Here is a 72089-nt window from a genome sequence, read left to right on the forward strand (position 1 = left end):
TAAGCTTGACCACAGAGTGCATTTATTTTAAGTGTCAGCACCAGTCAAAACTATGCAGTAATGATCTTGCTTACCGGTGGAAAGATTAGTAGCTCAGTGTTTCTGTTTCTGTTTAAGGCCCCTTCCAGCTCAAACCATTCTGCTATTTTTTATACACTTTTCCTTTGTGGAAGCAAGAGAGTGAAGGTCTCTCTTGGGATCTTTGCAGATCTCACTAGTTAAGAAACATTTTCAGCTAATGATCTTGCCCACAAAACCAGCACAACTTTCTTAAGAAACAGGTTGATTATTCTTGTCAGTCTGTACTCTGTACTCCTTAGCAACAGGGTTTCAGTCCTGTTGTTATTCACCGTATCATGCTTGTGTGACACCGTATTTGTGCAGAATGGATTGTACAACCTAAAGGTGTATATAAACTCTGACTGATATGAGGAGAATTCATATGAACAGTATGACACGTTGCTGCTGCTCTGTGTCCTCTCCTATAGCTGCAGTAACAAACACACTGCTGCTGCTCTCTCTCTGAGTTGTATTCTGGGGTGTTTTCCACACCACCATCACCTCTGATGAAAAGGCAGTTTGCTGACACATTAAAATTTCTGTTCCCTTCAGAAGGATCTGTGATACAAAACTTTGCAAAATGCATGCCCTGAAAAAGATATCATATTTAATAATATGTTTAATCAAGAACATGCATACATGTATGCAAATTTCCTAAGTGAGTTAGAAGAGAACAGTTTCTGGGCAACAAAACTGCAGTTGAGATTCATTATGTTTTTACAGACACATGGCTTATTGATCCAGTATGTGTGTGCACAAAGCCTTCGAATTCCTGATCATGTGGTGGTATGTTTTTGATTTTCCTTTTTTTTTTTTCTTTGAGGGGGGAGGGACAAATAGGATAGGGAAAGTATTTCTCTATAAAATTGTAAATTGTAAATTCTATACAAAAACAATACAAGGTGTCTTAAATATTATTGAAGTATAAACTGTAAGACATTTGTGCAGGTAATATGGATGCATAAGTGAAATGAATTCAAGTTGGGAAACTTCAAACAACATAAAAAGCAGAAAACTGCATTAGTGAACATATAGTCTATTCTACTAGTACACAGAATGTATTTCCTTCTGTTCTGGTTTAACCAATGCTCCAAAGCAAATGCCCAGGCAGAAGAAAAGTTTAGATTGGGACTGTGAAGCTAGAGACCACAGTTTTTTTGTCTGGTTACCTAAAATGACTGTAAACTATGAACTTAGTGCAAAAGATTTAAATGGGCCAAGTGCTGTGGAATTAAATAAAATACTATGATATATCAATGACTGAAGCTGGGTTATTATTTTATTAAAACATTTTTATTATAGAAGAAAAGATCCTTATCCAGGTAAGATATAACCAAGAAAAACAATATTTTTCCTGAAAAAGTAGGATGGTCTGACTCAAAACATGTAATTAAAGGGACAAGACTTTTTAAAATAAGAATGAATATAAAGACAAACTTAAATTTTATGACTAAGTGATAAATTACTTATGATTGATTTAGTTTTCATTACTCGCACATTTCAAAATGTCATATTTACACTCAACCTTTTCAGGAAGAATGTGTGGCATGTATAAATATTTTGTTAAAGGGTCTCATGCTTCACTAAATTCTCTCAATTTGCAATTCATTATTTTGTTCATTTAAATGACAAGGGATATACTAGCTTTTTTAATAAAAAAAAACAAAAGTCCTCTGTCTTTTAAGATATGAAAATAAATTCTTGCTCTAATATAATGCCAACCATAATTAAACAAGGATAAAAATGTAGAATTTTGAGTCTGAAATAGTTTTCAAATGGATTTTTATTTGTTACTCAGACCTCTTAACAAATGTTGGTTAGGGGGTTTATTGTTTTAAGCTTCTGTGTTTTGGGGGTTTTTTTTAACATGAAAGACAAGGAAGAATTCTTTAAAGGAAATGGTAGATTTAAATGTAAAACTATGTCACATGAATACATCTGAGTAACTTTTACAAAGCCTTTCAGCTTGCATGCAAATTTTTCACCATCTTGTGCTGTCATGTCACTGAAAGGTCATAGAATCATTTAGTTCTACCTTCTCTGACAATTTTTCAACATTATGTTCCATCAACCTACAATATTCAGCACCACAGGGCACTAAATAGTAATGTAGATTTATGTACTGCACAGGGAGCAGAGAAGCAGCAGAAAAATGTGCAAGGTTTTTGTTTCTTGCAATGCTCACTACACTATTTTTGTTTCTTCCTGCGATAAGCATTTGCTTGTTAGCAGTAGATCTATCACTATCCTTGCAAAGAATTTTTAGTGTGAAGTTTTAAAAGCAGTATTATTTTACAGCAAACTTCATATTTACAATTACTACGGAAGTAACCCATAGATTTTGAGAGAGACAGAGAAAGGCACATTAGGCAAAATGTTTTGCCTGCCCTTCAGGCACTTACCAAAGCAGTGGTGAAACATTGCATTCTTTAAGGCCTATAAATTTTATATTTCAGTATAGAGGTTATGAGGCAACACATGCTTATCTGTTCTTGGTGAGCACCTCAAAGTGTTTTAAGTGAGGAATCAAGTTCCCAGAGGAAAGAATACACTGAATTAATCACATATATTTGTCCCACAGTAATGGAAGAGTAAGGTACTTCCTTTGTGATGGATTGCACCATGGAGTAAAGAAGTAAATGCAATATGATGAAACATGTCCTAGAGATGTGGTTTTGATACACTAACTGTAAAAGAAGACTGGATAATTGGCTCAGGTGAGCAACCAAATAAAAGATAAACTATAGTCCTTAACCTTATGGACTTAAAATTGGCTACTCAAAAAAATAAAGCAAAACAAAACAAACAAACAAAAAAACCCAACCAACTACCACCAGCAAAAAAAACCCCTCTAATCCACAAACTCCAAGCACCATTTTTAACACTTGGAGCCCTTAGAGAGAAAACAATTCTTAAATAGAGAAGTTTCTTTTCTAATAGCAATTTCTTCTCTGTCTTCAGCTAAGGTAATAATATTATTTGGGTTTCAGTAACGTTGAAAAGGAAAATGTCCAAAATAGGATAGATTCTATGAGCCAGTGTAGAAACAGAGCAATGTAGATATTGTGATAAGAAGAAAGTTCATAAAATTAATGGAGAATTATCAAAACATAAATAGTGGAGCAGGAAAAAATCAGCTACTGTTGCCTTTTAAATTCAGAAGGCAGAGACTGTTCTGTACTCCTAAGCATGCAATATCTCGTTTGAGCTAAAAGGTGAAGAAATATTGTTGATCTAAAATGTTTTCTTCATATAAAGAGCATCTCTGTCAGCTCAGAATTTGGAGCTAAGATAGACTGCTTACTCAGTATAATGTTATCTATTGATTTACTAAATTATTACAATGAAAAGAAGAATAATTGGTTATTAAAATGTTGATAGCAGCACTGATTGAGAGATAGCATTAAAAGTATCTGAAACAAAGAAAAGCACGCACTTTATTGCAAAGCTAAGAACCTGAAGCAGAAAAAAGAAAACTATCTTACTTTGTCTGAGGGTTGCCGTTCTTCTGTGAGCTGTGAAGAAAAACACATAGACATCACATTATGAAAGGTTTCTGTCCTTTCCTTTGATCTCTTCTTATCTAAGATAAAATTACAAACTCTTACAAAATATATTTAAAACATGTATAAAAATCATCCTGTAATCAGTGCATTAAAAATCAGTATTTGGTTATCATATAGCAACTGAATATTTCTAAAATTCCAAGGCACTGAAAATTATTGTTCTCAGATTCTTCTGTTATTCTTTTAGTATAGAAGTCACATAAATCATTACTTTAGTTTGTTGCATGCTAGTACTAGTGCTTTTATAAGTTTTTTACATAAAATACAAAGTTTTAAAGCATATACACCTATGAATACCAACATGCAAATCAAAACTTGAGCCTTTATTCTGTTCTCAATGTATACTGAGACACTAAGTTTTTTAATGCACAAGGATAGTTCAGGAACATTCTCATCCTTGAGAGTTCTTGCCTCTTGTGCTTCTAAACCATCAACTTAAATGCTCATTTTACATTTCCTAGATAGATGGGAATTAATAGTAACCTTACTTGATAGAATGCATAGATTAAGCAAACAGAATTGTTCTTTGAATTTTGGCTTGCTCTGGTTAGAGAACTGTGGTGGTATTCTGTTCTGAGGAGGAGTTGCCCATGATTTACCTAAATAAAAGCACAAATTCTGAAGTACAGATGGACTCAGCTGTGAAAATCAAATAAAAATATTCGATCTTCAACTAAATGTGTGTTGATACTCACCACTGAGATGAGTAATGCAGAGTGTGCAATAAAGGTCAATGGGATGAGTAATCTCTAGATCCTCCACTTGTTACTTTAGATGGTGACGTTATATTTGGAGCTATTTTCTAGTAGCCTGTATTGATGTCTTGAATAATTAGTAGATATGGCCATGAAGAATTTCAGGCCTTAATAGAAAGGACATGCTGACATGCATTATAAATGCCCAGCCCTGTGTTTTCTGTCTCTCCCATTACCATTAACTCTGTTCCTCTGTGTCCCACCAGATGTATTTGGCTTTCTTAAACTCTCACAAGGACTCATATCTTTCCTTCTCCTGCAGTCTGTATGAATTTCTGCCGGTTTTGAAGGCTGAGGAAGTTGAAAGGTTGTTTCTCTTTAGAGGCATAGTTTTAGTTTTGCACTGAACAGTTAGAAATAAAACTCTGAAAGAGTTATGTAATCTGAATATTTTGTATGTATAACAGGAATGAAAAAAGGTAAGAATTTTCATAAGTTTGCTCAGAAATATCTAAGGAAAAAAATAAGTTGTATGGACAAGGGAACAATTGAGACAATGACACCTAAGTCACAGAATCACAGACTGGGTCAGGTTGGAAGGGACCACAGTGGGCCATCTGGTCCAGCCTCCCTGCTCAAGTGGGGTCATGCTAGAACACATGGCACAGGATTGTGTCCAGATGGTTCTTGAATATCTCCAGTGATGGAGACTCCACCACCTCTTTGGGCAACCTGTTCCAGTGCTTGGTCACTGGCACAGTAAAGAAGTTCTTCCTCATATTCAGGAGGAACATCCTGTGCATCAGTTTCTGCCCATTGCCTCTTTTCCTATTCCTTTGCCCTCCCAGGAGAGCCTGACTCCATCCTCTTGACAGTCTCCCTTCAGACATTTGTACATTTGAATGAAGCTCCCTCTCAGTCATCTCTTCTTGAGGCTGAACCAGCCTATCTCTCTGCAGGTATGGCATAGAATTTTATCATCTATCCTGGGAAAAGGAATGAGGAATATGAGACAGCTGTGGGAGAATGATGATACCTATTCATTTCAGTGTATCTTTATAAACCATATAGTATAAGTTTAACAGAAATAAGGAGTTAGCCAGAACTCAACAATCAATCATTCTAGAGCTTTCGATAGTACTGAGTTCTTCAGCAAAGCCCCAAAATCTTTTGAGACACAAAACCTGGAATTTTTCAATTTTTAATTTGCCATAGTAGCAATTTCTAGTAGGATGAATATGTAACACATTAGAACAAAAGGTCCATCTTTATACACAGTTCACTGCCAATTCATGGATCACTGCAAGGTGGACTGTGCTTCTAGGCCCAATTCCAGTCTGTACAGCGTGTGTCCGGGTTACTGCAAATTCTCCAGAATCCTCTGTTGATTTGTTTTTCCTGTCCCCACAACAGCCTGCCTGTGTCTTTGTATGAACTGCAGTCTGGCTGCTTGTGCAAAGCCTGCTTGCTGTAATTGGCAACATGGAAATTTCTCCTCTGGTGCATATTCATTAACCCCAGGAATATCACTGCCCTCTTTTCACATCTGCCTTGTCTGGTCACTCTTCTTAAAAGAACAAAGCACACAACAAGACACCAACACATAGAAGAGATGCTGTTCATCACGCTGCTGCTGTGCATGCCAGGTCTTTTATAGCTAAGGGTTAGAATTCCAAAGAAACAGCTGCATACATGATAGAGAGTAGGGATTCACTGGAAACAAGTAAACATTAACCAGTCAGAGATTAATGTCAGGCCAAATCCTGCAACATCGCTGGTGAAAGGCTTGACTGAATGCAGCTGGATAGCCAGGATCTAGCTCTCATGTACTATTATGGTTTCTTTTCTGTGTTGCAGTTTGAGTGATGTGGATGGTACAGGTCTGAAAAATTGTTTGATATTTAAAAACAGTTTTCAGAGGATTAAATCAGTTGTTGCTGTATTAGCACAGAAGAGTGTATCTCAGAGTCCCTGGAAATTTTGCCTGTCTAAGACCACAAAATTAATAATGCTTTAATGCAAGCACAGAATTGTAGAAAAGATCAATTTGTTTTTTCAGGCTACAGCAAGACCAGTATTACTAGCAAAATAATTCTGCCAGACAGGCAGGCTTGTCTGAAACTTATTCTGCTGCCAGTGGAACAGAAATATGATGATGATGATTATCCATAATAAAATCAGTGAGAAACATTCTGTAAATTGCTGAAGAAATCTTCTGTCACCGTGGTGTATACTCAGCCTCATAAAACAGGTGGCATTTGGGCTGTTCTCTGTGAGAGATGAATGGAAGCAGACAGATTGATTTAACCTGGGCTAATATGCACCCTGATGATGATGATGATGATGATTTAGCATGTTGAGCTTTTGCTGTAATTATTTGGTAGTAGTACTGTGTTGTATCAGACCAGTGCTACCTTTTTATATTAGTTTGAGAAGCTTCCCATTATATTTTATTTTTTAATTAAAGCTAAAATAAAACTTTCATAGGTGTGTAGTAATGTTGCTTAATGTTGCAGTTTGGATCCCAAAACAACTGAAAAATATTAGGGTTTGTAATTTACAGTTTACTCTTTGTGATACCATTACTTTTATTTAACCATGAGGAAAGGTTATGGGGAAGAAATAGAAAAGAGATGATGGCAGCAGTTATAAAGAAACTTGTTGTGTCAAAAAATAGCAATTGTCAAACAGTAATCTGTCTAATCGCTGATGTTAGTGCACGCATACATACTGTTTTTATTTTCTGCAAGTCCTGAAAAGGCAGCACAGTTCTCATAAATTTTTATGGGCTTTTCAAAAATACCAGGTTTTCTGGTAAATATATAAAATTATTTTAGAGATTTACCTTTATTCTTGATGTGATTTTGATTGGTTTTTAGGGTATTTCCCCTCCTCCTTCCCCCCCAATGTGATGAGTTACAGCGGAAATGATAAGGAGGGAGTTGTTTGTTTCCTTATTTCTTTCTATTACAATTATTTTAGCAGCATTCAAGTAAAATATATCTGAGTCAGACTAAGACTAGGAACATGGGAGGATGATAGAATGTAATCTACCACAGAACAATACTAAACAAATATTTCACATGTTTCAAAAAATAAATGAAACGGATATAAAAAGCAATTCTCTTTCATCTACAATTTCACAAACACAGCAATTACAGCCTCGTATTTGCCTCATGAAACACATGATGCTTTCCACCACGGATTTTAGTGTGTATTAATCAGGCTACAGTTTTGCCTTCAGTTTTTCTTATGATTTTCTGTTAGTTTCAATTATTTTTCTCCGAAGATAAATTTATGTTGTAAATTTATTTTTTTTCCCTGGAAATAATCTGCTGACCTTAAAAAGATGACAAGTAATTGTAGGCTTCCCTTTTTGCCTCCAAAAGAGAAGTTACTTGATCAATTGATGTCTGTGTCTGTGAGTCTGTAAAATCTCTATTTTTCTTTTTCTCTGAGAAGGAGTGACTAGTCACTTTTCCCTGAGAAAAGAGACTATCAAATATATTTATGCAAGTCTCTCTCTATGTTTTGTTGTGTGGTTTGTTTGTTTTTTCCTGGGGAGATCTGTGTTTTATGGTTCAGTTGTATTTCCTTTGCAACAGGCATCCATTTTGCTCCAAAGGTAAATCCTCAGGATTACTTTCTCTGAAGTCTTCAGGAGCCATTGAAATGCTAAACACTCAGAATAACTGGCTGAAGTAGACTTAAGCAGAACAAGGCATGAGAAGCCCTCCTGAACCTGTAATAGTAAGGTACACTGTCTGAGAGCAGGACTCTTGCCAAGGTAAGGCACCACGGGTACTGTGTTTGTGGTTGTAGTGGTGTCCCCCAAGAGCAGAGTGGCACTGTGGGATCTGCATGAATATGATTTTGTCATCATTAGCAGAAGGCCTGTGGTGCCCTGGGACCTGAGGGGCCAGAGTCTGGCCCTGGTCTGGCTGCTGCTGGCCACCCCAGCTGCTGGGGGTGGGTCACTCTCACCACCCCAGTGTGAGCCGGGTCTGCACATACCAGCAGTGGTGAGGGCTGCGTTGAGGAAAAGTGCAGATATAAACCCAAACAAGCCCAAGGCTAAGCAGGAAGAAATCACTGACCCTCTGCCAGACAACAGGAGGAAAAAACCCTAATCATGAACCTCTTCTGAGTGTGACCTCCTCTGCTTCCCCACCAGGGCTGCTGTTTGAGGAAGACTGAAGCTGCTCGCAGGAGGATCCAGAAGGGCATTGCAAAGGTGATCTTAGTACCGACAAAAAGAGGTCAGTATTAGCAACTGTTCTTGTATGGTGTTTTTGAAGAGGATATGATTAATGAAGATTTACTGTGGCAGCTGAACTGTGAATAATAGTGTTACTGGACCAGTAATAACTGCTGTGGTTCTGTTAATTTACTAATGTTTTAAATAGGTCGATGATGGTTTGGGATTTTCTCACGTGTGTATGGTGTTTTCACTTTTTTGTCAGCAACAAGATTCTGCGTGTATCTAGTCTAGTTTCTTTAGATTTACCAAAAAATCTGAGTAATCTGGTTTATATCTTAATGAAATCTGACCTTTGAAAGTGTTTTCTATGCTCATTATACAAAAACAAGTGTCATGGGTCTTTTTCAGGCTCCTGAGTGCCATCGTTATAATCATAAAGATCCAGTGAAACTTGTCCACTGTTCCACATGGGTGTGTCCCCTCTTGAAGTAGGATGACCTTTAGAGAAAGAGAAAAAAATATCACCTAGATGAGATTATTTCAGAGAGATTTTACAGTTTAGTATATTTTCATGTTCTTCTGTCTAGAAAATACGTTAGGGCATCCTGAAAACCTGTGAATATGCCTTGAAATGTTCTTTAATTGTTCTAGGGAAGGGAACTTCTTTCAGTATTCTGAAACAAGGAACAGCAGTTATACTTTTCTCTTCCACAACATACAGCAACATACAGTTAATTTTGTTTGTTTGGTTTGTGGGTGTGGTTTGTTGTTATTGCTGATATTTTGGGGTTTTTTGTTGTTGTTGTTTGGAGTTATTTTGTCCTGCAGTTCTATGATAATTCACACTTCCAAGCTGTGCAGATCTTTGTCTTGTTTCTCTTTGGCTTTGCATTTATGAACTCTTAGAGTGTACTAAGGTTGCATTTAGGTATATAGTTAGAGTACAACTGAAGTTGGTTTCTGTGGAAAGTTTTTTTTTTATCTTTCAAGTTTTATACATATTGGCCTAGTCTTGAAAATAGAGTTCGGGAAGAGGTTTTAGTTATGACAGGAAGTCTAATTTTATCACAAGTTCATTATCAGTTAATTTTTTATCAATTTATAATCATTATTTATACAATGTTTTTGTGCATGTATAGACAGAGGGAAGCTGCCTACTGTGTTTAAGCAAGGGGAGAAATAACAAAAGCTGGTATGCAACATTTCATGTGAAGATGATGATTTTATATTAGAATGTATTAAAGGAAGAAAGGAAAATTACTTTGAAATTTATTTTCTAGAAACCATAAAATATTTTGTGGAATTGCCTGGATGTTACCCCTTTTCTAGTAATTATAACCTCAACCACTTGAAGCAGTCTGATAATCCTCAAAATATTTTTTTTCTCAGACTCGGAAATTCCATCTCAGATAATTTTCAATAGAGAACCTCTGGTTCTTCAAAAATAAACTTTGGTAGAGAATCTGGTACTGTGAAAATTTCATGGAGGAGATCTGTCTATAGATAAGCCTACTTTTGATGACAAAAATCCATGAGGTAAGAAAAAAAAATCAAAGCAAGAAGAAATTCTTTTGTGTCTGTATCATCATATTTCAGTTTACTATTTCTTTTTCAGTATAGTTACTTTTTGCTCAAATGGCATATTTTTCAGATACTGTTAGGGTTTTTTTTGGTGTGTTTTAAGAACTGCTTTCCCGTGTGCATTCCTGAACTCATTAGTCTGAACTTTTTTCAGTCTTGATTGTAGGTGAGTTTATGGTAGTGCGGTTTTTGGGAGAGCAGTTTACTGTGAGTAAACAACTCAGTATTTATAATAACTTGATATATATGATATCATTCCTTCACAAATCCTTGTCAGAATAATTCTGGAAGTATCCCTCAGTTCTAACCAAAAGAGTGACTAAGCTAAAGTTTGGGAATGAAAACATATTATAGTTCCTATGACAGCAGCTAAATTTTAAAAAATATCTCTTACTCCTAAATGTTTGCTTACTGGACACCTATGAAGTGTCCAATCTTAGTGGCTGTCTGGAAGTCATTACAAACTTCAGACTTGGAGGAAACTTGACATTATAGAAATTCTTCCAGGGAAAATGAAGTGAAATGCTCTCTTTATACAAGGATAGAATCTTCTGATTTAGGTGGTCTCTTCAGTAAAGGTGACTTTTCAGTGATAAAGAAAATATGAGGAGAGACAACAAAATTGTGAGTTTTCATTGCAGTTTTTCTGCATAAGAAGGATCTTACAGGTATGTCTACTCTACGTGAATCACTCTTTTCATGTTGCCATTCATTTTCATGGCATAATTGTTCACAATCCACATTTTTAGCTGGTCTAAATTTGCCTACAATGATTCTACAATGAAGCTATTCCACATGGAACAGGCAATAGCTATTGTGAACTTTAGGCCTTAACTTTTTCTGACCCATAATGTCAAATTCATTTTTTCTTGTGACTGGCTTAATGGCTTAATGACCTCGAATTTCAAGAGGAAATGGGAACCATTCAAATCCTGTATAGATAAATGGTCTTCTGCTGACCTCTAATGGAGAAGATAAATCTGAAACTAACTTGCAGCCAATTGCATGTTCATAGCTCAACAGAGCAAGAAGACATAATAATAACACTGTGATAACACTGTCATATGGTTAAATGCAGCTATGCTGTATGATAGAATGTGAAGAAAATTATGCTAGAAAATGGTTGTCCAAAATTTGACTTGTTTTGCAAACTTAAATCTACTTTAGACTGAAATATCTGTTCCTCTTTTTAAAACTTAGGAATTTTAGATAGAAACAGAGAATTTATGGGCTTGTGTACCTGGGTGTTGTGGTAGAAAATGCTGCATTTTGTGATCTGTTGCTAGTATGGAGTTAAAGACAAAACAATGTAAGAGTTAAACTGACAGATTAATCAAAAGATTCTTCATATGGGTCTTCAACATTTGGTGCAAAGCAATAATGTTCATCTGTGTCATTAATTCATAGGTGTAAAACATGGTGGACGAGATACAGAACATGCATGGAGTACCCATTTTCACTTTTAAATTATTTTTTCAAGATTGAAAGGAATATAGTATTGTAGAGAGTAATCTTGTGTGTAGGTATTTCCATGTTTAGGTATTTCCATGTGTAGGTATTTTAGGAACAGAATAGCTGAGGAACCAGAAGGATCCTCTGCACATTATCTAGTTGAGGGAGTTTAACCTTGCTGACAGCTAAGCCCACATTCCTTTTCTTATTCATCCACCCCCAGCAGGATGGAAGAAATAATTAAAAGGACAAAGAGGAGAAAATTTTTATGTTGAGATGAAGATAGATTAACAGATGAAGGAACAGAAATAAAAAGAAAAGTTATACAAAAGCAAGCAATCACTAACTTCCATCAGCATACTGATGCCCAGCCAGTCTCTGAGTGACGGCTACCTCGAAAAGAGTATCCCGACTCCCATAGTTTTATTGTGGAATGAGATGTTATATTGCATGGGATATCTCTTTGGTCTGTTCAAGTCTGCTGTCCTGATGTGTTCCCTTCCAACCTTTTATTCATTCACAGGCTATCTGCTGGGGGGGAAAGGATAGAGTGAGAAACAGAAAAAGCCTCATCACTGTGCAAGCAGTGCTCTGCAACTGCTGAAAACAGCTAAAAACTCGTGTGTTATCTACACAGTGTTGACCCCAGATCTAAACCTAGCACTGTATAGACTGCTATTAAGAAATGTAATTCTGTCCCAATCAGCACACTAGCCACGACATGTTCAAAGCAAGGGAGCCCAGATCTAGACATAGCACTGCAAATGTGTCTCACCAGGCCTAAGCAGAGGGGAGCAATCTCCTCCATTAACCTGCTGGCAGCAATGCTGCTACAGTAGTCCAGGATGCATTTGGCTGCTTTGGCTGCATGGACACATTGCTGGCCCATGATCAGCTTTTTTTCCAGGGCCCCAGGTCCTTTTCTGCAAAACTGCTAATTGGTATACCAGCTTTCCTTTTTAACTGGGTGCAGCTTATCTGTTTTAATGCCAACAGGTTTTGGACTAATAACTTGGTAAAACTCCATCAGCCTCAATGTCTCATTAAACTCCCAGCAGCTTTTTCATTTGTAGGACAGTGCCAGCAAATTTTTCAGTCCTTTAACTGCTCCAAGAAACAGCCAACATTTTGCCAAACAGCACGTGTACCAGTTGAGTTCACACATAGCTCTGAACTAACCAGAGTGTGAGTAGCAACTGTCCAGTGAAAAGAAACCCTTCTCTGAAGGAGCTTCTGTCAGGAGAGCTGTGTATCACACTGGAGAGAAAAGCAGGCCCTAGTGATGCAGAGGGAGCTGGCAAGGACAGGAAGATTTTCTGCTGTGAGACATAGAACAGGAGTCCATTTGAAACCATGCTGCATTAGTTACTCTGCTCACAGAACCATTTGCTAAGCCTGTTGCATTTATAAACATCTATTTAACTGAAACTCAATGCTCTACTTTCACTGTAAAGTGTGTCAATGCTTCATTGACTCCAGAAGATGGTGCTCTCTGCATTTATTTTAGACTTTAATATGCCAGAAACAACTTATATTCAATTCAGTCTTTGTTGGTTTGTAAATTATTGAGGATACCTTTGCAACAGGATCTGCTAATGCAGCCCTGCTCCTGAGGTTTTCACATTCACAAATAATATGCACAAAATTTTCCACATGAGAGGTTCAGAAAATGCACAACTTCTTGAGTAATCTTACATTAATATAACCTGATATGCTAAACTAATCTCAGAACATGCATATTAGATTTTAAAAAGACAGATAACATTTGACTCAATCAGTACCTTCAAAGCTGAGTTTTTAACAAAAATGTTTCTAAATTCCACTGTTGTGACGATTCTTTATTGAAGAGATAGGGTCTTTTCCATAAATATTTTAGTATGGTTATAGAACAGTGTACAAAATATGCATATACCTATATATTCTGATGTATTGCATGAACTGTAGTGTTAAAATTGGTATGAGAAATTATGCTTATCAGTTCTGAAGTACATCCTCAAAATTGTTACAAACTTCATATTGCTATGCTGTGCTAGGTTTCTGTATTTGTAATTGATTTTCTACTTCTGTGCAACTAAAAGCAGTAACATTTTCCAGCTTTTTTTGTCATTCTTTTCATCCTGTTTCCAGGAACAACACTAATACAGCATTGAAAAAAAAAATTAAGTTTAACATTTTTCATGCATATTACAGTCTGTGAAATACTGCAGGTAATTCACTTTGTGCAGAGTGTCAGAACAGATAAAAAGCTCAATCTGAAAATTATGTTGGACTGCTGCCTGCCTGTAGTCAGTAATCACAACTATTTCTGATCATCCTCTCAGGTACAGGAATCACAGGTTTACTATTTTGTACTTTGGTTTCCTGGGGTAAACCAAAAAGTCCTTGTACTCTACACATCTGTAACCATCTGTGTCTTTAAAGACCTGCAGCATAGCAGGAAAAGGAATGGCGAGGTTGGGGATGGTATCACTGCCTCTTTAAAGTCTGCTCTGGCGGGCAGCTTGAGCTTGAACTCTTTTGCTGTATGAATTTTGCTTCGCTTGTTTTTCATCTTTGCCTTAGGCAGAGCTCTCTCTGGCCATTTGGTTTGGGTCTTGGTTTCTTGCTATAGAGTCAAAGCAGTGCAGGCAGAGGCTTTTCCTTTTTGTGTTCTCTTTTGTTGTTTTTTTTTCATCTTAGAAAGACTGCCTTGGGGCAAACCCAGCAGTTTTGTATTTGGTGGTTATTTGCTGTTATTTCTTGACTGTTGCTGTTTCACTTGTTAGTCAACTGTTATTTTTTCACTTAGATCTGCTTGTATTCATTCCATATTGGTGGAAAGGGAAAGGTTGAACTTCTGAAGTGAGGCATTTCATTCTAGTGTGTTCTGCTTTAAATTGTCTCAAACCAAGACATTTGGCCATTTTGATACAGTTAGTGCTCTGGCTTCATGCCTGGGGTTTCTGTGAGAAAGCAGAAAGGTATGGGAGTACTGTTCAGAAAATCTGAGTAAGGAATGCAGGAAGCGGAAAATAAGATGTGTGTATTATAGACTAGAATTAGAGAGTAGATAAAATTGGAATATATCTCCCTAAATCATCTAAACAGCCAGACCCACTGTTCAGAATAAGGCTGTCTTTGATGCTGGATATGGTTTTTCAGTTGTCAAGTGGCTCAGTTTTCTTCAGATCTCCCTGAGTAACCTGTTCCGGTGTTTGACGTTGCCAATTATTTTTTCTGAACATCCAAAATGGGATATCAGTCATTGCAGTTTTGCATATCGTCCTTCTTTTGCCAAGGACAAAATTGTGTATTGCCAAGAAAATGCTATTTCCAACTTTGCAGCCATACACTGAAGCTGAAGACAGCAGTAAGATCCTCCTTTAGCTTTTCCTTCTTAGGGCTGAACAAAACCCAAAGCTCTCCTAATCAATACTTTTGTGTCCCCTATTGTAGCCCCAAGTAATTCTGGTGTCAGCTATCTATTAGGAACAACTGAAGTGTGAACCTCCAGGACTCTTCTGTGATGTTCCATATTTCTCATACTGTTCTGTTGATATTCTTCTGAAATACACAGCTTACACTTAATTTTAATATATTTGTGTAAAATATTGCTCTATCCCATGCATGTAGGTTCTCTCCATTGTGTAGACCATAGCACTGTTGTCTTGAGTTCTTGAGTGATAAAATAAAAATCCAAAAGCATATTTCTTGTCAGAATTCTCTTTAGTACCCTAGTTGCATGAAATTAAAATATACTTTATGACTGTCAAGCAACATTTTTAGTTACTGCTTTAAAATTCAAAAAGACAGCATACATGTTTAAGAAAAAAAAATAGAGAGAGAGAAGAAAGAAAAGAACTCCCTCAGATATACAAAAGAGGAGTTCTTAATTTTCTCTGTATATATATATCTGTGTTTAGAGATGTGTAAAGAATCAGCTATGCCAGCTTTTTTAGTTAGAGAGTTTCTGAATAACCCTGATTAGCTCACGTTAACAGCTATAATCTGAAACACTTCTATCCTTGATTCACAGGATATAAATAAATAATGAAACATTTAGGTGCTGTTTTGACAGGTAGGATATGCCTATCACTGATGAATAACAATAGGAACGGCTTTCATAAAGGCTTAGTAGAAGGAAATTATTAGAAGAAATTATTTCCTCCTTTTTTTAAAAATAATTTCATTTCATATTGTAAATAGAAATTAGAAAATCAGAATATAGAAGTTATAAAAATGTTTGTACTAGAAATTGCTATGTAGTTTCCAGTGGCTCAAGGTACCCACTGAAAAAAGAGTGTACTTAAAATATTTTTTTGTCCAAATCACCTTTAAAAACAGGATAAAACATGCTGCAAATTGAGTCTCAGGCTCCAGTGGAAACTCTGAATTCCCCACTTCTTAACTCTCAGTATATATATTTTCTTTTAAAATCTCTCAAAGTAGATTAAAAAGACCATTTTTCTCTGTTTTTCTTACTTCTTGACTTTTCCCAGGTTTTTTTGTGTTTTCCAAAGTTCAAGTGTACAACATCAGGCTCATGGTCAAGATTAACCTGTCCTCTCATCAGGTAAAATTTGGATTGACATGCCATAATGTATATAATAAAAGGCCAGACAGGAAAATCTTTAGAAAAGGATATCACCATGTATAACAAGAGTTTGAAGAATTGGAATTGGAGTGAGCAAGTTGTAAGTTATGCCTGCTATTTGAGAGGCTGCAGACAAACAATGCTGAAAATTGTAGAAATCTAGAGGAAGATTGAGGATGGTTTGAATGAACTGTGTAAATAATTTTGAACCACTTTACCTTTAGACCTCTTTCAAAGATGTTAATTCTTATTGAGCTGTGGCAGCACAGTCATATTACTTTAAGAAGTCACCTCCTTTGTGAAAAGAATGACTTCCAAAAGAACTCCAAAGTGTGCCATTTCATGTTCCAGCAATTTAAAATTACTTAAAGATTTGTGTTATGTAATAAGGAGCAAAGTTGTCTTTTGTTTTGTTTTGTTTTGTTTTCCCAGAAGATTGATTGGCTTTTAAAAATTAACACCTTTGTCTAATCCATTTCAAAACCATTTTACTAAGCTTCTATGTCAAAGAACTTTGCAAATATTAGTCTTATCAGTAGTAATTCAGATTGAAGGAAGAGGTACCAGAACATCCCTTCTGTTTATTTTTACAAGAATTAGGAATTTTATTTTTTAAGTTTTATTTTATTTTATTTTATTTTATTTTATTTTATTTTATTTTATACAGGACAGAATTTTCCCAGTTTGAAGAGAAAAATTCTATCCGTGACTCTCAATTTTCTAACTCAAAAAATAAGTCTTGAGAACTGAAATAATCATAAATATAATATATAAATAAATATAATAAATGTAGGAACTGGCATAATCTATTGAGTCTCTCTTCATTCAGAGAAAGGAAGCCTGATGTTTCAGTATGAATTGAAAAAGCCCTATAGTTGTTAAGAATAAGTTTTTGTAACCGATTTTGAATAGTGACCAAAAAATCAATGAAAAGTTTATGTTAATAATCATAACAATGTTTCACTTATATGAGTAATTAAAACCAATAGTCTTGATTTTGAAAACAAAACCAGAACCAACACCACATTGCATTAAACAGATCAAAGAGAATTCACCATTTGGTCACCCATAGTAACATATTTCTTTCAAGATATGTAGGTTTTAACTCTTATAAAATGGAGATAGATGTTTATGAAATATTATTGTCTGAATTGTACAATTAGAAACTACTGAGTTCTGTCATTAGGAACTTCAATACTGTGAAAGAATGTTCAAAAACATTTTGCAGTTTGCTTAGAGAAATAAATACTTCAGAAACTATGTCTAGGGTTAGGAAATTGGCCTAGGAAAATCTATTTTTTTACATAGAATAACAATGAAAATAAGAAGGAGATAAGATTAGGTATTGTTTAAATGACCTTTTTTAATACCTTTTTTTATTCAAATTACCCATAGACAGAATAACAGGGCAAATGAATCACGGAGACTATTGCATACATCTTCCTTTATTTTATTTAACTCTTTAGTGAAGCATAGAGAAGTATTTTGAAAAAGCATTATGAATTATTTAATATGCTGCATTTAAATCTGATTAAAAGGTTTTTAATAGCTACCAGGTACCGTGAAAGAGTACCACAGAAATTTCTCATAATGATTTCATGAACAAATATTGACATTTAATTTTCTTTCTCTTTTTCCTCTAGTCTGCAAGTCTTGGACACTCAATATTATTAAGTTTTCTCATTCTTACTTCAGAGATTAATCTAGTAGTCTGAGCATGATGCAAAGGGAGCAAGGTGATAGCTCCCAAAATGCCATGTTTACAAGGAGTTGTCAGACCAATACCTAACCATTAAGGTTATATATCTTTTTCTCCTAGAAAAAACATCTTGCATGTGAAAAGTTAGATTTTTTTGCTGAACTTTGGTATCTAGGGAAATAAGTCCTTCTGCAAACAGGAAAATGGGATACTGATTCTCTCTGGAACATGTTTTGGGGTGTGTGTTTTGTTTTGTTTGTTTGGTTTTTTATGGTGCTATGAAAATGTTCTCATTTTATCTTTATATAAATCTACAGACAAAAAAAAAGAAAATGTAAAACTCTCCAATCTCATATTCTATATCCCAGTTGAATTTTGAAAATTAGTTTCCTTTTTACATGAAACATTTTGAAAATTAGTTTCCTTTTTACATGAAGCATTCTGAAAACCTTTGTTAATACTAAGGTGCATCATTAACTGAGGGAGTAGATCATAGGTTTCAGCAGATGATTTTTTTGACCAACATTGCTCTAAGGATGATCCTTTAAAGCTTCTCTAAGGGAGCAGGATTCGCATCTGACATTTCAATGACTTTCCATTCCTTCTCAGGGAATCCTGTTTTTTAAACTTCCATAATTAAAATGGAGATAATTAAAGATGAATAACTTTGGAATAGACCTTACCATAGCCAATTGTTTGTCCTCTGAATTTTACATAATTTTTTTGTTCAAACAACTTCTTCTATAACTCTGGATTTTATGTATGGTAATATGATTTAATTCTCTATTCATCTTGAGTTGGAATAATTAATTTCAAACTCTGATTCTCTTTTTTTTAAAAAAACCTAGTCATCTACTTCACACCATTGATAATCAATTATTGTTATTTGTTCCTATTTACTTATAGTTGCATCTTATGTTAAACAAAGTGTTCCGTTTTGATCCTTTTTTCAAATTTAGGAATTTCCAATTGCAAACATAAATATTTTCTGTTCCTTTCTCTTTTTTATTAGTACATTGAATACCAGAGGTTACAAGATCTGTGCTGACAAAACCTTGCCTGATTCAACCATACAAGTTAAAACATTATTTATGAGAGTTTTGAGTGTTTCCATACTTAATTTTGTTCCTACAATATAAGTATATCCATTTTAAATGTACCACTCCTATATGCTTGAGAGATTCTCATAAGATAGGATAGAAATCTTTCTTGTATTTGAAATACGCTGCACCTATTTCTTCCCAAACCACCAAGATTTATTCTATAGCAGTCTTCCAGTAATTACTTTTGTTAAACTGCCTGGTTTATAGAGCTTTGTGTCCTTTTCTCCTCCTGTAAATATGTCTTCTTCTGGGCTTACTCCTAGTTGGTTCTAAAGCTTAACTGATAACAGCTCTGAGAGAGTCTCATAGGTTCACAAATTAATTTTTGGCAATTTTCATGGTTTTCAGCTGATCAGAGAAAATTTACTTTATGTAAACAGTCTATACACCATTCTTTTAATACTGTGGTTTATGTTCTTTCTCCTTTATTCCTTTCAGTTATGTCAATCATCTGCTCTGAATGTCTGTGATTTAGATTCAGGCACAGATAAGAAACTGATGTAATAGAGGACACTTCTAAATATATTTCCTTTAGCAAATGAATGAGGCTTATTATTCCAGAGACAAGGTCTTCTTCACAGTTTCCCAAAATGGAATATTTGATTTTACAAGATTTTTAAGTAAAAGCTCTTTTTTGCAAGGCTTTTGGTCATGCCCTTTTGTTCAAGCCTTTGCACAGATCTTTCCAGCCTTGTATTGTCCCACTAGGAGCCATAGTGCAAATTGTCAAGGTTTTACATCCTTTTCTTTCTCTCTCTGAAACACTTGTTTATGACATACCATGAAATTGTCTCTCCTGAAATTTTCATATTTCTAAAGTGGAGGTAAACTCAAGTTCATAATTTCATTTGGACTCTTGACTCTCTTGCTGGTTCTTTGCCATTAAGAAATTTGAAGAAATTTAGAGTAATTCTGGAGAAATAGTTTTAGAGTGGTACAAACACTAATGACCAGCTATCACTTCAGATTAACTCTTTTCAGCTGACTGTTCGTCTCTGGTGTCAATCCATTTTGTGAGTCTTTAGAAGCCAGAGCCATGTTTCCAAGCTCTTTTGCTCCTCTTTATTTATTTTCCTCAAAGAAATTTCCACATGGGGAAAAAAAAGAAGGGCTGGAATCAGTAATTCGCTGAGAAGACACCACCCATCCTTTATCCAGGCAATGTAAAACTTCATCTGGTCATCAGGGGAAGAAGTCTTTCAGTTGTGCTGATAATGTTAATTTTTAGTCATGTAAGTAGGTTTTTTTCAAAATTAAAATAAAAGGTAAAACAAAAAGACATACTGAGTGCTTAGCATTTTACTTTCAGATAACCTACAATCAGATTTCTGTTACCATTGTATAATTTACTCTTGTTTTCTTTGAATTTCTTCTTGCTGCTGAGGAGTTTTAAAATGTTTTGTCACCCTATGCATCTTTCAAGGAACATAAAAGTTTAATAATATAACTTTATCTTGTAGGGTTATGTGAAAGTAGATGTATTGTAAATGAAGAATTCTCAAGGTATAGTAATAACATGAAGCAAACATTTAGAAGTTATTTTATGCTTTTTTGTGTTCAATGAAATATTTCAAATAAGACTTAAAGATGGACAGTGAATGTGAAAGATATGAAAAAACTGAACAAAATGGAACAAGACAGGAGCCTTGAAAAAAAACCAACACGAACACAAACTGTCACATATCAGGTCATAAATGCTACAGGAAAATGTGCATGCAGTAGGAACAAATTAGCATTTCTGAACTTTTGAGTGCTTGACTTAAAAACTTTCCACAAAATATTTTTTTATATAATGTGTTTTAAAAGTTAGTGTACTTACACATTTTGGACTTTTTATTCATATTTAAAACAATTTTGATTCTGTAAATGCCAATCTGGCTTCCAATTCCAGCATAACTTTTCCCATTATTACAGTTTTGGGTTTTACTACAAATGAGTTACAAGCCAATTAGCTTGAAAAAGAAGGAAATATAACAGAGAAAGATATCACATATGAATTTAAGAAGATTTTTGAAAAAAATATTAATATTTCAAACCAGTAAGAGTAGATCAACTGGCCAGAAATTATTGATTTCTATATCAGAAAAATAGATAGAAGCCTCAATGAAGATTGTGAAAGCGGCACGCAAAACAAAAACACTGAGGCAAGAAGTCCGCAATGAAAAGCTTCTCCCCAAAAAGAGGGTGAGCCTGTTTATTTCTTCCATTTTTATAAATTTGTGGGTCTGATTGTGGATTGGCTTCTGGGGTTACTACCCCTTCACCCCACTGGCCAGACCAGCTGTCAACCAACATTATTTTCAGGCTGGAAATATGTAAACAAAGGACAGTGAACAAAAACAAGAAAGGTTGTTTATGCTCCAAAGTGTGAGAAAGTGAAAAACTGACCCTTAATATTGTACAGAAACTAAAGAACTGACTCCATCTTATGAACAAGTACAAGGCTTTAAAAAAACTCAGAAAAACCAGGGTAACAAAAGAATACAGGTGTTTGACCAAATATGTAATCTTATATTTGGGAAGAGTTAGCAAATTGTCATTGGAAGTAATTTAGATACTGATGAGATAATTTAAAAATAGATACATTAATTTTTTGGGTAATTTTACTCAAGGAGTAGACGTGTCTCTTATACTATATCAACCTCTTTTACTTTGGGGGATATGTTTTCTCATGTATTTATTCCGTAATGAATGACTGGTGAAAAAGGTGTTAAGAACACCTGGTCCCTTTGCAAAAAAGATGTAGGGTAGCCGTGTGTAGCAAAGGGTATTGTGAAGCTGAGCATATTCACAAGTGATATGAAATTAAAAGCTGGAATAAGAAGGTATCATGATAGCAAGTGACTGGTTATACCAAGTAATAGGTGGAATTTGGTTTTGCTGACTACACTTTAAAGTACATGGATAAAAAATTCCTGATGTTCAACATGTTGATTGCTGCCAATACTTAGGAAAGAAATGCAGAAACTGCAGTGAAAACATCGCAGTCCAAACACTGTTTCCTGCTAGCAATGATGAAATACACAAGCAGTGTTATGAATAATAAGTGAAAAGTTGAGTAACAGACAAAAAGCGTATTCTGACTGCATGACATCTAAAATGAGGTGCTCATTCCCCTCACATGGTATAAACAGACTGCCCTTCTGAGTAGGAGTTAGGTAAGTTTTGTAACTAAGCATCAGTAAAAAGAAAGTTGGGGAAAGAAAAGAATTTCAGAAGGACAGCTAAAAGACGAACTTGTGTGTGAGAATGCTTGGGTTTGGCTACCGAAAATTCAGAGAATCTCTAAAGTTAGGAATGAAAAGGAGCTAACAGCTAACTGGGATTTAGACTCCCAAGTATTTAATGTTCTAAATATGATGACAGTTTACAGCTACAGCTGATGCTTCTGCTATGAATGACAGCACCTGGTTTGCAAGGGAGGGAAAAAGAGAATATTTTGTCAGTCAGGAATTGAATATATCTTTGAAATTAATTTTGTCTTGCACAGAGGTTAAATACCTATAGAAACACATTGTGACATGTGCTGTACAAATTCCACTATCTAGATACTGCTTCCTGTGCCATTTCAATACAGCTTCCATACCACTAATAATTCTTGCATAGCATTTCTCAGACACACTTAATGCAGACACATAGGCTTTCAGCTGGCCTATAGATGCATCAGTATCAAACAACAGTCGAATAACTATTTCTTTATTTTATATTTTCCCTATTTTATTGTCATGTCAAATATTTCAGGGTCCACCTCAGAATTAAGAAAACAATTCAGGAATCTAGTTCACTTTCCAAGTATATATGTCAGTGAAAACAGAAAATAATATTTCTAGCCTACACAAGTAAAAGTGAAGTAAATCTGCAGATATCTATGAGTGTACAATGCCAGTTCTGAAAGCATAATTTAACTAAAATTAGAGAAAACCTTTTTAAAATTTGCTCTGGCCTTATTTTTAGTGATAAGACTATAGCAGTTAAAATGAGCATATTCCTATGGGTTCTAATTATATGCAGGATATTTTGTCGTAAAGGTTCATATCTTGAAGGATCAGATAGAATACATTGATGAGCAAATCTTACGACTCCCTTGGAACAGAGAAGGCAAAAAAACCCATATAATGACTACACAGTGAATTACTACTGTTGAAATTTCTATAGGACTGTTATTGGATTAGTATATTATAAGATTTTGTGAATGGCCTGAGTTGTCGTTCTTTTAAGAACTTGCATATTTTGAGATTACTCTTGTTACCTATCCTCATATCTTGAACTAACAAGCCAGAGGCATTTCAGGGATATATGGTATGGCTTCATTATTGTTACAGTGAAAGAATGTAATGATTCTTAGAAATTACAGAGACAATTTGTATAGAATTAATTTCATTTAAAAAGGGCTAGTTTGGGACTATTCCTGTGGCACAGGAAATTCACAGGCAATTCTGGCTGAAGGGTGTTATCAGGAAGGAGACTGGGAAGAGGGTACTCACAGTTGCCTCAGAACTTCTTGATATCTCCCTATGTACATGTGAGACCACCTTGGGTTTACAGCCACAGTTCATAGGAAGATATTCGAAGAAACTTTTGTTTTATTTTCTATTTTCTGATGACAAAACAGGACTATTTGGTGTTTTTTGAATAAAAAGCTGAAGATGGGAAGAATCTGTGACTCAATTCTTACGTGACAGCCTAGCACCACTTAAATGTAAGTGCACCCATGGATAACAGTGGCAATCTTCTTTTTATTGCATTTCCACAATACGAAGCTTTGTTCCACATCCCCAATATATATTGCCAATATTACATATTTCAATATATTAACTGTTCTATTCAAAAGGTCTAAAATTTCATTGTAAATAGAATCAGCATTAGTCCCATCCACCCAATGAGAAAGAAATGCATTTCACCTGTCTTGAGCTCTTCATTCCATTTTCCATGATGCATTTAATGTGATTGCCATGACTTTGAACAAAATGTCTTTATGGAAGGACAGGTTTTTTTATAAACTGGTATTGCCTTGTTTTACTGATTCTTATTTGCTATGATAAGCATGAGGAATATCACATTTGACCTAGGATATAATATGGGATATCATATGATCTCTAGGTCTAAATCTGGTTTTGCACACAAATATGCATATTGGGACAGATGGAATAACTGAGATTCAGGTGGTTAAAATAATATTCAAGAATTAGGAAAAATAAAAATGGTTAAGTCGATAGATAGCACTAAAATGCATATTATATTGATTAACTTCATAGATATTTGAAAAAAAACCTACTTTTGGATGCTCTCCACAGGATATTTGATAGAGATATTTAACTCACTGAGATAATTCAGATTACTCTCTATTAGTTAGCAAGGATTTTAATTGAAGTCTGTATCCTTCCGTTAGACAGTTACCCAGGATATCCTTGCTGAATGTTGAGATTCTGAAATAAAGCTAATTATTCTAATAAGTGCTGCAAAGGACTAAAACAATCTTGCATGAAAGTCTTGTAAGTGTGTCTGGGATTGTATTTGTTTATTTAATTCTCCCAGGGCATTGTCTGCTATATATATATATATATATATATATATTTTTTTTTTTTTTTTTTTTTTTTTTTTTTTTTTTTAAGGGACATGACATCTGGACATAGGTAGCAGACAGACTGCCTGTTGCCTTGCCCCAACTTCTGTCTTCTGCCTCAGCCTGGAAACTGAGGAGAGGGCACAAATGGGGATTAATGACCTTTTTTCAGGGAAAGCAAATGCCCCAGGAAAGGTAAGTGACTTGGTAAGCAGGAACACCATACTGTAAGTACAAACTGATGATGCCTGGCAATGGAAATAGAGCACAAACGTTCCAGACAATGTTAGAATGATAATATAAAAGCAAACCTTTATTTGAAAGCCTTCAGGTACACAATATAACAAAAACCACACCCCAAATCAGACTAGTAAATAAGTAAAAATCTAAGTTACTTTTTAACTAATTTAAGAAACAATTTAAGTAACTTTTTAAACTAATTTAAGTAACAATTTTATAAGCTTGGGAAATTAGAATATTTAGGCCATATTGTCCCATAAGAGGAACAGTTGGTAAGTAATTTCCCCCCTGGGTTCTGGCCCATTGGAGCTCTCTGCCCAATCTCCTACCTCAGCTCTATTATGTTTATGATTACATGGTACAAAATAAAAATTCCTTGGTGAACTAACAGGCAAGATTGAACTCAATTTTAGGAATGCATCAATACGTGTCTGTTCACTGTGGGAAGGAAAGCTGGAAAAGCACTAGAAGTTATATGTAGGCACTTAACAGTGTAAAAAGCTACATCTACATGAAGAATACGTAAAAACTAAAACTTTAGGCACCTCTGAGACACTTGCAAAAAAGTGTAGAGAGTGGAGCAACTTTATCATGGGTGGATCTAAAAAGGAAGACATCTGAGGGCACACTGAGATTAAATTTTAAATACTGTTATTTTGCACTTCAATGAAGATATGTAATTATACTTACTTTGAGCGCCTTCGTTTGGAAGGATTTTGGTGTCAAAGTCTTTAATTAAACTTATTTCCTGAAGTCCTGAGAGTAGCTCAAAACCAAGAGTTCTTTAGGTTCATCATAAATAGAACCTTCTGAATGACCCTTCAAACAACTGAGAAATTTCACTTCATTTTAAGCTAGTATAATTCTAATCGGATATTAATTCTGTAAATTTCTGATTTTTTTAAACAAATGAAAGGTTAAAGCAGACTTTTTTTATAAATTTGGGAATTTTTTTTCAGATAGAAATTTTTCCTCAGTGAATGACACTGGATTTGAGGTTTTGTTTTAATCTGTACTGGTATAGTTATAATGGCATAAATAAAATTTGTTAAGGAGGAATTTAGGAACTACCTACTAGTCTCTACTCACCTGTTCTAGGGGAAAGCAAAATTACATTTCAGGAAAATGTGTGCATAACCTTGAACAGAAAAAATACGTTAAGATTTTTTGTTTCTGTATAAATAAATAGATTTAGATGGCCTGAAGCAGCATATTTGAAATTAAATCTGATTTTTAGAAATGTAGTACAAAAATGGAACCCTGTAAATCACGAATCTTTATGTGATGGATTTCAGTACGTTCACAAAAATTATGCAAGCAAGAAACTAAGGGCTATTTTTTTTCATTTGCAATATAAAAAAGACCTAATATAGGCTTTGGTGTAAAAGCTGTCAGCTAGTTAACTCTTTCAAAATGCTTTACTAACAGCATAAATCTACAAAATAATAACTGACAACTGTGCCTTTTTTTTCTCAGATTATTGCATATATACTTTTCATGGGTAAGCATATGAATGTGACTTTTGAAAGTGATCCTACCTATGTCATTTGATCAAACTTTCATAATTCTTTTGGTGAGGTGTTGCCTATTTAAAGAATCCATGTTAATACATTCCACTGATTGGTGGAATCTGGTAAAAGATTACTTTCTGTATAGGCTCAATTGTTTTTTTCTTTTTCTTCTAGCCATATGTTTACTTCATATAATTAAGAAAAGTAAAAGCAAAGATTACAGACATAATTTTGTATGAGTGGATGAAAGAATACCTTTAACCTAAAGTCAGTCTGGGAAAATGAGCTGCTTGACATCTATTTAGAAGGGCTGATCAAACAGTGCAGGAAAGGTAATATTTGTTCAAATGCAAATTACATTTGCCTCTCTAAATTTTGATTAATCAATGTGATCATAAGGATGTATTCCTGATCTCCAAATTCCTTGCTGAATAACTATTCATATATAATTGTGACAATAGTCAATGACAGTTTGGAGTTATATGGAGACTTTACAGGTGCCAAGGGCGTTCTGGGAGTCAATAAGTGTATGAAAAAATGTAGCCTCCCTTTAGTGAAAAGGAAGTAATTGGAAAGCTAAGATTTTTAAATAACATTGTAAACTGTAGAATAAATTAAGAAAATAGCAAAATATTAAAAAATTGAAATGACAAAATTGAAAAGCACAATACAAGGCAAAAATGCCAGATCTTCAGGTATTTTGTAGATCTCTGAAGCTGGGTGTATTCTGTGGAGATTTCTTTTCTTAATGGATAACAAAACAGTAAATTATATTTGTGTGAAGTAAAATATAACAGTCTATTTTTATTTGTTGATGTATTTAATGGAAAATTATGTCCTTGCTTATTGCTTCACTAATAGTGATTTTCCTTTTTTACAGCAGAAAAAAGAAAATTCTTACTTCTTCCTAAATCTTCCAAGCTGGGTAGTTTATATATTTCACTAATAAATGTAATAATTTGTTTTTTTCTATACCTATTATAAATCCTTAAGTATATCTTCTTTGACAGGGTGCACACCTCACCCGTAAAATCCAAATTGTTGCTATATTTGAAATGCATATGCCCCTGCTGCTTTCACATGAGCATAAAATAAAGTCCATCCCTGCTATAGATGTAACAACAAAAGGGAATAAGGGAAATGGAAGTTTCAGTTTGGCTCTTTGTTCCTCAGTGCTCCCTGATCTACTTTTGCCCATTGCCTTCCTAATTTGACATAAAGTGATATCTAACTCCAGCAATTCTTTTGCTTATTCTCATTCAACATACTATGTAAAACCCCTTCTTTTTTTTGTTACTGGCTCAGTAAGAAAGATGGGTGATCTTTGGACAGTTAGAGTAGAACTGCCATACAGATTTCATTTAATAAGGATACTCCAATCCCTAAAACCTGTGAAAAATCCATTAACTCACATACACTAATACCTTAATTCTGTGGAGACCAACATATTATTAATGTTTGGGTCCTTCTTCAAATTAGTTGTGTGACAGAAGGAAGCGGGGAACTGATCAAAATGATCTCTGCCTTGGGCATCTTTCATATCACCCCTGCCTTCAGAACTCACCATGTCTTTCAGTTCATGGCTGGGCTGGTGTGCACTCAGCTCAAAAGAAACATGAAGGTACAAAAGATACAGAAAAAAAATCTGAGACTGGAGATGCATGCACAATGTCTGTAAACCTACAGCAGTATCCACTACTGCTGCATATGGAAGAACAAGAGTTACTTCAGTAAGACTACTTTTTTTTTTTATTCTATCATTAGCAACAATTCCTTCTAATCATAGCAGTCTGCAGATTGTTTTCTTTTTTATGACTGTTATGTACTTCTGTGCTTTTCAGATATTCCACAAAAAATAGATTTGGCAAATATCTCAGAATTTCTTTCCCAAACTCCAATTTGTTATTGCAAACTCACCTGCGTTTGATTTACTAGTGTGATTTATTTATTGGTTTTGTGTCCATGGCATCTATAATTTACAGTCATTCTGCAGGCTGGCAGATCTCATGGCAGTATTACATCGAAGTCAGTTTGAATTAATTCATTAGTTAAAGAATCTATCGTAATTTGATTTCTTTTCAACAGTTGTCAGTGATAGTGTCTGCTGCCAGCTAATCTTGATTATTTAAAACAATAAAAACAAAAGCTAATGGATAGTTGAGTAGAATTGCATTGCTTAAGGCTTGCAGCTGATCTTACAGCTAATAATATGATTGTATTGCAATTAGTTCTGATAGATGTTCAGATCGCATTTCTCTGATAAAGGAGAAAAAAAGAAACAGAAATGTGACTTTATAGACTATTACTCATTATTCAGGCAATGACAATGGTTCCTTTAAATTTAGTCAGGTTCTGCATTGAGATTTATATAATATGATCTTTGATTATATATGGTCAAATCAAACATGCTGAAACCTCAAGTCTGTAATATGAGGAGCAAATCCCAAGACATCTAGAAAAAGTATGGTTTTGATTTAGCAAAATAAACTATTCAAATCCCAAAGCCTACGTCTTTGAATATTTCTGGTGTTTAAGATTGTGATTAGCCTTATATTTTCCTTTGCCAATTAGTATTTTTCTTTGTTTTAGAAAAGCCTGTTCTTCTTCTCTTCCCTTTGTGACATTGTTTTCTCCAATCAAAGAGTTCAGATGTTTAATTATTCAAGGACGTTTTCTCCAGACAGATATGGAATTGCAAGTTTTCTGCAATAATATACATGCAGGGCTGACTTCTGCTTATGATAAATTAGTGTAACTTTGAAATGACTTAGTAAGATAAATTATATTCAAATAGGAAGCAGTAGAATTTTTAGAGTATTGCTCCCTTTCTCACTACCTATCAACATTAAAACAAAGCAAAAAGCACAAATAACTTTACTGGGAGAAATTTTTGTTTATCCAACAATTTTCATGCAGCACATATATAAGGTTTCAGTTATCTGTACGATTAGATGGTGTCTGCTAGCATTATCTTGGATGCAGACATCATTATTCACAGCTTACTTTTTCTAATGAAAAGTCCTGGCAACTGAGCTGTCTCATCTGCATTTTCTGTATGACTATACAAACTGTCTTAAAATAAAACCAAAATAATGCCAGTGAACCAAAAGATTTTATATGAAAAATCCCTAAGTCTAACTCTACGCTGAAGAAAATGCAATTCAAATTTTATCACAATTTGTACACCAAGTAGTTTTTGCTTTTAAGACATTCATACTGTATCATCTATTTTTTTTTTTTTTTGTGCATGGTATGCAGACAGCACAGAGATTTCAGATATTCAACAGACCAGCTCCTGCACACTCTCTATTGAAATCTTCCCAAATCTTCCCAAGTTTAACAACTGAACATCCATTTTGCTTAATCAAACTCTCAAGGTAAATGGTAGGGTTTTTTTTTTTCTACTAATCTATATTTTATGCTTTTCTTGTCTCTATTTCTCTGTGCTGAATTTGGAAGTTATTCTGAAGTTAATTCTAAAATTCACTTCATTTTTAGGAATAGGTTCACAATCATATAGTTTAGCTTATATGAAAATGACAAGTTGAATGAAGTGCTTTGGCTAATATTTCCAGATTCTGCTGCCTAAATTATTTCACCTGCATTTATGGACTTCACGATTTTTTTCTAACACAGCAGAAAGACCACCTGATTTTATGTTTCTATTCAAACTTTTTCTCTTGAAATAATCAACTGAGAATAATATAAACAACAACAGCAACAAAAGATAAATATATTTTTTTGTGTTACTGGCCATAGTGAGCCATCCCCTTTTTACTAAGGTGTGGAACATGGTTAACCAGGGAAACTCTTATTTTACAATATCTCAAGTCTCTTTCAGGGACAACCAGCTTTGAGTAATTTTTTTTTTCATTTCAAGTTGCTGTCATGTAAAATTAGAATGGTCTGAAGTTTAATTAAACTTTATAAGCAGTATCAGTCTGCTCAGAACAGGATGAGTACTTTTAGTTCACCGTTGTGAGAGAAATTCCTAGATATGTTATCTTTTCATATTACTGCAAATCTGGATCTCATAACAATTTTTTCCAATCTTTTTTTTTTCTCTAGATTGCCACTTATAAAACATATATACATTTCTATATGCATATGTGTGCATCCCTCCCTGCCCTTAAATTAGCTATATATTTAATTTTGATGACATTATTCTCTTTTTATAAAATATCTACTTGGATGGTGTGAGAATGGCATGGTTTTAATCTGGGAAATATGTCTATTTACCACAAGAAAAAAAAAAAGTGGAAGAGTAGTAACAAATCTAAAGTTTCCATGCTCAATTTCCAGTAAATGATTACTAAAAAATATTGTTTACCCATAATGTTTGTTTCTAGCAGATGACCAAGTTGCTTCCAACAGCCTGAGCATGTACAGCTATGCAGTGATAAAAATACTACACCTGAACAGATATTCCTTTTCCATTTGGAATAACAGACCAGGTGGCTTGGTTTACAAGACTGACTCGGACAGCAATAGCTGCAGTAGATCTTCATGTATTAGATGCACATTTTAACACTGTGCTAACTTGGTATTTGAAATCTTGCTATGATATTCAGAAATGTATCATAAAGTAATTCAAGTGCATCATTAGACAAGTCTCTTTTGGCCTCATTTTTCTTCTCTTCATTCAAGCTAACTTTATCCCATTTTGTCTCCACCATCATGATTTTGGTTTCCTTGTGTATCCCAGGACTGAAAAATCAGATGCCAAACTTGACATAGGAATGGTACTAATGAAACATAATATTACACTGAATTTCAAAAAGGAAGTGAAAGTGTAAAGAATGATTCCATAAAATGTATTTTTCTTGCACTTATAATGTCAAGTGTGCAGGAGAAACACAGTTTCCAAACTTTATTTGAAAAAATAAAATTAATGATTATAGTATGACAAGAGAATGCATGCTGTTACTGGTCTTGGTTTTTTTTGTTGTTGTTGGGGTTTTTTTTGTTTTTGTGTTGGTTTTTTTTTCTTTTCTTTTCTTTTTTTTTCCCAATTACAAAATGCTCAGGTTTTGCAAGAATAAAAAATTAAGGGTTCTTTTCCTTGCACATAGGGAACATAAGGTAAATAATGTGGCAAATACTAATAGAAAAACTTTCAATGATTATTTCTCTGGAGGACAGTTTGACTCAAAGGCAGGAGAACAACTCTTGATTATTTTCTTTTCCCTCCCCCTTTGAAAACAAGGGATTAATACTGTAATTTCAAATGTGGGTTTACTACAATTGATACATTTTAGAATGCTAATGTTTAGAGAGCTCAGTATCTATCTTGAACACTACAGATATATCTGCATTTCAGGTCCCAACCTGGAAATTAAACTCGAGATAAATGAAACTCGAATTTTAGTAAGGAGCTAATCTAAAAGAGGATCTTTAATGAAGGCCTGCAGGGCCAGTTATTGGAAAGATTTCTACAAAAGCCCACCCCTACAGGGATGAGTACACATCTATAGGTTTTAGGAAATTAGCATAATGGATAAAAAGCACCAATTAGGAGGACAAGTGGTGATGCAATTTCCCCCCTCCCCAGATCAGGCCCCTTCTCTTGATCCCTGCCTTGGCACTAGCTGTACTTTGTCCATGAGAATGTACCTCCAAGAGTTGTCCTCTGCCTTGGTTCCCAGGAAGAAACAAGATGCCACAGGGGTCCTGCACCTCCCGGGGCTTGGAGCTCTGGAAATAGGTTTATCTTTCTGCCTAGGGAAAGGCCATGGAAAAGTCCTGGGAAAACTAGATACCAATACAACAACCTACACAGGTACAAATATATGTGTGAAGAATATAGAAAACATATGAAAGGAGACAAAGGCAAAATGCAAACTGGCATCACAGTCATTGGCTATCTGTAAAGACTGGTACTGCTCCTTAGTTTGGGCTGGTAAAATACTATTAGTTAGAGTCATCTTTATCATTTAATTCTATTTTTTCTGCTAAAATAACTTTTACTCTTCTATAACCACTTGAAGCTGTAGCAGTTCTGGTCTATGATTACATTTTTCAGAATAAACCTGATAATGTCAGTGTTTATCTTTTTAAGTTGCTTTTGTTTGGTTTTTTGTTTTTCTTTCTTGCATGTAATCTTCTAAAACTGTAGCTTGGAGTTCTGTGTATGACAGAAAGAAAACTTCTACCCTAATATTCTCTCCAGGGTGTGATTTCCAATCTTCCATAACTAATCAATAGTTTTATCACAACACATTTCCTTAAGTCTCGCAAAGGTAAGAACAAAGTAAAGTTTTGGGAAGTTTTGCTTTGGTTATCTGAGAGGAGAAGATCTTGAGGTATTTAAAATACTAATACACTGCTACTTAGGCTCAATTTTGGCCCATTGCTTCTAAGAAGTTTTTTTTTTTTTTTTTTTTGGTGTGTAGCACTTTATGTATTCCTTCATATGTTCATGGCTCTGTAAAGACACTAATTAGTTGAAATATATGTCTAGCTGTAAATCTCTTGCCATGTTTGGGGTGTGGAGAAAAGCTAATGAAAAGCATACTGTCTCAATGGACTAGCAGTTTGACTATTAAATCTATTGACTCACATAATTGTACTGCTATGAAGAGACTCCATTATCTCAAATTTCCATGGAGATATTGACCTGATTGTCATCTTGAACAGCAATTGCAACTCCTACATCACAGTAACAAGAGTTTAGTAGCATGCTGTTTAAATGAGGAAAGGGGAAATAAAGCTTTCATGACAGAGAAGATTAAAACATCCTAGTATTCAGTTTGAATTGTATATGTGCAACCTGATACAAATGCATAATATGGAACAGAAATTAGTACTAGTATAACTGTTCGAAGTTTTGAGATCTCCTCTGACCTACATGTAACTCAATCAAGTATTGTGTGTAGAGCAATTATCATGTCAGAGTCATTTAATCTTCAAATTAAGGCTTTTGCTTCTTTGAACAGAAGAATGAAATCTTTCAGCTGGTGAATTCATAAAGTGACAGTTACCTCCACTTGTCTTTCTTCAGAGAATATATTTTACTTGAGGGAAGCTAAGCTTATAAAGTAGGTGGATGTCCTGGGGTGCATTTATGATGCTGGTATCCCTGCCAAATCTGTCTCAAACCAGGACAATAGATTTAAAGGAAGACAAGGCCTTGGAGTGATCTATCTGTGGTCTTCCAGTACCTGAAGAAAGCCTAAAGAAAGGTGGAGAGAGAATATTTACAAGGGCATGTAGTGACTGGACAGTGACGAAGGGGAATGGCTTCACACTCAGAGTAGGATTGGATCATATATTGGGATAAAATTCTTTACTGTGAGGCTGGTGAGGCACTGGAATAGTTTGTCCAGAGAAGCTGTGGGTGCCCCATGCCTGGGAGAGTTTAAGAGAGGTTGGACAGTGTTTTGACCAACATTGTCTAATAGAAGGTCCCTGCTCATGGCAGAGAGGGTGGAACCAGATGAACTTTAGGGTCCCTTCCAATCCCAGTCATTTTATGATTCTATGATTCTATGGAAAGAAATAAAGACATACCAAAACAACTACTGAATCAGAAAACAATAGTGAGGATCAATTGAAGATAGGTGATATTGAACGTAGAACACTAAGGAAAGCTGATTAAGGATGTTTTAAATGAATGATTGGTGAACTGAAGTCCTAGAAGTAGAATGTTGACAACAGTATAAGATTTTTTAAAAGAATATGTGAAAAGATCTTCCCACTGATTTAAACAATATGTGAATTTACTGTATACATTTCATCCTCTGAGACTTCATCTCTTGTGGAAGACTAACAACTTCCCACCAGTAATAACAGCTGTTTTCTTACATTCTGCATTTTGACTTTCTGTGGTTTTCCCCCATCACTTTCTTTTTTTTCAAGTCTCATAGCCTTTGGAATGCCAATGTTGCTGAATAAGAAAAAAACAATTGCTTTAATATCTGACAGTTTCACTTTAGGCAAATGCAGCAGAATTTGAATAGGAGAAAACCAATGGTGTTATCTCTAACAAAAAGCTTTTCTGAAATCTCTAATCCCCTTATGAAAGTTACTATATTCTTGAATCTTCAATTTTGGTATGCTTGTTAAGTCTATGATTATGGGAATATATCCATGGAAAATTCACTTAAGAATTGTCTAGGGATTAAATATATCTACTGCATTAAATAGTCTGCATCATATTGAAATAATTACAGGACTACCTAATGCCCTCATTTTAGCTGAATATTTTTTCCAATCTGATTATAATTTTACACAGAAATTTGACCAGTTTGCAGAGACTATGTATTATACTACATGAAATGTATTATACTAAATGAAATGAAGTTATTAATCTTAAATTTTACATAGTTTATCCCTACTGTCAGCTTTCCTTGTATCTCCATTCTTCACAGTGTTTTGATCACCAGTCAGCAAATTTGATCAAGAAGTTTAAATGGAATTCAGAACCACAATGCTTAAGAAAACCTGAAGCAATATGTCTATCCAGAGAAAAAAATCTACTTGCATTATGTGTCTGTGGAACACTGTCATTGATTTAGGCATGCAGCTTTCCCTGGAGAAGTTGATTTGTGCACTTGACTACTTTATACATCAAATACTACATTTTAGAAATGTTCCACAGAAAGCATTTTATTGAATTTTTGGCTTGCAAAAAGCACTGTTTCCTGTATTCTTACTATTATTATGAGAGTAGCTCAGATTTCATAATTGTCTAGCTTTCCTTCAAAAAAGCAAAATCAACCAAACAAAAATCCCCAAAGAAAACAAAAACAAAAACAAAAACAAAAAACCCACAAAACAACAACAACAAAAAACCACAAAAAACAAACAAACAAACCCTACAAAAACCAAAAAACACCCTTCTACTTTCAAAAACCCCACTTGTAAACTAGCAAGAAGACACCAAACACGGTATATAGTGATAGTGAAAGTGTAAGGATGAGGTGTTGCATCTGAATTGAAAGATTCAAGCTTTACATTTTGTTTTGAAGATAGACTAGGTCAGGGCTGCTCTTTGTGCTGGCTTCTGAATTTTAGGCATAATTCTCATGAAAACTCTATTTTCCCCAAATGACAGAAAATGTTTGCCCTTACATTCTGGTTTTCAATGGAGCACAGAAATTGCAGGAGAGGGAGCAAGGATCTTTCAAACAGTCAAGATTCAAAGCATGTAGCGCTTTGAAAAATCAATACAGCAACCTTGAACATGGGATCTTTGTGCGAAGAGCTAGTGCAAACAGTTCAGTAGGGAGCAGAGAACGCTGGATAATGATTTCTAAACCAGACATACCCTACATTCCTTTATATAACATGATATTTGGATAACCTCCACAAAAAATACTCTCAAAAAAATAAGCATAAGGAAAATAAGCATGAGAAAAGCACAGAAACAGGAGACTTGTCATGAGGAAAAAGAGGAAATTAACTAGTGAACAAGATGAAGAGTTGGGATGAGGCTCCTTTGCCTACGCATGTGTAATACTGCTACTTGATCAGAGAGCTAAAATAGTAAAAGATAAGCCTACATTAAAAATAACATATTGAAACTAGAAGAAAACAGCATTTCCTTCACCTTGTCATTCTTGCTTCCTGTGCAAGAGGAACACAAACATTTTGATCATTGTTGCACTGTGCAATAAGACAGGGAGTTACCATGCAAATCACATATCCATTCAGAGTTCTTTTCCACTGTGTTGTTTGAATTGTTTTATATAGAACGTGATCATTTACATGAGCAGCTGCTGCATGCTTAAATGTGTGTGATAAAATTCTTGGCTTTGTGCATAGCAACCAGATACAAAACCTGTACCATTGCATCTGGCACTATGTTTCAACCCTGCTACCCCAGAACTGAGTCTATAAGGAATGTATGTGTTTCCTGCTGCTAATTCATATTCCTCCAACTGATCAAATAAGAACAACTCAATAGAACAGTAGGAGGAAGAAGCTCTGATTTCTTCTTTGCGTTACAGCAGTGATTGCTCACCTGCACTACTATTCCTTTTCTTCTTCAAAGCAGCAATTTTTACTAAAAATTTTGAAGTAATTTAGCATATCAGTGTTTTCCTATGATTCTCAAAGATCAAACATTAATCTCTGAAAGCAGATTCTTATGTACTTTACTAGCTGAATAGAATTCATTAGAGATTAATTTTCATTTTTATCATTGATAGTGTATCTATGGCAAATGTAACAGAGAAAAATGATTTAAAATTAGTTTCTGTACATGACAGAAAAAATGACATTAGAAACCATAAATTTTCTAGTGTTTTCAAAATGTCAGTGTTTTACACATATTGTTAATTCTTTACAATCTCTCTTATAACTAATTTTCTAGAACATGAGTTCAGTATTTGATCACAAACTGAACTGAAGGCTGTAATATAGCACATCATGTACATTTTAAAACTACATTTTAAAACTACTCAATGATGCAGTAGTAGATGAGTTATACATTAATATTCACAAGGATGCATGAAATTTATGAAATTAAATTCTCATAAGGAAAAGTTGATGTTTTTTAAATACCTAATTAATTTAATTAATTTAAATGTGGTATTTTTATTATTTTTTCCACAAAATTTTTATTTATTAATATTGTAGAGCCGGTTGATATTTTGATTTAAGTATTTTATGTTAAAACATTTTGAAGAGGTGTAAATTGATGTTATACATGAAAATTTAAAATTTGGACAAGTTTTTTTAAAGTTTGAAATATTTATTTATCCAGCTGAATGAAGAAAGGAAAAATAAAGTGGCATCAATGCAGTTTAAGCACAATTTAGCAAAATCATTCTCCTGCTAATCTAAAACACAACACAATGCCATGGAAAAAAAATAACTCTATTCTAGTTGAAATCAGAACACTATCCATCCCTTATTCTATATAATTTAGATCATGTCCACATCCCATATTTCTCTCTACAATCCAGTTAATGATCATCACCTTTCCAGTCTTTTAGTATAGACACACAATAATGTTCTTTCAGTCTATGCATTATCCTGCTAAAGTCTGTTGAGTTTTTTTAGTCCATGACTTTGGGCTTCATCAGTCATAAATTTCAGGGCAGGACAGATGGTCTGTGATGTCAGATTATTGCAAGCTGAAGTCAGTTCTGATTCCATCACCATTGCACTTGTCCAGCTCCATCACATTTTAGTCTTCATTAATCTGGGTTATTTTTATTGTAATACTTTTAATATGGCATATGGAAGTCATGGAAGTAATGATATAAAATACTATATAGCAATTAACTATGTACAGTTTAATTTGTTGTCTCTTCTTACCCTGAATTCCCTAAGGGTACACACCAGACTCCTGCCCTGTTCACCAAGTACACCCAGGCCCTTGAGCAAAAGCAATCCCAAAGATGGACTTGCCTCTGCCTGAGGCAGGAACAACCCAGACTGTTTTCCCCAGCCTATATTTTAGTATGCATTAGAAGAACTCTGTCCCTCTCAGTTTTGATGGGACAAGGCCAGCCCAGCTGGCAGATTCTCTAATATTGACTAACCAAGTGGCATTTGCTACATGTGTATCCCAGTGTTTGAAGGTCCCATTGCTCCCAGTAGAAATTTTAACTGTCCACTACATAGTTGGATTTTCCCAGAGGATGTGATATATTTAGATTATTCTTCCAGCATCTATCAAAACTTACACATTTGGAAGCATTCATCTAGAGAGAATTATGTATCTATATAGTTGCCTGCCTGTCAGACTGAGTAATGTGTTTAATGGCTGGGACTAAAAGATTCTCAATTAATTGCTTTGAAGATTAGCAGAATCTGTTACATGTAACAAAATGCATGTTTGGGGCCAGACACCATCTCAAAATCAATTTGAATTTGCAACATCTATAAGAATTAGTACCTGTTGCCATGAGTTTTTCTTGTTTTCTGAGTTTTCATATTAAAGTAGAAGTTTTCACTCCTCGCACCCTCTTCATGCAAACAAGAGATTTTTTTTTAAAACGCTGTCATTGTTTTGCATTCTTCTTGATGAGAAGAGAGTGTTGGTTGACAGTCCTTTTGACCAATGTGGCTGAGAGGTGGGAATTCCACGCTCCAATCCATGGTCACCTTTCTACAAGTATATAATGGAATGAAATAAACAAATCAGAGGTTTTTTGGCCCCTGCTCTGATCTCTGCAAAGTTCCAGGTGTCCGTGTGGTCATTTCAGCGTAGCTACAGTGACAAGTGCCGATCATCCACACCTGAAATTCAGGTTCTGAAATTGTGTCTGTATTGATCAAATATTTTCAGTTGAAGAGAATAAAACATTTTCTGACAGATAAATAGAAAAGAAAACAAGGTTGTGTTGTTTTCATGTCTTTCATTATTAACACTACTGATTCTTTTGACTCTTGTAGCAGAATCACATAATCATAGAATAATCTGAGTTGGATGGGACACACAAGGATCACTGAGTCCAACTCCTGGCCCTGCACAGCAATACCCCCAAGAGTCACTCCATGTCCCTGAGGGCATTGTCTAAATGCTTCTTGAACTCTGTCAGGCTTGGTGCTGTGACCACTTCCCTGGGGAGCCTGTTGCAGTGCCCAACCACCCTCTGAGTGAAGAAACCTCTTCTAATATCCAACCTAAACCTTTTCTGACACAACCTCAGGCCATTCCCTAGGGTCCTGTCATTGGTCACCAAGTGAAAAGATCAGTGTCTGCCCTCCTCTTCCCCTCACAAGGAAGTTGTAGACTGCAATAGAATTTCCCCTCTATCTCCTCTTGTCCACATTGAACAGACCAAGTGACCTCAGCTTCTTGTCATCAGGCTTCCCCTCAAGGCCCTTCATCACCTTCCTTTCCTTCCTTTGGATGCTCTCTAACAGTTTAATGTCTTTCTTATACTGTGGCACCCAAACCTGCCCCCAGCACTGGAGGTGAGGCTGCCCCAGCTCAGAGCAGAGCAGGACAATCCCCTCCCTTGCCCTGTTGGCCATGCTGTGCCTGATGCCCCCAGGACAGGGTTGGCCCTCCTGACTGCCAGGGCACTGCTGGCTCATGTTCAACTTCCCATCAACCAGGGCCCCCAAATTCCTTTCTGCAGTGTTGTTTTCCAGCCTCTTGTTCCCCAGTCTCCAGAGCTGCCCCATCACAGGTGCAGAATCTGGCACTTTCCCTTGTTGAACTTTATACAGTTGGTGATTATCCAGCCCTCTGATTTGTCAAGGTCTCTCTACAAGGCCTCACTGCTTTCAAGGGAGTCAACACTTCCTCCCAGTTTTGTGTTGTCTGGCAACTTGATTAATAATATCCCTTTCCATCTTGTGTCCAAGATATTTTTGAAGAGGTTGAAGAGCACAGGACTGAGGATGGATGCCTGCAGAGCCCCACAAGTCACCAGTCTGATGTCACTTCATTCACTACAACCCTTTGTGTCCAACCTGTGGGCCAGTTGCCCACCCATCACAGGATGTGTTTATCCAGCTGTGTGCTGGACACTGGGTCTGGAAGGATACTGTGAGAGATGGTATTGAAAGCTTCACTGGAATCCAAGAAGATTACTTCAGCTAGCTTCTCTTGGTCAGCTAGGTGGGTTACCTTGTCATAAAAATAAATCAGGTTTGATAAGCAGGACTTTCCTCTCATGAAGCCATGCTGGCTGTGACCCACAACTGCATTGTCTTTCGAGTGTTTTCAATATCTCACAGAATAATATCCTGCATAACTTTACCAGGCACAAAAGGGAGACCAACAGGCTGGTAAATTCCAGGCTCCTCCTTCTTGCCCTTCTTGAAAATAGAGACAATGTTAGCCAGATTCCTGTTAGCTGGGACATCTCTGAAGAAATGTGCAGGTTCAAACCTGGCCTCAGAGCAGGTGTACAGCAAATTGTTCAGCCCTTTTCTAGCTTGGTTGCAGATATGTCAGAAAAATCTGGGTGGTTCCAGAACATCCCTTCTTGGATTTTCAGGGTTGGTAGGATAGACTGGTTTTGCTGGCATACAGTCTCTGCAAAAACTTGCATTTATTAGCAAGAAGGAAAAAAAAATCATGGAAGACAGATTTCTTTCATGTCTGATCCTGTGATAAAATGAAGAAGCAGTGATGCAATTTTTTTTGCTGTTAATAAGTCATTTTTGTGGTATAGTACTGAAAACTTGACTAGCCACCAAAGCAACTATTAAAATGCAATTTCAAACCCACAGATTTGGATAAGGATGTGCTGTTAATTTCAAAATATGGACTTTATTATTTCTCAGATATATTCTGGGAGAAAGAGAGCATCATATTTGTTTGTGTCCATAAGCTAAGTCTGCCATGTAGAAGGCTGTGGTCTCAGGAGTAGGGCGATGCAATCACCAATGTGAGGCAAGCTGACAACACTCAGACATTTTACACTGGGATGTGATCTTGACTGTGTACATTTTCATACTCTGCATCAAAGGGTCTCTGTTTCACTATGGATTGAGGAGGAAACATTCTGCGCAGGAACTTCAGAGAAAATATTAAATAATTTTTAAAAACATTTTACATGAAAGCCTCTACGGAGAAAAGAGAATTAGATGAAAGAGAAGACTAGAAAGGTTGAGAGGTGTCGAAGAGAGTTGTAAGATGACAGGTGGCTAAAAAAGAAAAGAGGTTGGAGACACCCATCTGATCAGCTGGAGAAGAGGAGGATTTGAGAATGTGAATGCAACGATGGAAACACTCCAGAGACAGAGATGAAGGACCAGAAACTAGGTTCTGTCAGACAGATTCTACTGAATATGCTCCTTCCTAGTAGAAAGGGAGTAATGAGGGATTTTTTTCTGCTGTAGGAAGGGGAAGATTTGTGTTTATGCTTTGTTCAGTACTAGGAATTGTAGATGTCCAGGCATCATTATGTGGTGCAAAGATCTGAGCTCATTGTCTCTCTAATGATGGGATATTTTGGCTGTATGAGATGTTTTTTCTGGCCACCATGTGAGCCACCATTTAGGAAAACCTTTCTGTTTTAAGTTAGCAATAATCACACTAGAGATGCATACCTGAATGCTGACAAAATGTTAGCCTTGCATTAAATGGATTAAGTAGGCAAATGAAGATTCTTTGCCCTTGAAACAAGTATTGCATAACAAAGACACAGAAAAGCTGAAAAGACAAAATATATTGATCATGTCATTATTAATGGCCATAGTAAATTTCTTGTGTAAGGCAGTTAATATGTCAAATAATGACATGAATAAATACTGACACTAAGATCTAGAGATATTCTAAGTTCTGGTATTTTTTCTGAGAAAAGTAAATGAAGATCATATACAGAGAAAAACATCTTTCTATGATGAAAGAAAGGTAATACAGGAGAGGAAAATTCAGATAGCAAATAGCAGTTAAAAGGTTAGGTAGGAGGCAAATGAAACAACACAGGGCCACATTGCAAGAGAACATGTGAGAGGACAGAGAGGAGGAAGCTGAAATCTGAAACAGGAGAGTAATAAGAAACAAAAAAAAATTAATGGAAAACAAAAAGAACACCCAAGAAGATTTGCAGTGTAAAGAACGAAGAATGAAAATGCATTGATATGGGAAAATTATTGGAGTAATGAAGAAACAGAGAAGCAAAATATGTGATAAGCAGTACAGCAGTATTACTGTGGCTTGCAACTGAATGGAATGCAGAACAGCTGTTAATTGTTATTGAATTTGCCTTAACATTTTCTTAGAGGACAAGTGGAGAAGCTAATTACCCACATGCAGAAGGGAGTCGTCTGTGGTGTAATTGTACAGTACCTGCCTCATTAATACTTGGAAACCCAAGATAAATGGTGCACATTGCATTAAGAACACAGTATTGAGTTAGATCATGGGAGCAAGCAGAACATGCTGGCAGAAGACCAGAGCCCGTGAAGGAAAAGGTGGAATTGATACCCATTGTTGCATCAGCTGTTGAAACTGGAGTCTTTCTGCAGGCAGCAAGGGTGGAAACAATGAGGTCACAGAGTGCTGTGGTCTCTTGCACAGCCCCTACAACTTTACCAAATTCTGCTGACCACTCTCTAAGTTTTAGTTCAAATACCTTAAATTTTGTGCATTTTTAAGTTAAACACACCAAAACTAAATGTCTCAGATTAGTCTTATTATTTGCAGTTGATATGTATTCTCCCAATATTTGAAAGCAAAAAACTTTGGGTGTCTGCTATCCAGACTTTGAGTTTTGATCCATGTCTACATCACAGATATAGTAAATAACATTAATAAATGAAAAAAAAAAACAAAATGGAAAAAATTGAATGTTATTAAAAAACAGTCTATGTTTTCTGTAAACTATGTATCTGTAAACAAAGCCAATACTATCAGTTGTATTCTTATTTCAGATAAAGACTTTAATGTAAAGTGTTTTTGAGGTATTCTGAGAATAAGAGTCCGAAACAAAGTAGATGTCTATTCCCAGGTCTCTTTAGCTTCCCACTGTTTTATAGTGTAGTTTTTTGTCTTATGGCTAATTATTAGTAAATGTATTTAGGTAAAGCAACAGGAAATTTCTTTGAGAGCATTCTGTGCTTAAAAACACTGAAATGAAAAATATCTTGCCATTTCTGTACTTTTCAGTGACTTATTGCTGTATCCAGAAGACTTTCATTTTTAGTAGCTATTGTAAGGTGATACATGTGCCACACACACTGTATTCATATTCTTGGGAATTAATGAGAGGCATTATGTAACAATGTGTCATACTGCCATAATTTAAATTTTTTGAGTATTTTTTCACTGTATAAACTGCTAATTTCTAGGCAAACAGCTGCATTCTGAATTATTTAGAACACTCGTTCTTTAGTTAATTGACAGTTAATTGATGCTTTGAGAGACCATCAGCTAAACAGTATGTAAATGGATTCAGGCCTTGCTTCTCACAGAGACAAGAGACAGCTTATGACCTACTTCCACCAGGGCAGCTACTCTCTTTTCTTGCCAGAGACAGGAGGTTGAGCTATTTCCCTAAAATATTCTCCCTTCTACTGGGAGTTCTTCTTCCAGAGATAGTGTCTTTCTTTACAGGAATTATTGAAGTACTCAGAGAGCAGCGCATCTATTTATTAAATGCCTTGTTTTGCCTAGTATTATTTCTCTCTTAAAATCTCATATATATATACGTCTTTGGATCAAAAGATACAGAAAATTAGAACAGCAACTTTCAGACTTCTATTTTATTTTGGACTTGTGAAAAAGTAACTAATTTTGTACTTCTAATGTACTACTTCCTTTTTTTTCCTCCATTTACTTCTGAATATGCTTTGTTAGTTGGAAATACCTCACCCAGCTTGAACCACTGCCTTCCCTCTCATAGAGCTATAATTGTTGTTTTCTATATTTCACTACTGGCTTTAACAACAGCGCCCATCTGACTGCCAGAATTTATTCTCTCGAGGCACTACACTGCCAATTTCCTTGGTCCCTCACTGCTAAAGCTGTTGCACAGGACAGGAAGGTTTATTGAACTGAAACAGAAAAAGTAGAATCGGGGACTTGTAACTCAAAGAGCAAATACAATGCATTAACCTTCGTGGAGTACAAAGAAGCTACCCTAGTTATGTAGAATTTTTGTAGCCTTAAAGATTTGGTCTGAATGGGACAGGAGTGTAAATGTTTTCCTCTAGATGGCAGGTTTTGGCAAGCTTTGTTTTAGTCATGTAAGTAAACAGAAGGTCTTTCAGGACAAATTACCTGGTTTAGTCGCTAACTTTATCCTACTAAATTCTTCCACTACCCAGCTGGGTATATGTGCATGGGTGTGTAGACCCCCAAGGTCCATGTTAAGTACTGAAAATAAGGTGGTAATAAAATATTTTGTAGACAAAGATCTTAAAAGCCTCTGCTAAAACTTTATTTTATGAAACAGATCAGAAATATCTTTCTTTGAAATGTGTACATAACTTGTAGTCAGAGGAAAAGTCATGGGGAATCCTAGTTTTCTATCACTTTCTGAAACTGGCTGCTTATTAACTTTTGAAAGATAGTTAAGCCATATATCAAAATCTCCAAATGAATCACTTTTTTGGAATTGCATCCCAGAGAATCACTGAGTGAAACAGGATGAAGCAACTGCTTTGGAGCCTTCAGTTATTTCTTCTCAATTTACACATCGTTGACATACAAAATTCTAACTTTTAGGGATTTGTCTAGTCTAAACATATATTTGCATACGATGGGGAAAAAAGATACTTAATTTTTTAGGCAATGTTAATTTTTTTTAAGCAAATGAAAATATATAGTATATTTACTCCTTTGCTTGCCACTTTTTTTGTGCATAACTAGTTTCGTCTGAATAAAGGTGTGTGTGTGTGAGGAAAAGACAATAATTGAGGCAAAGCTAGGGATACATAACAGCTGATCCCTTTTTTTCTGAAAGGAGAATAAAACTTGAAATTACGATTTCTTTTTGTGAGACTTCTGTGACACTGTCTTTATAGATTATTTGTGAATGTGAAATGACACTGATGATTTAAGTAATATATTGCCAACATTTCAAAATCAGTATTTGGCAATATTCATTCCACACACAGTAATGAAAATTCAATAATATAGTTTGCAATGCTCTTTGAATTAGACATGATATTCACATCAGCTTTTTAAACAGGGCAACCAGGGAACATATTTTCTAGAATCTCTTCAGCTGCAGAAGTGCATCGTGACTGAAATGTTGTTGGAATGGATATTGATTGCTACACTTGCTACCACTTCATGCAGTAATATCTCATGCAAACTCCTTTGTACTTGTGTGTCCGAAGTATAATTTTCCATTCACTGCCAATAACCAAACCCATGGTTCCTGTAATCGCTAAACTCTGGATCTTTATGATGGTGCAGGAAGCTATTGATGTTTTTTATAAGCTCCCCAAGAATAACTACGAGGAGTCTAAAGAATGTGTTTTGAAATATTGACAGGCTTTTGTGCAAAATTATTGTATTTAAGAAGAATTACAGACCACTTTTTAGAGGGCAGAGAAAAAGAAACACCCATATGTTCAGAGAAAATACTTAACAGTTTTCAGGGAACAAAACATTTACATAATATCTTTACATCATTCAGTTCTCAGTTTTTGTATTGCCTCCTCGTGCAAAACTGCCTTTTCTCAGAGTTAGTTTTTAGTAAAGTGTTCTCTGTTTTTCCAGCTTTTTCTCTAAACCCAGGCTCCATAAGTACAATTACCAAAAAGCACATTGTCAAAAATGGTGTGGAAAGTAATAGATTTGTTGCAAACAGTATCTTGTTTGGTCCCTCTAAAATGTGATGAAAATTAGCAAGTTTTAAAAACAAAATTAAATGCTCATGGATTCTCAGTTTGTCCAGTAAAATTTTCTTCTCAGGTAAGATTTCTTTTTGTGATGGTGATGCCTGAATGGGGAAAAAAATAACAGAACTGTAAATAACATAATAGCTGTAATTTTGTTCAGCAAGAGCTCTCTTTAAAGACTGCTTTTATATGCTATCCTATAGTATAAGATAAATACTTTGGCTTATACAAACAAGCACTAACCTATAAAAAAAGAAGAAAAGGAGGAGTTATGTCTGCTGTTTACCAGTGTGAAACGTGCAATCTCCTCATCACTGCAACCACGTCTTTGATCTCTTTTCTGTCAGAATTATTTCCTGACCCTGAGGGTAAATCAAGAGGTTTTTTTGGAATACAAAGTTATATGCCAAGAAACACTCAAATCTTCAACAAGGTATCCCTGCTACTGGTATAGGGTAAACATTCAACACAGGTATCCCTGCGTACTGGGTTTGTGTACACAGTCTATTTTTACTTTAAAATACTATAAAAATGCCATTAGGATATGTTGAATTACTAAACTCTGCTTTGGAAAGAGATATATATAAAAAATTCTAAATAAATAAATAAATAAATAAATGAATGAATGAAATTAAAATTTCACCATTGTCCTGTATATAGCACAGTATTTCTGAATACTTGAAGGCATGGAGTAATTGCAGGTTTTGACAGCATCCACTTTGTGATTCTTTATTTCTATGCTATCAACGAGCAATAGTTTAGACTGCAGTCATGATGACAATATTTTAGTGCCTCAAAAAGGCATTACTTGTTGCTATCAATGTGTGACCTGTCATCTATCATAAAAATATAAACCCTCATCCGGGAGATCTCTCCTCTTAACAACTCCTTACTTCAATCTGTTTGTCATATGCTATCTGTTGCAGGTTTTCTCTTGGTATTTGAGAAATTGTCACTCACTCTGAAGCAGAGTGATTGCTCCCCAGCAACCAGGGTTTTATTCAATTATTTTAAGGCATTATGTCTCAAGGTAACTAGATAAAAAATTTGCATGTGAAAGAACTCATCTATTCTACAGTATATACCGAGTTTGTCAGTATATGAAACATTATTTTTATTAAAACCACAGGTTTGTTTTTTTTTTTCCTAAGTGATCTAAAATGTTTTTATTGTGCTCACATGGGAAAATGAGTTAGTTCCAGTAGACTGCATGAACAAAAATTGCATTAGCAAGTCCACAGAAGTTGCTGCACTGCATGGAAACAAGTCAGGTGTCTAGGAGTAAGAAAGCCCATATGGAAACTAATGTTAGCAGCTAATGTGCCATAGTACTGTTTCTTTGCAGTTTCTGGCTCCAATGGCAGTTCTGTTGCCTGTTTCACAGTACTTTCAGGGACTTGGCCACTGAACAAGGAGAACTAGGAATTAGGGCACAGGAGGAGGGTGAGGAAAGGACATTCCAGAAGATAGTGAGCATGGAATTAAGCCTGTTGTGAGGCTCAGGAAGTGAGCCTGTTGTGCTGCAGCTCTGAAAGAAATGGCATGTTTGCCCATTATCACACAGATAGCTACTCAGTCTTGCAGAAATACTACTGTTGTCATTGCAAAAAATACTCCAGTTCCCCAAAGCGTGAACAATTAGAACATAAATGAATGGGGAATTTTGTCATTGTTTTCGTAGCATTATTAACATACTGGTGGTTTGAGTGGCTACTTTTTGAAGTTTATTTTTAATACAATAAAATGATGCTGTTGAGGACAAATACAGGAGACATTTAAAACCCTTTTGCAACAGAAAAAGGGGTGTGATTGATCAGTTCCTGTGTACGTATGTACTGGTTTGAAAGCAAAACCAGTGATATTCCAAGTGAGAAATAAAATTTAATAGAGAGAGAACAAACAACAAGAAACGTAAAAAGTAAAATAAAATTAAATAGGATAAATGCAGTGGTACAAAGGACCACTGACAGAGTGAGAATGCAAACCAGATACCCTGTTGGTCAGGGTGTTGGAAGCAGTCCAAGATAAGTCCTCATGGAGTGACAGATGTGGCTCCGTTAGGGTACAGATGATCCTCAAGAAAGGGTCCACTCGTCCTCTGGGAATGCAGGGGAAACAGGCTCCCTTGGTGTCTGGGATTGCTGGTTTTATCCTGGTGGAAAGGCTTTGGCTCCTCCCTCTGGGTGGAGCATCTCACACTGGAATGAGGTGATGTTATCAGTCATGTGAGAGGCCTTAAATGGCCCATTCACAGGTGATGTCCCTCGGAGGAGGATGTGTGGAGGAAGAGATAAGAAGGCACTGCCTTATCTGGTGTTATCAGGTGTCCCATTAACAGAAGGCATCCACCCTCTTCCCCCCCTAGAGTTACAAGAGATAAAGAAAAATATCTCCCAAACAGCTTTAACAGATGAAAATAGAATACACATTTTTGGTTACATTTTTCAACCCAAGGCAATGCATTTGTAAATAAATTAAAGACATGATTTAGGCAAACACAGGAAGATACTCTGCTACTGTAGTATTTCTGGTCAAACTGTGATTTTACCCCCTATCATTTTTCTTGTTTTGGATTAGCACAATCTCTGCCAAGCAGTCCAATTGTGCAATGGCTATCCATCTTTTCTTATATGCATAACATGGTTGACTAGTTGAACTGGGAACCAGGTTTGAACTCAGAGGCAATGAAGTTGTAGAGGCTTGTCTAAGAAGAAAAATGCAGCCTAGAGTTAAATTTAATACATTTCTTACCAGTAGCCTTATGTAAAGTTGTGTGTGAGGTGCAATTTTATCACTGGTATGAGCAGAAATGCACAGTAGTTCTAAGCAATCCATGAAGGCAACTTTGCCTGTTTGCATTTCTAGTGAATTTAGACAACTATGATATTATTAGGGGTATTGTGATTTTTATAACCCATTCTAACACCCCTGTTTTTTGAGTAGGTTGTAAAGGAATCTTTAATGAGCATGAGTGTTTTCAGTCTGGATTTTGTTGTCTCATAGCAAAGTTAGAACGTGATTATTGTCAGAAATTATCTGCATAGTATTATCTTCTACCAAAAATATTAGCAAGGTACTCTGTGGGAAGAGCACTGCTGTTAACAGTGCTGAGATATACTGATTAATGCCTTTAAAGGCTGAAAAGGGGCATAGTCAATGGACTGTAACTTTTTTCTGGTTGTATAAATCTACATGTTCTCATCATATTTGGTATAATAATCAAACTAATAAAGTTTCTAGCTCTGAAGATGATTCTAGTTCATTGCACTGAAATGGCTGAATCCATAAGCTACCCACTAAAACTAAATCATTAAGTAGCAACTAAAATGAAATATGTTTATAAAGCTATTTTCAGGTATTATCTAATGGATGCATATCTTGGTACAATATCATCTTATTTTCTCAGCAAATTGTTTTTAGTGGATATGTGCAGAGAGCACTTATAAAATTTTATGCAATTCAATGTAATGAAGAAATTTGCATTTGAAGCACAGTCACTTACAAATGTTATGGGACAAGCAGCATTCTATTAGAAGGCATTTCAAATGTTTCTGAACAGCAGCTGAGGAGGATATTTCCTGATGTGGTTCTATTACTACAGCACATTTTCTCATCATCTGTAACTACTTTTTAAAAATAGAAAAGGCAAAACGGAAACTTCAGTTACCAGAAAATACAAAGGACCTCAATTCATCTTTTGAGAGAAGTAATGAGCAGAAGGCTGCAGTTAGTCATCCACTAAAGCTTTACAGTGGAGAGACTCTGATAATTTGATTGCTCATTTTGAAATAGAAGTTCTCCCTGTCCCCAGAAGGTTTTTCTTTATATTGGCAGCTCTGATAGGTAGTTTGTTTCATGAAAAAGAGGAAATGAATAATGACTCACAAAACTCACCCTGTCAGTCTCTCTTTTCCCATCCTCCTTCTGTTGGTTCTTCCACATTTTTCCTGGAAAAGGACCCAATACTTTATTCCTTTATGATAGCTTTTCCTAATACTCATTCCTTTATGATAGCTTAAGGAATCAGGATCCGTGTATGACCAGTTTATATAAATCTGTCATAAGTCATTCCAAGGCAACCAGAATGCCAGTGGAACTTGCATGTTGAATTTTTTTTTTAATCTTTAACAGTCTCTAACAATCTTCTTTATGCCCATGCACATAAGCATCTTTAGCTTTACTTTTGGTTTTGCTTTTGTGAGCTATCCCAGGTTGATTGGTGTCCCAGAGCCTTCTTCCAATGGTGTGTTGTGGCACTCTGCCACATTGCATCTCTAGAAAACTACTGCCATGCTGCTACACTCAGAGAACTACTTCCACTAATGTTTAGAAAAACAGTAGAAAAGTATACATTCTCTGTAACTCATTTAGGCACAAGAGTTGACAAACCATCTTGTATCACTCAGAGAAAACAAAGGCTTCTTTGACGAGGAGATGAACAGACAGTCAGGCTATGGAATGAGATTAAATGTGCAACATTGTTTGCAACATTTAATCTGAAAATGATTGTTTCACCTCTCTGATCTACAGCTGTCTCTCTATTGATGGTTTTAAAACTGAATGTAGAAATTTGTTTGCCTTCTTCACCATTTGGATGATAAACTGCCCTCTGTTGACTATCATAAGTGACAGCTAAAATTTTAACTGCATCCCCACAAAATTTGCAAACAGAGAACATTTATTCCTTAATTCCTACTTGATTCCTTCCTGTTTCTACAACTTACTCAATGAATCTTGAAAGACCAAAGGAGGGAATTAAACTTCAGAAACTGAGGTTATCCAGTATATTAAAGGATCAAGATATCACTCAGGATATGGAATGATCAGTCCAAAATGGTTTGGTGCTTCTGAATTTCATCACCTCAGGATAATCATAAATCAAAGACGTGCAGCAATAAATGTGCAGTATGGAAGGATATAGACTCCACAACAGTGTGCTTCATCACCTTATTTGGCATTGTGGCTTAGGTGGAGTGACATTGAATAATTTGTGATGACTTTGTTCTGACATTTTCCCATCATAAAGGATTGAGGGACCAAAGTCACAGAAATGTCATCGGTGATAAATTCAAGTTAGACTTTAATCTTCCTCACTTGAAGTAACATCAAAGAGGAATAACACAGCTTGCAAGATACTTTAGACAACTTATTAAAGAAAAAAGATCCACAACTGACAGATTGAGTGAAAATTGCATTGATAATTTAAGGTGCATTTTCCTTCAGAGCATGTAAGGGCTTCAGACACACAGGTTCAAGTTAACCAGAATCTCAGAAAACATTCAAACCTCTGTAAATTTGCAGTGACTGTATCTGCTGTTTACCAAGCAGACTTAATGTTAAATGTTAAAAGATCTTTGAAAAAACAATTCATTCAGTACCTAATTTGAATAATAAAAACTTAATTATTATTGAGAATAATGCTGCTGATTGCTTGCACTTGAGATCTTGACTCTAAAATTATACATAAGACCTATCCACTTTTTCCAGGAAAACTTCTATGAGCCTAAAACAAAAGTATGTTTGGGACCTGTCATAACCAATGGATAAAGACAGAAGCTCCAAAAAATTAACCACTTCATAACTTGATTCCAGTGAGTTTTTAATACTGTGTAATACTTGGATTTCACTCTTCCTTTTCTATATTAAAAATCATCTTACTTTTCAAAAATAGGAATTACAATCTGTCTACCAGTACCTGGACAAAGTTTGTATGGTTTTTTGTAACGCCATTGCAGTCATTTGGCATATTCCTGTCTTGCTTATCTCATTTCAACAACTATGACCTTAAATCCAACAGTGACTAATGTGTTGAATTTAACATCATAGAAATGCTGGTGGTCAGATGGTGAAGAATAGAGACTAAGCACTGATGCAACACTGTGTCTAAAACAATAACCTCTCTAATTATTTTTTTCAAAAACTGATCTTTTCAAAACAGAATCAGAATTACAGTATAGTGAGACCATGGAGTGTTGAAGAAGATTTTTTTATATTTTTTGTATATTGCATAAGTCTTTGAGTGAGACGTCTACGGTATATCAGGAGTGGGCTTTGTGTTTTTGGTTGGTTTGGGATTTATTGTGTGTGTGTGGAGTTTTTAAAATTGTAATATCCAGTAGAAAGTGATATGACATTGTTATATTATTTTGCACACAAGTTAAAAAAGTTCTGTACTTGGCCAATTCTGAATTGGGCTCAATGTGAACTCATGACATCATAATGCATGTGCTCCAAATCCCATTACTAGACTTGCAATCCATGTGCTTTTCTCCAGTGTCTGGGGCTTTATTCTACAGCAGACGTTCTTTTGCTAAATGACCTATATTTTACTGCAAACAAACAGTTAGACCCAAGTTTTAATATTTATGTCCCATTTTTATTTCACTAGCACATTTGCAATTTTTCTTTTTCAAAAGTCAGTCTCTGCCAGATTGTTTTTCATTTTCTTTTTCTCTTGCTAGAAATGTCACTTTTTTTTTTTTTTTTTTTTTTTTTTTTTTTTTTTTCAGATTTAGAACTGTTATTTTAAGAGATATCCTGGAATATACAGCAAAACCCTTATGGAAACCTTCAATGTTTTTCCCTTCAATTTCACAAGTTTGACTGAATTATAATGCAAAACCACAACTACCTCATGATTTTTTGACTTTTTTGTTAAATACACAATAACAGATGATAGTTTGATTGACATATCAAGCAGCGGTTCCTTCAAAAGCGATGCTATCTCTGTTTCTGTAAAAATAATGCAAGTCCTGAAAGGTTATTGACATTTCAGCAGAAGAAATAGATTTTGAGTTGTTCGCTAGCAACATGTCCTTTAGAATTATTTTTTTTTACATTTCATCAAAGGCAGTGTAATTAACCTTAGAGCTATGGATAAAGCCCATCATCATCAACTGACAGAATAACTTTGTCAAGTAATGGCTACTGGTCATATACTGCTCTTTCAATAACACTTTCCTTCATTTAAAAGCTGTATCAGAACTCTTGACTACCGTCTCAGAAACAATCTTCCCCCTCCCTCTTTTGTTCAAGAAAAATGGCAGATGAGTTGAAGTTAAAGTAGTAACATAGTAAAAAGGAAGAGAACTAAAATAGCTCAGTCATGTGGGGAAAACACCATGAGTATCAGATATCTGTGAACTTTGTGTAGTAAAGGAATAGTGGCAAGTTTTTATTTTACTAATCTGCTTAAAATCTTGAGAGAAGAAACAGAAGTCTTTTCTGGTTTACATATCTGGTGATGTGGTGTATCATTCTCATATATTAAAAATTGTTTTCCTGTGCTGCATGTCTGCAAAGATGTATTGGTGTTAAAAGGAAAAGACATTGATGCATTTCAATGAGGGAAAGCTAATGAAAGAGTAAACATATTCAAGCAGAAATCACATAGGTTAGTCTAGAATGCTAAATCTTTATAGAATAATATAATCACAGGTGGGTTTGGGCTGAAAGAGACCTTAAAAATTACATAATCCTAGAATGGTTTGGGTTAGTAGGGATGTTAAAATCATCTAGTACCAACCCCCATGCCATGGACAGAGGCAGTTTTCACTAGTCCAGGTTATGGACTCGGAGCTACAGTCAGCCTGGTCTTGAACATATTTAGGAATGGGTCATCCACAGCTTCCCTGGACAACCTGTTCCAGTTTCTCACTGCCTTCAAAGTAAAGAATTAATTTTTTTTTTAATAGATAGAAATGTCTATTCTAAATCTGCCCTCTTTCTGTTTAAAACCATTTCCCTTGTCCTATGACTACTTGCCCTTGCAAAAAGTATCCATCTTCCTTGCAGGCTCCTTTCAGTTACTGGAAGGCGACAATCATGTCACCCTGCAGACTTCTCTTTTCCAGGCTGGACAAACCCAATTCTCTTAGCCTTTCCCTCTCCAGGGATGTGATGTGACAAATTTATTTCTTTTGGAATCTTGTGGTGATTTCTGTTGATTGTTTCCTTTGCTGTTAACAGATATCACTGGTGAGATAAATTTGCTTTCTTGTTTTGGTATAAAGCCCAATTTCATTGGGCCGATGCTTTTCATTGTAGAGAATTTATTCTGTCTGTTAACAAAAGCTGAGGCTGAGAATAGCAAAGGGAACTACTCTAGGAGTCAAATCTTTAGCTAGAAAAATGCAAGATCATATTTGAAAATGCTAATATGTAGAAGGAGCTAAGATTTTTTTTCTAGATATGAAATTTAAAAAATAATAATTCTGTTGATTTTTTTCCATGTTTTGGGGGGTAGAAAAAAACAGTTGTCTCTGAATGCTTTTCTGCCCATTTGAAATATTGGATAAAACTTTTATAGTCCTTAGATTTTTTTTTGTCGGTGATCCAGTCTATGACTGCCAACAAGACAGTCTTAATAAATATATATATACAATAGCTAATGAAATACTCTCATTCTTCTTTGCAATTCATGTCTTTTGAGTAATTCATTCTTCATATTGTACATCTTCCCATTAGTTCACTACACAATCTTTCTGAATTGGTTATATTTACTCTATTTTAGTTCTACTTCCCCTCCTATCCTCACCATTATCATCTCCCCTAACCTGAATTGTACACAGACTGCGCATCCTAACTTGTAATTAATCTCTTCTTTAAGCAAATAGCTTTTCTTTTCAGCCTCTGCTTTCCACAGTTTCAGTAATTGCAGTAATTTCTTTTCATGCCCTAGCATATTTTATGACTTCATGGCAATGATTATTTGAACATGGATGTCTCCTAAGAATTTCTCCCCTCCCTGATCCTCTTGGACTCTCTGTCCCTGGGCTAAATCTCTACATGGTCACAGCAGTTGCCTCATTAACTCATCTCACTCTGACAGATGCTGTTTTCTTTGTTTTTTTGTCTACTGTGGTTCTTCAGTTCCCATAGAAACCTGTTCAGATGCACAGTCAATTCAGCCTTCTGTTTTATGGGGACAGAAGTGGTACCTGCAGGTGGGAAGTCTTCCTGTGCTTGGTCCCCTCAGCCTCATCATGAGGAAGAAGCATGCCCTGCCATGAACTCAGAGAGGGGGTGAGTCCAGAGTAACCAAGAAGTCCTTAGGTTCTGTAAAGTTCATTACATATCTTCATTTTTTAGATATAAGCCAAATCACAATTCCTATAAACAGTAAAATGTAGTGATTCCAGAGCTTCCAAGTTTTGACAGCCTTTACAGGGCTTCTTTACAACCACTATGAATAGAAACTTTATTTTATCTAAAAAAAAAAAAAAAAGAGAGAGAGAGAGAGATGCTTCTCAGAAAGCAATGATTTTAGGTCTTCCTTGCTTGTGAGAATTTCCGATTTGTCTCAGGTGAGAAGGAGAGTGCAGATATTTTTTAGTGTGCCAAGTACACTGGCAAGAAATGCAGCAGAACATCATATATCTTTTTAAGGCAAAGATACATAAGGTGACATATGTGTGTTTGCCAAAGTTAGGATTTTCAGAATCACAGCCAATTTCATAAAATTAAAATAAAACATTTATGAACCTGGAAGTGTAAATTAAAACATGTAAGGTTTAGTAGTTTCTCTACCTCAGCTGATGTCCTTGTACATTAAACTTCAGCAATTCTATGTCTTATGTGGCACCAAATCCCACATATCTTTTTTCTCATGACTACCCTGCTGAATGTCAGCAGACCTGTACCTATGAGCGACATCATAAACTGATTAGCAGTGTTTGAGTTTCTCGACATTTTAATGTTGTGTAAGTACTATGCATATGCATGGTGCTATATAGTAGTAATAATTTTATTCTCCAGGAATTTATTTTCAACTGCTGTTAATATGCTATTGAAATATGATAATTTTGAAGGGGAGGATGGAAATAGTTGTATCTAGAATAGAGTGAAAAGTATTTTTCACCTGCTTACTGTTCCGTCTCTGGTTAGATTTTTCTATTCAACACACTGTGAAAGGCAGTCCTGAATACAAATAAGCAGTAATGCATTGGCAGTAAATATAAGATGCAATTAAATAAATTTTCAATGAGTGGTGCTTAATAAGGCAGGATACTTGTTCCTGTTCAGGTGCCTGTTGCTTTTATTTTTGGTTGAGGTGTTTCAAAGGAATTTTGGATGCAAAATACATGATATGGGCATCCACACAAAAGTCCCAATGCATATAATCAGCTCTTTTTTTTTTTTCCTCATCTTTTCAAAGGCTTCTATATCAAAAACAAATAAAAAATATTGTATCAATATCTTGTTTCATTTGTCCTCACTGTATCTGTCAGGTGAACTGTTGCCTCAACTGTGACCCAGGTTTTGTAATTAAAGTAAATTGTCTTCATAAATCCACTGATCTCCTGAAAAGAGAAAAGTGATGTAAGTTCAGTGATGGAAGATAGGAAACAGTAGATGCCTATTGTGTTTAACACCCCTCTGGAAAAGTTAAGCCCACTCAAGATGTTCCCTTTCCCCCATCCCTTCCAGTAATGAGGTGACACTAGGTGTGATTATAAATTGGAGTAACAATTTATTGTACAGAAAAGAGAAAGCCTATCTTACCCACAAGAGGGTTTTCACCATTGAATGTTTCCCCAGGCAATACCCAAATTTGTCTCTAACAAAGGCAATACGGCAAGAAGAGAAGATTCAGCAACTTAGCTTGGACAGCCCCCTGCCTGTCCAAACACAACAAGAAGCAGGTTCAACCTAAAGCTGGAAGGCAGTTTGAATAATGAGCCATTCTGAAGTGTTGTCGGGCAGGGCTCAGGCCCCAGTGCTGCTCTCCGGTGCGGCAGCAGCAGCACGGTCCCGCATCCTCTTCCATGAGCCAGGCAAAAACTGCGAGCATCTCCCTTCTCCCAACACCAGCGGCTTCCTGCCAGAACCACACCCCCAGCAATGGTATGGCTGGTATGGAATTGAACAGTTCCAGAAACTCAACCCCATTTTTTTGCTTTACCCAGGACAATGCCTGAATCTCTGATGAACATCTCCAGATCTTGAAAAACTTGCTTATAACAGCTGACTCATTTTCAGGGCATCTGAGAGATAAAATTATAATTTCTTGGTTTTGTCCCCTTTACAGTATGAGACAAAACACTTATGGGGTTTTATTTGTCTTTTGGATTTTTAATGGTGATTTTATTGAAAAAAATATTTGCTACTTAGAATTTGCCAGTGTGTACTTTTTCAGTGTAATCATAAATGCTTCTTTTTCTTGTAAAAATTAACTAAAGGAAATGAATTGGTGAGAATATCCTACATTAGACTATGGATCCAATTACAGGGCAAAAAGTTGGATATTTTTCCTTTTCTTAGTTGGTAAATGCTTATGGCCATGAAGAGAATTGGACCAGGGAACAGAAAAGTTCTAAGTTCTTGTGCTGCCTCTGGCTGGGATAGACCTAGCATGAGGACTGTATTTTTTATTTATTCTGAACACTGTTGATAGTGCAGGGACGCTTGAGTTACTGCTGAGCATAGCTAAACTCTGTATATGAGTTAAGGCCTTTTCTGCCTCTTACCCCACCCACCAGTGATCAGGCTGTGAGTACATAAGACTTTGGAAGGGGTCATACCTGGGACAGGTGACCCCAACTGACCCAAGGGATACTCCAGACCACATGACATGAATTTCAGCATATACAGATGGAGGAATAAAAAGGAAAGGGATGATATTCAAAGCAATGTTTTTTGTTTTTCCAAACAGCTGTTATGCGTGGTGGAGTTGTGTTTTCCTGGGCATGGCTGAACACCTGCCTGCCTGTGGGAGGTATTGAATTAATGCCTTGTTTCGCTTTGCTTGTATGCACAACTTTTGCTTTCCCTATTAAACTGTCTTTATCTCAACCCATGGGTTTCTCACTTTTTTCCTTCCAATTCTCTCCCTCCAGATGGGGAGTGAGTGAATGGCTGTGTGGTGCTTAGCTATGCCAATTCTTCAGTACTTCAGTACCTTAAATACTGGGGGATTTTCATTTGATTTGTTTTGGGTTTAATTTTGACACTCTTTTGTAAAAAGTTTAATTTTCTTCTCTCTTCTTACAGGACCAAACAGTTCACAGCCTTTCTAGCTTAGGTCTTTCCTTAAAATTACAAAAATTCTGAACAGTAAGAGAAAAAAATACCTCTATTAATTAAAAAAAAAACAAAACACAAACCCCAAAAAAAAAACCTCTAAAAAGTCATGAGAAGTCCACATGTAAAGAAGCAGAGGTCTGAAACTTTGGGGAAAAGCACAGGGAGGAGATGAAATTGAGATATTTCAAGAAAAAATAGAAGTGGGACTTTTTAAGTGGAAAGAAAAGAGGAAAAAAATAGCCTTGGTTTTAGGGAGAGGAATTAAAAGGTAAAAATAATTTGGATATCAGAAACTGAGATCTAGTACAAATGGATGATCAGAAGTTTGTTAGAGCAGAAAGAAGCAATGGAAACATATGCATGGAAGTGAAGTAGCCTAAGAGAAATGTCTAGAGGGAAGAAGTTATTAGTGATGTTGGGTCACAGTATGAGTCTGTCAGATGTCACAGTAGGAGAGAAATGAAGGAAAGTGTATTTGTACTTGAGGAGCTGGAAAATGAAATATGTGATCCTCTAGAGTTATAAAGAAATCTCTTACACAATGTAATAAGCAAAATTGTTCTATCTTGCTGTATTTTATTGCAAAATTGTTCTATCCTGCTGTATTTCATTAAGGGTCATATATATGCTCTAGTGAGCACTTTCATCGGAATTGTGATCCTCCCAGACTTACTAAGAAAGCAAAGGGATACCGCCCTTCCTTGAACAAACAACATGCTATAGGGTTGTAAAGAAGTTCAAGACAAACAATAAAAAAATCAATTTTTCTTCTGTGATTGTAAAAATAAATCTGAATTATAGTTTAGCCTGTTGCAATTCTTTGAATAACCTCTCCATCACTTGTCCAGCAGTTAAAAGTTAAAGTAGCACTCCTTTCCTTTGCTGTTAAATGTCAATGATGCCAGAATGCAACAGGAAAAAGAATGTTTTCAATCAAATATGCAAAGAAGTTATACAGACACAATTACTACCTATTTGAATCCAGTAATCCAGTCCTCATGCCTTTTATGATGGATATTCCAGGTAGTAGTTTAACAAACTGGACAGAATCTGCATTTGTTAAAATTTAGATCAATGTTTTAGATTCTTTGCTAGTAATTTTGTTGCCATTGCATTTTATTGCATTACTTAAAATTCAAAAATATTGTCAAAGTGACAAAATTTCTGAGAATTGTCAGTGTAATGCTCTTTTTTATCTTCTTACTAGTATTAATCATAATAAAATACACTTTTCAGCTCTTGGTTAATAAAATGTCAGTTACATTGGAATTGCTCTTGAATGATTAAATGAAAATAAAATTTCATTCTAGTGGACTAAGGTATTCAAATATATTTTGATGATTGAGGAGTATATTTATAGAAATTACACAATCTAACAAGTTTGTGCAGATGTTGTATCCAGACTTCATGTCATGCACTAGTAAGTAACTATTACATTGTTACTACTGCTTTAATTCATGGATAAAAAAAAATCCCATGTCATTTTTGCATACAATAATACACCATGCACAATGATTCTTTATTCTGTCCAAGTTAAAAACTTTTTTAGCATGCATTTCAGCTAGTAATCTCTTAAGCAGCAAATGAGTCCAGGTTAAGCATCAACTTTTTAAGTCTTCTGGATGAAGTGAAAATAAAAACTTTATATGAAAGTTAAATAAAATAATTTTGGATGAAAAAATTCGTCTAGACCTTAAAACAACTACTTCAGTATTATATTATTGAAATGAAGGTAGAACTTAAGTTCTGATTAGGATATGGCACAGCTTTCAATGAATAAAAAGGTTTAAACTGTAGGTTTTTCCATCTCAGATGGCAAAGATGTTTTCTTAGCAGCAATTATATTCATCCAATGCCCTGCCATTCCATCATGTTTCTAAATCCCAGGTTTGCTGGTTTTATGTGGTGTTGATTTCTCCTTGAAATTTGTAGATGTTAAAAAACATGCAACTTTAAAGATTTTCAGCAGTTTGGGCCATGGCAGCTTAAAACTCAAAGCTTACATATTCCACAATTACTCTTGAAAGGGATCTTCTAAAATGTCACTTCAGGTGTAGTTTAAAAAAAGGCCTCAGAGCTTAAATGTTCCTCCTCCAGCTGTGACTTAAACAGAGACATTTTTCTTTAATATTTTATTATCTGCATTATCATCTTGAGAAAAAACCTCATCAGATAAGGTTAACTATAATATATCCTACTGTGCGATAAGATGCAAATAAACAAGGTCAAGACTGCAACAAAGAACTTTCAAATATCTTTGCAGTAGGAAATTTGAAGCAAGAATAACTGTTTCCTTGACACAACATTTAAGCTTGTGGTTATGTTCCATTGTTAATGGTAGGAGGAAAGGAAAAAGTAAAGATTCTGTCCTCATCTTCCAATTACATGATAATGATGCTGAAGACAGCCCTTTGAGGTTTGTGGAATTGCTACTTAGCCAATGGGCTAAACTAATACTAAGACTTTTAATCTCTTTTTATTTTATTTTATTTTTTTTTAACCAGTGTAATGATTTAGAGGTCAGTTCATATGAGATAAGAAATTTTAATTTGATTTAATGACTCTTGATACTCAAAAGCTTTACCTCTGGCCTATTTAAGAGAAAAGAATATTTTCAGCATCCGTTATTAGAGTTAATCCATTTACTTGAACTTTGATGACTCATTTTTCTCTGAATCTTCTCTTCTCAGCAAGAATGTGGCCATTACAATGTTTACTGCACACTGATAATATACCAGACTATTCGTACTCCTTCAGTTGAGATGTGAGCAAAATGCACCACTCACACACCTGTGTTCCCTCTTAGCTGGCAGGTTTTTAAGCTCTCAGCAGAACTTAATGATACCTGCTTCAGTCTCATGATTGTTAATGAAATGGCATGAATTCTGCATTTCTTATGTTAAGCCAACTTGATGCGATGCTCATAGCCTTCATTCACTCTAACTTTCATGTGAAATGTAGTTTTTCCAAAACAAATATATCACAGAAGGCAGCCAGATTGGCTGCAGAAGGAAAAAAAAATTAATGGAGCGCAAATATATACCTTATTATTAACTCTTGTTTTGACAAAGCCAAGTGTTTTTGAGTGAGGAGGGAAGTACAATTATTTATCACATAAAATTTTCTTCTAGTAGTGTTGGCACTTAAAAAGTAAAACCTCTGTTCTCTGTAGGTTTAAAGCTTTTGTTTTCATGTACTCCTTGTTGACAGACCTTTTTTTCTTTTGATCTTGTTCTATGATCCTTTGTGAGGTTGCTAAACAAAGCATGTAACACTAGTAAGGTCACACTGAAGAATTAGTTTTCCAGACAGTAGCTAAAGGCTTGTACAAAAGAAAGCAGGAAATTTTTTTTCATTAAATGAAAAAATGTATAATGCTCTGGAATACCTACAAACATACTATAACCATTTCTCCAATGACATTTTCAGTAAAAGGAACACTAGAAATGATAGAAAGTTGTTGACTGGGGAAATGAATACAACACAGCTAAGCAAAATTGAAATTACTGCAGTATTTCTATTACTATTTAACTTCCTACACAGTTTGGTACAAACTCAGATGTGATGTGTGAGAGAGAAGATTTTGTTTCTAGATTAAACAATAACCCACAAATTGTCAATATTAAACAAGATAAAGCTTCTAATAAAAACAAATTACATGTCCTGAAAGTATGAAAATAATTGGTTAAAATCAATAATCATATTTTTATAGAAAGGATGTGTGTACCACAAAATCCCTTGGATACTGATGCTTGCAGAAGTACATATATAGAATATGCTTCATAGTAAATATCTGAAAATATTTCCAAATATTCACAACTTTTTACTCAGGAGAACCATGAGTTATTTGTGCATATAAAACTGAAATGTGAATGACTTTATAAGTCTTTGGGACACAATTAGGCTCATAATGAAGCTTAGAGCAGTACAAAAGGTACCATTTACATTATATGTTCTGAATAAATACTATCCTGATAATTAACTCATGAATATCCAGGTCCAGTAAACAATTACTTTTTAATGTTGTGGTTATAATCATTCTCTACCATGTAACCTATGATAGTTTTGTCTTGACATCTATAATCAAAGATAGTTTTTTGTAATTAAATTATAATGCAACTAATATACTTACGTTATAAAAATGCATGCATTAAGTATTCCAAGACTAGAATATTGAAGGAAAAAATATTAAGTAATTCTATCAGACAGATTTTAAGACAAAAATAAGATGAGGGTTTTTTTTTTTTTAATACATCAGAATTAGATACATCCTTACATAACTCATTATTAAATTATTAATGAACTTACCTCTTCCTGGATGAAAAGGATGCCGACCCATGACGTAATTTTATTCAACAGAGTACTTTATTATGTCTCATTAGAATTCAATTTCGAATCTTATTCAGGAATCAGTAACTTTGTCTTGTTCTGATAGAGTATGATACACATTTACAACCTTGCATTTTCAGCAAAGGATAAGGATCCACTGGGAAATATGGAAAAAAAGGAGGAAGTTAGAAACTCTGAAAACTGATGTAAGCATGTACTAATTTAAGTTCTTTAGTCTAATGAGTAGAAGTCTTGATCAGGAAGAGAATAGTAGTTTTTAAATGTATTAAGTTTTCTGGTGGAAAGATTTGCTTTTTCAGTTTCTGTTCACATACCAAATAGTATGCTGAAGAAATTAGTTTCAAAGGTAAGTGAAAAAAAGACCATAGTTTACTGTATCCTGCATTTAAGATTATCATTTGGAACCTTAGAAAATTCCAAGATTTACTACTGGACACTCTTCCTTTAAAACTTTGTAAAAACTACTTAAAGACCATGTCAAAGAAGGGAAAAATAGACATGATCTGTATATCATTAATCTTTGAAACTCACTTCTTCAGGAAATTACTTGGCACAAATAGAAATTATTAAAAATAAATGTGTCTGTAATGGAATGCAGTAGCTTCACAAAAAATTGTTTAAAATCGGTGTTTCTGCCAGGATATACGTGATGACTCTCATGGCTAATCCTGTTGTCTTTGCCATTTCCAAGAGATTAACTACCAAAACCAAGTGTTTCTTTTCTTTAACCTTGAATGCAGTACAAGAAAAGAGACTTCTGAGTACACTAGTGGATAAAGTGTTAAAGTGTTTTTCCTTCTTTGAAGGTGTTAAAATATAGCATAGAACATAGAGAGCGCATATAATCAGCAATTTTTTCATACAATAAAACACAGAAGAACACTGTTGATCAAAGCCTGAATGATTCTGCTCTTAGAACTGAGCTTGCACGTGACAAAATACTGTGTGATAGCCAATGGAAATAGACAAGCAAGAATTTCACACAAGCTAAATATTATGCTTAACAATATTGTTGAAATGAGAGTAACTGACTGAAATGGGAGCAACATGTTAAGATCTTTCAGGGAGTCTGGATTTTAACTTCCCAGTGGTACAGTAAGAAAAAGCTACTCACCTCAATTTTATTTAGTCAGAGCAATTTTATTTCAGCAGCACATTATTGAAAGCAAATCAGAAACCAGCCTGGGCAATGGTGCGTTAATCTAAGGAAGCAAGTAAGAAAAATTTAAAATACTGTTTGGTACAACTGTATGTGAATAACTGATACCTCACTGTTTTCTACTGCTGGGATGCTCTTTTCTGCTCCTTAATAGAAATAACCAGCAGAATTAAAAGGAAGTTTTAAGAACGCATATGCAGAAGAAGATTTGGTGGTTTTTTGTCATGTTACTTAGAGCACATCTTTTATAAGTTATGAAGAAGAAACAGAAAAAGAGTACAAGAAGGATTTTGGTAATGTCATCCTTGTGAAAACTAATGAAAATAACTGTTGAAATTTAGTATGAAAACCACAACTCTGACATTAGAAAAAAAAATGGAGTGCTATTTGAAGAGCACTGTAACAGGAATATGAAAAATTTACAATATTTTTCAGGAATGAAATGAGTTATTAGATAATATAATAGAATGGCAAAACCCTAAAAGCTGAAATTCAGCTGACACTGAAATTCACACAGCAGGATTGTATCTTGCTCGTATCAGTTCAAAATAACATTTAGGCCTAGAAAATAGAATACTTCAGTGTTTGAATTTGAAATACAATCAGCACTCTAGGAATAAGAGCTGTAGAGACATGGACAGAAGCTTTTTCCTGGGGGCAGTGTACATAAAGATTTTGAAGAATGGTTTCATAATGATCTGATAAAAATGAAAGTTTCTAGCGTTGAGGAACATTACTATTTAATGCTCTTACTTAATAGTAAGTTTAAGTATATTTCATCTGGTAGTCTGAATACTAACATCATGTATCTCAATCTTAATGCTTAATGCAAACTTATTTAAAAAGTCAAGAGTTTATTAAAAAAATCAAAAAAAGCAAATGGAGAAATCCTAAGATACTTTGAGGTAGGTAATAACTGGAGTTTGCAGAAAAATATTTAAAATTATGAATTTGTTATTTATTGAAGATAGTGGTACATAAACATAAATTTTTAGTTGTGCTGAAAGACTGACATTTGACAGTTGGGTTCAGTAAAAGGATCAAAATTTTTGCAGAATTAAGCTAAAGTATGTATTTTTTTTCTTGTCTCTGCCTTGTTTATCTGATTTCTGTGCACTATCACTCAATATTATCTTTCCTGATAGATTCTTTACTCCTGTCATCTTACTCCTTCTTTGGACTGAAATGTAAATGAACCATGTACTTCCTTTTAGTTTCAAGTTCACCAGTCAAACTTGAGGTAAACTGATTGTAAATAAAAGAAATTAAATTTTATTGCACTGTTCAGTGTAGTGATCAAAAGACATAATGATCTATATATGCAGATGTGCCGTTTTCCATGCCCACCTCAGTCATGTAATTTTTCAGGCTATTGGACAGGTCACTGATAATTAAGGCATGACAGATTTTAAAACTACATGTAAAATGCAATCTAGAAAATTACGCTTTTTGACCTAATAATGTTACATGCTGTTTTATCATTTTAAATGTTTTTGTTTTCTAGCAAATGGACATAAATGAGCAATTTAACAAGACATTGAAATATTTTGTGCATGATGGTTTACTTCATCTGTAAATTGAAATGTCAGAAATGTTTCTATTCCACATTTTCAAAAGTCACAAGTGATTTATTTTAGCTCTTATTTAAAAAGCTAAAAATGAACAATATATTTTTGAGAGAGGATGCAGAAAAATGCCTGTTTAAGCTATATCAGCAGCTTCAAGGATTTGGCAGATCTTTGCAGTCTTCTGTGTCTTTCCTTATTTATTTTATATCTGTATTGATATCAGTGGAATATATTGTGGAAAATAGCAGAATTCTGTTTATGAACTGCAGAAAACTGTTTATGAACTCTGATAAGGATTATTAATTATAGAATGGGTTAGGTCTGAAGGAACTTTCAAGATCACCTAATTTCAATTCCCCTGTAATAGGCAGGGACCCAGGTTGCTCAAAGGCCCATCTAACCTGGCCTTGAACACTTCCAGGAATGGGACACAAACAACTTCTCTGGGCAACCTGTGTCAGTGCCTCACCATCCTCACAATGTGGAGTTTCTTTCAAATATCTAATCTAAACCTACTCTTAGTCTGAAGCCACTGCACCTTGTTCTATCCCTACATGCCCTTACAAACAGCTCCTCTTCAGATTTCCCCCAGCCTGCGCTGACCCAGGTATAGCAGGGTGCACTTGGCCTTCTTGAACCTCATGATTCTTTGGGCACAATTCTCAAGATTGGCCAGATCCCTCTGGATGGCATTCCATGCTTGAGATGAGTCAACTGCATCCCTCATCTTGGGGTCATCTGCAAATTTGCTGAAAGTGCACTTTGTCCCTTTTTCTATGCCATTGATGGAGATATTAAATAACACTGGTCCCAACACACACTCCTGTCATCACTGATACTCATCTGGACTCTGAGCCATTGTCATCAATGCTTTGTATGGATGCTTGTGTATTTGCAGTTAGTACATGGAACCTTTTGCTTCTTTGCTGCCTTTTTTTTTTTTTTTTTTTTTTTTTTTTTTTAATATCATTCAGACCAGTCTTTAGAAACATCTTAAAAAACCCTGATAGTTCAGATATGGCAGAAGAGAGCTGCTGTTGTAAAGGCTCCATTGCTGACATCCATTCTAACCAACAAGCTGTCTCCATTTAAGAGAAAACTGTTTTGTCAAGGGGAGACTGTCAAAAATTTAATTAAATCTAATAAGGATTCACATCAGGTTGCCAATCAAGCAGTGGAAGAGGAATGGCAAAAAGGACTGGAAATGGATCTGTTTGATTGCCAAGCATGTTCAGCATTTAAGGCTGAGGAACACCATCTGTATCCAGAAGAGAGCTGGGGAAGGATCCCCAGAACAGTCACAACACCAGTACACATATTGGTGAGCATGTAGTTCTTTGTCCTGGAAGGGTCTTGCTTTTTTGCCATCAGGCGAAACAGAATAAACCTGCTCTTCTCTAGCAACCCTTCAAATGGCTACAGCAGGATACTCCACCATATTTACCCTTCTAGTCTTGTATCTTTATTCATTAGGTTTCCAGGTAATACTGGGTAGTTGTTTGGTTTGGATCAGAGACAGTGGTGCTAGGTGCTGTTGGAAATACACTACAATTATGCCCATTTCTGTCTGTCTTAAGCTACTGCCTTCTTTGTTCGAACTCTTATACATAATCTATGTTTTCCCACATGTTGGAGTCCATGTTTCCATGGTTCCTCCACAGAGAGTGAAATGTGAAGGGATTTAATCAAAACATTTAGAAAATTAGAATATATAAAGCTATATGTGCATAAAGTAGAAATCTAAGCCTCAGTTTTAAGCTTCACATGCCCTAAGTGCCTAGTTATTAGTGTAGAAGTACAGAGCTTCAGACCTAGTGATAGGGTTTAGACACAACAAAAATAGAGTACTATTTATAATTTTTAATATGAATTTTGCGCAAATAGATAAAGTTTTTTACGTATGTTAAGATAGTGTTTTTCACATAACAAGATAGAATTTTTACGCACAATAAGATAGAACTTTCAGGCTAGTAAGATAGAGTTTTGCACTGATAGATATGCTATATGCATAGGTTTTTGATGCTGCTTTTTGTAGTTTTTCGTAGTTTTACGAACTTAGAAAATTGCACCTAGATTGGGTAGTGTGTAGATAAAGATATGAATATGCATTTGTAACTTATGGATAAAAAAGCCTTTGGGCTGAAAGTGAAGGTGTTGATTGATCAATCCGATCTATCGATCCAACCTCCACCTTCTGCAGCCTGAGGAAGGAGCCCTGCCAGGGAGCCGAATGGGATTCTAAAGGTACCATCTATTGTAGTCTTTGTCGCTGGGATCAGGGCCCTGGGGTCCCATCCCTTCCCTTTCCCACTGTGGAGTTTGCCCTGGAACTCTGTTCGGGGCTGCCGGGGACTCTGTGAGGGCTCGGGACCCCGGGACCCCTTCTTGCCTCTGCGACCCCAGGACCCCCTTCCTGTCACTACGACCCCGTGGCCGGGAACTCTGTCCGGTTCAGGATCCCTCACTGCCATCGTGACCCTGCAGCCGGGGGCTCTGTGAGGGTTCTGAATCTCAGGACCTTTTCTGTCGCTGCAATCCCCGTGGCCGGGACCCCTGTCTGGGATTTGTGATCTCGTGATCCCTTTCTGTGATTGCGACCCCACAGCCAGAAAACCTGTTTGGGGTCAGGAGTTGAAGGTTGTTTTATCCTAAGGCTGGAATGTTATGTTTAATTCCATGTTAAAACTACTGTTTATTCTGGAATTTTATTTTTAAGACTTTATACTCATATACTTTATACTCATAACCGATTGTGAGATTGTAAGACCGCTCATTTAGGACTCTCGCACCTTCAGATACACGCTTTCATATAATAAACAATTTTGTTTACAACCTTAAAATGTTCTTAGACTTTTAAGACCTATAACCCATAAAACGGCCTCGGATCCCACACACATTTCCTATCTCATCATCCAACTCCTTTTGTTGTCTGTTCTCCCTTTTTATCTCCATGACAGATTTCCTTTGGTGCATCTGTAGACCACTATGCACCAAACATGACATCAACAGAATGAGTCCAACAGTCATGTCATTTCTGGCAATACCACTATTTCTGATCCACCAGAATATATTCTGGAATAATATTCTGGTGGATCATAAATAGTGGTATTGCCAGAAAAAGTGCAATTTGCATTGATTTGTCATATAGTGAGTAGTTAAATTGAGTGTATAATAAGTGAGCAAGAGATGTTTTCTCAGGAAATGCAGCTGAGAGGAGGAGGTGAAATAATCTTCGGAAGGAAGTGCTAATTTTTTACACACTTATCTCCATTTTTCCATCATCTGCAACTCTAGGATCCAATTTATAGCTGACATTACTGCTTGCCATCCAAGTTTTACTATAAAAATAGGCAATTTCCATTTTTTCTTAGCTGCTATATTAGATCAACATTGAATGCAAATGTTTTGTGGACCAATGGAAATATGAAACAGCCACAACTTTTTCTACTGATCCCCAAGCCTTTTTTTTAACTTTTTTTCATCTTAATGCATAGATGTAACATATTGCTTTTATGTACATGAGTTGTTTAATTTAGTTTAATCCCAGGGAGAAATTTTCAGATATAATAAAGAGAGACACTTGCCATTTACCATTGTAGATTTAAACCTTACAAAATCTTCAGCTGAAGCTAAAGATAGAGTAAATATTAAAAAAAAAAAAATAAAATAGAGTGCTAAAAGTGTACGTCCTGTTTTTCAGATTCGTATCTGATTAGTGTGAGTTGAACCTGGCCAGTGGCCAAAAACCCTTGCCACTTCCTGATCACTCTCTTCTCTATTGGGCTGGTATGAAAATCAAAGGAAAGTGATCGGTCATGGGTTGAGAAAATGACAGTTTATTAAAGAATGAAAAAGCTCTGTTTGCAAGCAAAACAAAATAAGGAATTGATTCACTATTTCCCATCAGGAGGCAGATGTCCAGCCAATTCTGGAAAGTGGGGACTCTGCACCCATAAATGTTTCTTGGGAAAACAGCCGAGCTTTGAAAGTCCTGCCCTCTTTCTCGCTTCCCTGAGCTTTTTCTGCTCAGCACAACATATTATGGTTTGGAATATCCCTTTAGACAGCTTGGATCAGCTGTCCTGTCTGCGTCCCTTTGTGATCTATTGTGCCCGAGTCTGCTTGCTTTGGGTCAAAAAGTGGGAAGACAGAAAGTCTTGATGCTGTGTAAAGACTGTTGAGCCAAAATACTGGTGTTTTATCAAGTTTTAGCCACAAAGCACAGCACCACATGGGCTACTAGGAAGAAACTTAACTCCATAGCAGCCAGACCCAGAACAGAGCATATTTTCTGCTGAAATGGTGTAGTTATATAGTTTGTAGGCTGGGTCCATGGAGACAAAAACAAGAGGATGGTATTTAAAGGAAATGGGGACAAGTGAAAACAGTTTACTCCTTCCAAGTAAAGTATTCAGAAATTTTAAATAAATTTGTTTTGAATATATTAATCATAGTCTTGCTATGTGTTTTGCAATGCAGGACTAGATTTTGGAAATACCAGTGTCATTTACTACATAGCTTTATAATGCATTTTCCAATGAATGGTATTTGTTTGATCTTGCTACGTGTGTTATTATTTGCCTACCAGTTAACACACAAATTGCTCAGGAATTTATTTCTGTTCTGAGATTAAAGCATTTGCTTATGTCCTTGATTTCCAATTATTATTTATCATCTGTTCTCTATTTCAAATATATGAGAAGCAACATTTTGACTACTTTTCTTAAAGACCTTAACTGCTTAGCTAATACTGTATGAGTGTAATCCCCTTAATAAACTGACAGCTTTATTTTACATTAACATTCCCTCATTTGAAACTGCACCTATTTTACAATCACCTTCTAAAAGCAGTCTAGTAGATGTCAGTATTATTTCACAGAAATGTTTCCTTTACTTCTCTGTTGTTTTCATAAACTTGTAAGTGCAATTTTGTTTCTCTAAGAAAAATCAAGTACTATTGTTCTCATATTCTGTAGAAGGAGGGAGATTTCTTAAATTTGTACTTCCACTGCAAGTAAAAATAGTCATACTAAGAAAAAAATCTCCTTAAGTGGAGCAGGGTGGTGTATTACAGACACAGTCTAATTTTAATGTATTTCGTGGAATATTGGAATCATCTTACCTCATACATATTCTATTTTTTTAAAGTCAGCGATAATTATCCGTAACTAGCTTTTGTGATGTTTGTTTAGTTTTTTCAACTTTTACTGCCATTAAAGATACTCCCACTGAAAATATTTCGTTTTTACACCTAATAGCTTTCAATAACACATCATTTTCCCTCCTTCCCCTTTATGTTTAAGCCGCCAGGACTTTATGCACTGGGCTTCATAAACTGTCTATAACTGGACCTGATTGAACAGGATCAGATAGCAGGTAAAGGGAATTTTCAATATCATGTCTGTTGCCAAAGAAAACATGCAATTTAACTGACTCTATAGAATTATTGTCTCCAGATAATATTTTCAAAATGCCTAATTTAAGTTCTTTCTTTCTTGAATACTTAGTATTTTTATTACATGACATTTTATTTTTCTACATACATAAAAATATGTATCAGAGTGCTAGATATCTGTTACATGACAGAAAAAAATATTAATCAGCTTAGAGAAACTTTAGGCAATTATGAGAACTGTGATAATGCTATAACAGGCAGTATTCAAAAATATGTTGATGACTGTTTCTTTTTTCACTATCATGTATTTTTCACCATTCTCTCTATGACTCGAAGTACTACCTATGATAACAAAACAGGGGTTTTTTAACTGGATTCTTTGTCTTTTTTTATAGGTCCATACATATACATATCTATCCATATGTGTTTATATGTGTATAGATACATATATACAATACACAAAAATCTATTTATTAGTAAATATATGTATATATATGTATGTATAAATGGATAAATGTGTGTATATATATATATATAAAATATAGAGTCAGAATTTTTTACTAATAATTATATATGTATATTACAAAGACCAATTTTGAGGAACGCATAAAGTTGTTCTTCTGAAGAGAGCAAAATGAAATGATTTTTTTTTCCTTTTTTATTTTTTTATGTAAAATTAGAGACTTTTTAGAGACATTGGTTATCTATTCACTATACATTTATTAATTTAGGCAAGATTGCTTTAAAAGGTCAAAAAGCACAGTTGTCCCTGAAATATAGTTTAGATGCCTGAAAGTACCATAATCACTAAACACAAGTTTGATTCAACCTTCTCTGGATATTCATGTCGGTTTTCTGTAGTAGCAGTAGTAGTAAGACTGAACAATACTCAGTGATAATTTAGTATGTAATTGTATGTTGGTTAAGTTATACTTTGGGAGAGATTTTATTTCATAGGATGAAGGTTCAAAGTTCAAAACTCAAAGCCAGGTGAGCTCTTGTAAGCCATTGTAACCCACTGTTCCACAGGGGATGTATCCTCGGATAGGGCAGATGGGAACATTTCTAGAAACATCTGTCGTCCATCATTCTTCTGCTCAGCAACCCAGATGCTGTTGACAAGTTGTATTTAAATCATGCTGACAATTTGTTCAATGTGTTTCCTGCTGTGACTGAGGTTCTTCTGGTCATACCATCTATCAGATACACAGGACACTGTGATCCTGAGAGAATGGCTCCAACTGTTTTGTTGGTCAATGAGCAATGGCAGTCATTAAATCGGTGAAAAGGTTTCCCTACCTAGAATATGTCTCTGTCTTTCAGAAGGAATTATTACCTTTTTCCCCCATTCTGTGTGAAAGTGAACATTAGTTACTGAATGTTATGCACACTAGAAAATTCTAAACGGCTTTCTATGCCTTTTTCCTCTACTTTTTTATGACATTGGCAGATATTTCTCTATCCTTGTGTTTAAAAATTATTTTCATCTCAAACATGTGACACACAAGTGGGAAATTATGCATACATTATTGTATAAATGTCAGGCTTTTTAGTTTGGAAATGCTGCTATAAAATCTTTACATTGATAGGAAGGTGATTTATACCCCTTATCAGGTTTAAATGTACATCTTCTTAATTTTTTATCCTAGATAAATCAAAAAGATTTTGATACATATTAGGGGCAGGGGAGGAAAGAATGTTAAATGTGGGGGGTTTTGAAATTATAAGTTCTCCAAATAGTGAGCTAAACCACTGGATTTTAACAGGTCATTATAGAACTGCCATAGATTGTTTAAAAACCTCTGTATTTTGAGTGGAAAAAAAAATGTGTAGAATATTATCCTACTTGAAGATACGGGAATATATTTATGGATTATTTATGAGATGGGTAATGCGTAGTTCTTGTGTGAAAAATAAGAAATCCTTGCAGATTAGTTATGATTTGGTTTAGTATACTGGCATTAATACACTGGTGATGGGACTCCCATGGTCAAATGTGAATGATACAAGTTTCATAGGATGGCCAGAAGAATCACAGAAAAAACATTATATAATGATCTCTCAGTGCTCCCTGAGAAGTACAGAATGTACTGCTAAATTTATAACCCTTAATGCATAAATATTCCAATAAACTTGCAGG

The sequence above is a fragment of the Prinia subflava genome, chromosome 1, assembly GCF_021018805.1.
Source record: "Prinia subflava isolate CZ2003 ecotype Zambia chromosome 1, Cam_Psub_1.2, whole genome shotgun sequence".
Lineage (NCBI taxonomy): Eukaryota > Metazoa > Chordata > Aves > Passeriformes > Cisticolidae > Prinia > Prinia subflava.